We start from the raw sequence: 72089 nt of genomic DNA on the forward strand, positions 1-72089 counted from the left end.
CAGCAGGAATACAGAAACTTGTCACACGTTATGACAAATGCCTTAATTTGCTTGGAGATTATGTTGAGAAGTAGTTTAAAGTATCCTCTTTCAAATAAAATTTTTTATGTTTGTTAATATTTACTTTTGTGTCTTTAATTCACGAACGGGTACTACTTTCCGGATGACCCTCGTACATAGTCGTGTTGTAAACCTGAACACTGGATTTGGGAAATAATACTCAAGTCTCGGTCTTGAACGAAAATTCGAGGGCGACAATTTTAGTATGGGGGTTAGATGTAAAGTACCTTGAAGTAGCTAAATAGGCATTTTATAAATGAAAAACGCGCCTTAATCATAGCAAAATCATGGATATTTACTAATAAGTTTCACCTCGGCTGAAAATAGGAGCGTAATTGGGAGCGGAAAATTTTTCTGCCACCGAAAAAGCAGATCTCTATTTTTGATGCGTAATCATGCTATTTGTTAAAAAATAATGAATTATGGAATACCAGTAACTCGTTTTAGGGAAAAATGATATTTTACAAAAATTTGCGCACACACGTACAAGTCTATTGGGCAAAATGCCAAACGCATTCTTTTTCATCCGTGAATTAAAGATATTTTGACTTATCTTTCAGTTACACCGTAACATTTTGAACCCTCAAGTTTATTAGTACTTAGGCTATCAGCAGTCAAATGGAATGATCGATCTGATGCATTCAGCAAATAAAGCCATACTTCATCGGCTAGAAATCTTTTGAAAGTTTTGAAGATTTGTTGTCATCCTAAAAATTGGATGGCAAAGGTTAATATTTAACTATATTTCTTATTTAAAATAGTATATTTCGATTTATAATCGTTCAAGTAGCAGGCAAAAGCTTTTCTGTTTGCTTTTTTTCAAATTTATTTTGGTTACTATGCATAATACGTACTTTTGCAGTCCCCTCTCTCTTTATTCCATCTTTTGGCTTTACTACCTCCAATCTCATCGGCCTGGAAACCGTGAAGTCAAATGCTATGAACTTAATGCAAATGTTAAACCTACTTTTAGGAAAACTACGTCTCATCTGGCTCAGTCCTCCGCATCCCCACCTACAGAAAACGTGTTAGATCCATGGATACCTTGAAAGCGTGGTAGATGATACAGTATTTAACTGAAGCAATTCAACTACCATTCGTGACAACCATTCGGTTGAATACGGTACGAATAGTTAACTAAAGGGGCTGCCATTATGAATAACCTAATCACAACCAACCAACTTTTAACCAACACCATTCAATGCATCATATATATATATATATATATATATATATATATATATATATATATATATATATATATATATATATATATATATATATATATATATATATATATATATATATATATATATATATATGTGTGTGTGTGTGTGTGTGTGTTTGTGTATGTGTGTGTATATATACATATAGTAGTAGTATATATTTGTACATATAATGCAATAGTTGATATAGATATAAAATTGAGAAAAGTAAAAAAGAAATACATCTAATTCAAGCGAAAATGATAGAATATTTTGGCTTGAATGAATATTGAAAGGTGAAACACTTTACTAGCGTTTTACTTTTTCAAAATCCTATTTATTTATGACTGTAGAATTTTGAACCGTTTAAATAAAAACTTTCAATACTAATAATAAAAACTTGTTTAAATAATTGAGGTCATAAATGGATCGTTGCAGTTAAGGAATCTGATTTCACTCAAACGTGACTTCAGCGCCCTGATCAAATACTTTCTGTGGCCGAGCTGATATCCAGGGCATAAACAGTCCAGCTTTCCCCATTTGTGAGATATATGAGGAGGATATCCGGTGAACAAGAACCAACCAACAATCCTTAAATGCAGAGCGCAATCGGCCAAGAATCGCTTTTCTGGGATCGCATTTATTTCAAGAACACGCATTCTCCGCTTGAGCAAAAAAGAAAACGAATCCTACGATGTAGCGGAAAAGATGTAGCACTGAACTTCAAAGAGAAAATAAAATACACATTGCGTAAGCCTTATATAGCAAATTCATCCACTCATTTTACAGATCGATTAGATGAATGAAAACAACATAAAAGTATATAAACTGTATATAAATGTTTTTTAAGCCTCCGCGACTCTTAAATTAAATTCCCCTAAGAAAAGGGTAGTAGTAGTTTTTAGGGGAGGTGAGCGACAGCTTAGGTCATTTTCCGCCATAGGGGATGGACAGGAAAAGATGAAGGGTGGAGAGAAACCAGGCGTCGGCATTAGCCTACTCTTTACGAAAGGCGCCAAGGGGTCCGCAGCTTAACGTCCCATCCGACGGACGGCGTACTCACCCAAAGTGCCCTCCACAAAGCACCTCAAGTAGGGATCGAGATGCCTCTGAAATATACTATATATTCAACACCGCCGGGATTTGAACCCGGCTTTGAACCTCTGGGTGAGAATCCAGTACGTTAGCCCCCGCACTTTCTCGATCCCCCTAAGAAAATGATTTATGATTTTCCATTATGCTAACACTAAGTCATTATATGGAAACATTCAAAAGGTGACTCCCACACTTACAGAATATAGAACCTGATCTTCACTTTCGCAACTTAAAAGAACGCAGCCGAGGAAAAATAGGTATAATAGTGATTTCGATACAAATGAAATTTCCCTCAATTAATTTGAAAATTTATGATTCCTGGCAGTTAACGAATGCTGACGTTTTAAGAGGCCTTCATAATTATCAAAAAGAGAGTTAATAAAATAGTTATGTTTACTTATCATCTCTTCTGGAATCGAACTCTACAAAATAAGTAACTCTTTTGTACATGGAATCATCAAAAGCGCTTTCAACCTTCATACTGAACTTACTAAGGAGAACTTTAAAGAAAGCCATTCATACTAAGCGTATTCAATTCGATTTAATGAGTATTTATTGCATCTTTATCAGCTCAAATTTTATGCATATTTAAAAAGAAGGTATCACCTTTCCATCGAAATTGTACCATCACTTAAAATTGTTGATTAACGCTGTTCTATGACCAGTATCTATTAATACCTGATAGACCGGCATCGGCGTGAGTACTGGGAAGAAATACAATCCAACGCTAGTTCTGAACCATAATTATTTCAAAAACATTAATAGTTTTTACGTAGTTTTGTCACATCCCCTGATTCAGAGCTCAAGAAGGGTAAAACGGGCTTAACCTTTTGCACTCGGATGTCGAGTGTGTCTCGACACGGTTAGCAACGGCAGCAGCTCGTATGTCGAGCCACACTCGACACGGAGTTTCGCCGCAAGGGGAATTGGGATTTTTGTCTATTTTTCCAATAACTTTTCTTGTAATCATCTGCATGAAAGGAAAAGGAAAGTTAAAGCTTAAGAATAGCAAGGCTTGTTTTATAAATGAATAGTATCGACCCATGATGTCGTCGTCGACATAAATGCCGTCTCCCAAAGGATGCCACCACCTACGCAGATGTTTTTTGTAATCTATTTACTGTGTTGTAAGTTCTTTTTCATTTGTATTGTTTGCTTTTTATTATTTGGAAGTCAGCTAAATGTAAAGCAATGTCTTTTAGAGGTTATCGGTGCCTGAAAAAAGATCGCCAGAATGTAAAGTTACCTCAGTCAGCTGATCCTTAGTTCATTGCTTTCTAGTTTTGACTCTTTCGTTTCCTTTTCTTCCTAGTGTCCGCTGTCTCATCAAACATTCTGCCTGCTCTTTTCCTATCTATTGCATAGTCAGGAATCTTGAGTAGGAGGGTCCAAGATATGATATATTATATTCATAGTATAACACGAACCTTAGGTCTTTTCCTGGAGTCGTGCTTTTTTGAGGTTGCATCATCCTCCTGTGGTAAAAAAACCTTCCTTATCTTAGTCTCCGAGGTTTACTAACGTTTCTAGAAGCCTAACGCAGGTGTTTTCCCTAATGGCAGAGGGTTCTCTTACAACAGATGCTTTCCCTTTGGACGAATGCTTTGCCAGCTAGTAATTGCTCATTCTGAACGATTTTCCCCTTCTCACGATGGATAAGTATTCCAAAGAATTAGAAAGCAGCTGTTTCATGAGGAAAACTCTAAAATGGTGGCGTAAATTGTTTTTCTGGGGGCTTCAGATCAGTGTTGTAGATTCATTTATATTGTATAAAGAATGCCAGCAAAGAAAAAATGAAAAATCGATCTGGCATGTGAACTTTGTTAGGAAACTAGTACACAATCTCTTTGGAGAATTCCGAGATGGTACACAAATGTCCAGGGTTAGATTACCATCCACAAACATAGAGCAACGTTTAGATGGAAAACTCCATATATTCACACCTGACCCAAAAAACATAAAGGTTGTGCGGTTTGCTCTAACCAGAAAATCAAAGGAGGAAGAAGAGAGACGAGATAATCTGTGAGACGTGTGAATGTAAACCAGGTCTTCATGTTGGTGAATGCTTCCAAAAATATCATACCATGAAAAATTATAGAGTTTAAATTAAGGTTTATTAATAAAGTTATCAATAATTATGTCAAAAAATCAAAATAAATAAGTTTGTATGAAAAGAAACTCCAGTTTTTTATTCTAGTGCCACGCTTAACTAATTTGGGGTATTTAAAAAATTGAATCCCGAGTAGACTAAGGCAATCGAGAAAAAAGCACCCGGGTGCAAAGGGTTAATCTATAAAATGAGGCAAATCAATGGACACCCAAATCTGGAAAAATAGTACAAGCAAATGAGTGCTGCATTTCATGTTGGACTTAAGGTTTAGCGAGTAAACGGAGAAACCGCAATTGGTCTGCGCTTGGTGTAATCACTTGATTCAGTGAAAGCAGCTTGTGGCCCCGTAACGGCAGGTTAAATTGTGTAATATTGCTATGTTGTCATTGTTCCTGTTGGTAAATAATTATTTACTAGCACTAGAAATATCCACGATCCGACGCTTTACAGTTCTCCATCAATTATCAACTGCGTTAACTTGTTCGTGTTCGCTTATTTTTTTTCTCTGGACCCTGTCATTATTTACTTCATGCATCACAACCGGGAACCAACGTTCACTTTATACACACGTACAATTTTTATTAGTCCAAATTTTATCAACATTTTGTAATCATGTTTCATCTTTTTTTTTCTGAGTTTTTATTTGATTTCTATCTTCCCCTTCTCAATAATACAGTGCTTGTTAATCGACAAGTCCAGCTGAACTTCAAGCTCCTATAGCACCACATCGGCGATGATATTATTCTACTCTTCAGCAGGTATTATTCATGTCTTACTATTACAGAAAAAATATCATAGAAATACCAGATGATGATGTAAACACCCATGCAATACGTATACAGCCAAATCGCCTAAAATCAGACAAAGGTGAAGGTGAAAGCAAATGCGAGAGATGCGAAAATTCTATTTCATTGAGATTTCCCCATAAAATCCGAACTGTAATACTCGCATGTGTACAATTGTCCCTTTCATAGTCGGTCAACATATTCAGAATGCAGGGAAAAAAATCAATATACATATGCAAGAGCATTGATGTCGCCCAGTCTGGGAAATCATATCAAAATGAACATTCCCATTCAGCTGTGAATCCCTCCTAATTCCTCTTCTATCCATCTCGAGAGAGAGAGAGAGAGAGAGAGAGAGAGAGAGAGAGAGAGACAGAGAGAGAGAGAGAGAGGGAAGGCCTTCATGCTGACATGAAGGCAAAGGATGAAATTTAAAATCAAAATCAAGTCTTTTTCACCTAAATTCCCTCTTTTTGCAAGCCGCTCCGAAAATTTCGTTTGTCACTTAAGTATTTGTTTTCTATCTGTCAAATATTTTACTTTCCCCAATGAGAATTCACATCGTTCTTTCTGATATGCTCTCTCCATCCAACTCGAGATTTTCCCAATGTCACTCCACATCCTTTTTACTTACATTGATCTAATTGTTTTAATACTTCTTTCTCCGTATCTTCTACTCACATCAATGATTGATCTTCCTCATCTGCCCATATCATTTGTAGATTTCTTTCAAGAAAAGTGCTGAGCATTGCCTACCCCCATTAATTACCTTTCCAGTCATATATAGTATAGCGGAGTAGGCTCACGCTGTTTCCCACGGTCAATCGTTTGACAGCTACTTCTTTGGTTCGGTGATGGAAATCCTTCCTAAATCCTCAAGCAGCATAAAGATGAGAACACGCGGGATGGGTCACATATGTCTGGTTTAATCTTCCACATCACGCGGATTTAATAACGTCCAGAAAACTATCCATTAGACTTTATCCCCGCTTACCTCCTTCTTCATTAACCTTCCGTTCCTTACCCTCATCTCCTTTCAAACATTCCCCTCGATCTTATGTCGGGAAGAGGATTTTGAAGATGACAGCCTGTCGACCAAAAACGTCAAATATATTTGTAAGCGTCCTTCCTTTGAGGTTCTATTTTTAGTGAAGCGTTTGATCAAAGTTTAAACACGCACAATTATATGCTTGTCACAGCTGAAGAGCGCTCTTTTTCAAATAAATGAATATATATATATATATATATATATATATATATATATATATATATATATATATATATATATATATATATATATATATATATATATATATATATATATATATATATATATATATATATATATATATATATATATATATATATATATGCGGCAGCGAGCATATTTTCCCCTCGAAATGATTTTGGTCTTATTATTGAAGCGCACTGGTAGAGCGCCTCCATAATAATAGTTTGTTTTCTAGCAAGTAACCACTCCTTACTATTGAAAGTAAAATATTATACTTCTTAACTAAATGAAAGAAAATTACCATAAAGCCTAGAAAAGCTGTCCGTAACGGAAACGGTTGGTGTGAATTAACTACATTAAATTACCTAGACGAGATGAAAGACTTCTATGTGTAATGAAATTACAAGTATATTTTTACTAAATTTACAGTGTCAGAAATGGATTTTTCGAAAATACTTCTGATTTGCGAATGGAGAGTTATTTGTGCTTGAACCTCGTATTTCATAAAATAGGGGGGGAGAGGAAATGGGGAAAACACCGCATTGGGAGGTCACTCAGAAGGTGATGGGCGTGGTCTATATGGTAATGATCATGTTTGTTGCGGGTTACTCCCATCTTACAGCCTTTGTACTGCGTCGGGAATACGTCTAAAGCAAATATATCCTTGTGGCAGCTTGTAGCGGTCTGGGTGATACCAAGAAGCACGTTTCCGGTTCGCTGGGTGACATTATCGGGGAACATTCGTCAGACTCGGGCAGCTACTGAGGTGATGTCATTAAAAGTCAGCCTCAAAGGTAGTCGGTCTCCCTCTCTCTCTCTGAAAAATCGCAAATTGGATCCTTTGTGCGCATTTGCTTTTCTTGCGACGGTCCAGTCTTCCGTCTCGACTGCTACACACCACAGTCGAGAAAACAGAACCCTGCTATTTTCTTGCTGTTTGAAAGAGACCCGTAAAGTCCACCTGGCGGACGAAGACACCAGCGCGCTCACCTCTCCAACCAAGAAGCACTTTTATTTCCCTTCCATTCAATCTCCAATCCTTGCATTCGTCGTCAGGTGATCGCTTGTTAGCGCCACCGTCTTTCGTTTGACTAACGTAACATAATTTCCTCGCGCTAGACGGATCGCCCGGAAGAGCGAAGTGCGCACGTAATGTTACTTATGATTTAATGAATTGTCTCACACCATCACAACACAGGTTACTTTCACGCAGGGAAAATTATTTCAATAGCAAAGTAAAAAAAACTCATAAGTTTAATTTTTAACTAATTAAGAAAAGCGGGAAAATGAACGATAAACATTGACCCAGACCAGACCAGATCCCCTATTGTCTGGGCGTTTGCCCTCCGATTAAACGCTGCTTCGGTGTGACAACGTCCACCCCTTCAGCGGCATTGTGTGTGCAATTTGCACAGGAAAAACAATGGCGAACGAAAGTGTAAATATCGAACGTGTACCTTTCCAGTGTTAGTGAAGGAGAAATTGAAAGAAAGACCACTAGTGGGTTGGCAATTGGCCTTAACTTAAAGGAAGAACTAAAATTACCTTAATTTTAAGGACCGAAACATTTTGCCCAAAAACTCGTCAACAGGACGGAATAACATTTCTTAATCTAAAAACTTATAATTAACTTTTGACTCTAGTCTAGCTAATTATATTTATATATTTATTTCTCTTTTACTTTGGTTTTTTTATCATTTTTTTATTTTTTTTTCAATTGTTTCTTATAAATATATATATACATTTTCTTTTTATCCTTTTTTTTCTTTCCTTTTTTCAAAAATTTTTTACCATACAAGAAAAACAAAATAGCAGTTTCACAATGCATTGAAAATAAAACAGAAACCCTTGTTCAAATACACTTAAAAAATTTTAAACATATACAAGAAATAAAAGTCAGAGGAAAGAAGAGGTGATGAGGTAAGAAATAATTGGCTGATAACCCATTTGTTCTAAAGGGAACGGTGATGGCCTCCTCCATATTTAGGCTCAATATTTACGTGTGATGACCTGAAATGGAGAGGGGAAAGGGTATGGAGTGTTTAGTGTAGGAGTGGTAACAAATGTGCAAATAGAGGTATTGATGTTGGTTTGTTGGTTTCTGAAGATGGAAGTGGTAAAGATATAAGTGGATGTCTATATCAAAGAATTTGGCATGAGAGTCTTCGATGGAAAGAATGGAAGATAAAGAGGAAGAAGAACATCAAATATATACTATGAAGTATACACTAATTTATGATGGACTAATTTACATTTGTGCAACCAAGTAAACTATTGTCATTTTAAATGGCACGGAAAAAATATTGGAAATTTCGGTTTTTATGGATAGTAATTTATAGATGACCCATTATGAAGCTGGAATAAGATGGGGGCATGCATCTACCCATTTATTTACCGAACAGTACCTTATACTGAATTACCAGATGGAGAACTGGACACTATTCGTGATAATGTAAAGGTACTCATTGCGGAAATGTGACAACAATTCGTACCGAGAATTACATCAGCTTTAAAATTAAAATTGAGGAAAAAAAATTCTTCAATTTTTTAATGAGAATATTTTAAAACAATAGCGATGTATATGTAACCAGAATTGCAGAATGTAAATCATAAATGTAATACATTAAAATGAATTAAACTAAGAATGCGAGTAAGGTATTAATTTCTTTCGTTGGACTCGTTTCCTACTGTAATTTTTAACAGCAATCAACTCCTCAAAATACAAACGACCTCACCTCCTCTGACACATGAGTTATTCATCGGGAGTTATTGTTCCGCAATGGATTGGTGATCACCCAATGCCGGAATTGCTTCAATTTCTGCGTCGATTCGTGTAAAACTGCGTGTATACTCACTTCAGTAACTTTCCCCCTGCATTCAATATTTAATTAAGGGAATGAGACCGTGATCTATCGGCCACATTTCCACCCCTTCCTTCACTCGCGCCAATTTCATACACAACCATGCTCCATGCGACCTTCGCTCCCTTCCATGAGTGAGTTCCTTTCCCGTCGCCTCTCCCCAGGGGATGATGGGGAGGCAACCCGACCCCACCCCCTGTCCAAACCTCCCCCAACGGAGGCAGCGCTCCCGGTAAAGGCGGGGGGGTGGAGTGCTGGAAGGGGCACGGGGTACCACTTCAATCCCTTTCTTCCCGGCCTGCGCATCTTCCGATCGTTCAACCCTCGTCCCTCCCAAGACCCCCGCCCCTCGAACATCCCTCAGATAATCTCTCCACCCTCCAGACACGAAATCCTTCCCCCTTCGTCCTTTTTTTATTCCCCACTAGAGTCAGCCGTGTGGAGCAGGCTGAGGCAACCCCCCGGCATCGTGAGACAGCGAGAGAGGGGCGAAGAGGGCGGGCGACGAGCCGGGGGATCGGTGGGCACCACTGCTGCAATCCCCTTCGCTTCCCCCGACGCGCCCGCTCCGCCCCTGGAACCTCTTCCCCCGTCCCGCGAACCCTTTCCCTGCATCACCCTCCCCTCCAGTTCAGCGCAGTCAGCAGCACTCTCATTGTCCTTTCCAAGTCCTCGTCTTCCTCGAGACGACGAAAAAACCCACAGGAATCAATCACCATCGCCGACGCTTTTGCGAACCAATCCTCGATCCGACAGGAACAGAGAGTCGAGGTCGGCCCGAGCGAGCGAGAGTGCGGTCACTGCAACACTTTTAACGCTCAAACCGCGCCGGAAACGGAAAATCTTCTCAAAAAATACAAAAAAAACCGCACCGCGCGCGATAGTTGATTGACTCTCCTGTCGCGGTCAAGAGGAGAGAGAGAAACGGAGAGTGGGGGAGTGGGGAGTGGCAGAGGTACACCACCGGTCCTGTTTTGGTACTCAAAAAATAAATAAATTCCATTTGTCCAGAGTTTGAGCCTTTGGGAAGCAGGGGTCACTTGGCTCGTAGGCCAAGAGCGGAGCGAATCCCACCCCCTCTCGAGGTCAGTCCCGGGAGTTGCGTGCTGTGTGCTGCATGCGATGAGTGTGACCACCGCCTGACAGCTGGATGTGAGGAACTTGGAGGGGTGGTCAACAGCAGAACAAGTCCTGGGAAAACCCTGCCAACGACAACATCGACACCGTTGTAACAACAACAACAAAGCGTCGACTTCAGCAGCCCTGGGATTTCGTTCGAGGGAGGAGATCTTCCTGTGCACCAGGACGCCATCGTTGGAGTCCGAGGAGGTGACATACTCAACTAATTAACCGGTATTTCTTGAGTGAGCAATTATAACTGGGCAATTAATATTGGCGAAATAAGGTATTTTAAAGCGCTTGAGTGAGTGAGAACCTGATAAAACCTCTTATTTATCCCGAAACTATAACCACCGAAAAGATCGACGAGTTATCGTTTTTCTTTCACCAATATGTGACTTAATCTTTGTCCAATTTTTGAATGCCCAACCGAAACCTTTCTCTGCGATTATCATATATTAATTAAATGATTTTACACGCTAAAATTATCAGCCCTATTTGGAGAGATTTTTAGAGATGCCTAGCAAATAAAAAGTGACAAGTTCAATTGTATAGTTCCCGTCGGGAAACATTCCGAAAAAAGACGGATATTCTCATCGCTACAACACAGGCGCATCCGGATAAGAACTCAGACGCTGAGTGCACAAGATACGAGTTATCGTGTGCGACGAGTGGGGGTTTTTGAGGGGTGGTCGGGAGGAGTTCTTTCCGCGATAGTGGGTGGAAAGGGGAGGTGTTTGAATACGACAAGCATGGCCTTACGGGTCGGGAGTGAAGACAGAGGGAGACACGACGAATTTTCTTGCCTGGCCCGGTTCCACAGATTTACAGATCCATAAAAACGTATGTACATATCTTTCTTCTACTCCAGGACCATAAAAATGATCTGTCGAGCGCTGAATAAGTAGATTTTAAAGCGTTGATGATAGAGATGTGTGGACTATGTGATTTGTCATTCATTTTCCTGCTCTGTGTTCATTTCTGGACCAATGTTTTGCCAGATACCGGTTAGTTTCCGATCGATCTAGGTGCCTTATTGGGGTGAAGTTAAAGAGGAGATTTTACCACTCTGGCTTCCGTGAAAACACCCAATCGATCATGACACAAAAGCTCCGGAAAGCAAGCATTTTTAGGTTCAGCCCGAGGGAAAGGAAATTGGAATTACATTAACTGAGATGCTATGCAATTTTTCAAGTAAATATATTTCAAAATTGCATAGAAGAAATATATTTATAAAAATAACAACTTTTTTCATCAACGTTCAAATAAATTCTCTTGTTTTGCACACCATTATTCCTTAGAATATATGTTACACAATTTTGAGTATATTGGTCCGTTCTACCTTACTCCGTTACTTCCTTTAATCTCCGAATTGTTAAAAAAGTAATAGACAAATATATCTTAAGAAAGTCCATTGAAAAGTATAGTTTAATAAAAGAATGTCCAAAAAAATTATAATGGTATGGTGAAATTTCCTGATGAAAAACAGAAAAGTTCAAACATTAAATTACGCAGTTACTACGATTGACCATCATACTTATTGGATAATTGTTACCCGTTTCTTTAGCCAAGAACACTTGAAATAGTAAACTTGACTTAAAAACGTGTGGAAATAATTCTTAACATAAAAATATAGCTACATTTAATGTGCAGTTGCTTGAGAGCTAAAATTTCGTATTTATTCATGATTCGGGCCTACAAACCATGACTAAATACAGCATTTATACCTACATGACGTTTGTATTTGACTAGTTTTGACAAGTTGCTCTTTCGTTCGAGAGGTGATGACTTTGAAAAGATGAGTTATCGTAATGAGACGTATTTCATTAAATATCTCTTGCATAAAAACACTATGAGGTTTATATTTCGTTTAAAAAGTGATAAATTATACAATGAGGGGAGAAAAGGAGTATCACGATTAGAAGAGGGACTACTGCAGCGTTGCATAGAGCGTTGTACTTAGCTAGGGGAATCAAGTAAATGTATCTTTGTACCTTGAATAGGCTATGTCCATCTTAAATCTATCTTAACCAGTAGAATGAAACAAATAGCTTTAACAGCATATCAAGCAAGCGAAAGGAGAAGAAAGCAGAAAAATAAAAGCGGGCATGAATAACTAAGAATTGAATGTGCAGGAATATGAGCCAAATTTATATTGTCAATATTTCTCAGTAATTATATTAGGTTCAGGGTCCATATATAAAAAATAAAAGAGCGGTATTTAAAGAATGCATCAACAATTGTGGCAGATAAATTAATCTTAATCAGTTACAACTTAATCTTGATATCTGAAGCTAACAGTTTCCGGCTTAACTTTGTGGAATTCTTTCATGGTGAGGGTGAAAGAAAGAGAAAAAACAACTTTGCACTTCCACACACTTTTAGTATAACACGACCATGGTTTCGATGCTGCGCATCATCTTCAGGTAAAATACAACAAAAATATTCAACTTATATAGCCAGGAGCCAGGTAGGGGAAGTCAGGGAGAGGGGTGGTAGCAATCATTGGTGGGTGAAGGGAAAGTGAGGGAGAACTAATGGATGCAGACGGTACAAAAGGGGGTGTTTGTTTGCAACGGTTGACCCTCATTAACGGAGGGTCGGTGAATGTCACTGCCTTGGTGGGGGAGGGGATAGTGTGGGGAGGTATTCAAGAAATTAAGGAGAGGGAACGCAAGAGGTAAAGGATATCGTTGACCACCTCAAGATTACTGGACTGAAGGGATTCCCAAATTTCCAACTCCTCCAGAGCGTTCAGCCGGCGACCTTTCGTTTCTGTGTGTAAAATGTCTGCTGTGAAATTGCTGGATAGATTGTAGTCTAAGAGGTGTTTGGCGAATTGTGATCTGTTGTCTTTCCTCCTGAAGCATGAACGGTGTTCCGAAAGTCCTCCCAGTCTGTCTGAAGTAGATGGCGTTGCAGTCTGTACAATTGAGTCTATAAACTCCGCTTCGTTGCATAACGTCAATTTTGTCTTTAGTTGAACCTATTAAGTTTTTCAAAGCACGTGAATTGTAAAAAGCGGCTTTGATATTGTTTGTTGAGAGTATTTGTTGTGTCCTGAGTGAGAGATGGCCAAGGAAAGGAATTCTTCGCCATTGGTGCTTGTCCGGTTTCGATGTGTGATATATGGAATTCCGGGATATTTGTGTTTGGTTTCTGTTGTACATGTTGTCAATCAATGTTTCAGGGTAACCGCTGTTAACTGCAATCTGTTTTATAATGCGGAGTTCTCTGTGTTTGTTGTGAGTTGACATTGGAATATTGCATGCTCTGTGTAACATGGAATGGAAGGCTGCATGTTTTTGTGAATGGTGATGCCTGGATGTGGAGTGGATAATTTGGTCGGAGTAGCATTACGGAGTAACATTACTGATAAAATCCACCATTTTCAATATAATTAGACAGTAAATCTCCGCTCGGAATTCCCCTTATTGTTCGGTAAGTAGAAATAAATACTCAAAGAATATCTCCCTAAAGGTAATTTAAGTGTAATAGAATATTTTACGTATCTTTCTTTTTCTATTCTTTGTTATTAGTTAGACCTGCATAATTACGTATCATGTTATTATATGATAAAATATTTATTTAAATCCAAAAAGATACATACAGGTATGTCGCGTCAAATTGAAAATAATCACCGATAATTAAAATATACCTATAACCTTGAATTGAGTTTATACGCTAAGCACATCAAACTTTACCCCAATTAGACGTGGTTGATACTATCTGAGTCGCGGAGTAACAGTCATTACGTATCATGTCTTGAATAGCATAACAGCACGTTCTTGAACGTCACAACTCTTCTGTCTGTAGGTGAAGCACCCATGGATTCTAGGATATTGGCCTTCCTTCTGGCAATCGTAACGAGCTACGCTGCACCGGCGGACCTGGATGCCGATAAGACAATCAACGAGCTGAGAGGAGGAAATCTTTTGCCTAATGGGGATGTGGACGCCGCTGAAACACTCAGGTGAGACCTGAAAAATAATTGTGCTGAACGAAAACTAATTGAACTGAAACCATTACAAGTATCTCGCTATTTTTCGTTACGGCGCTCAAACAATTCGCAATGTTAGTTCTGACCTTAACTAACTAAATTATATATTAATTCAATAAAATATATTCCCTTAATGGGTACCAGAAATTATTTTATGACTATGGCGTGTAGGATCTCTAAGATGACTTCATCTACTAGTTAACTCATTTGTATGATTGTTTATAGCAACATTACCGGTTTGTCAAGTTCAACGTTCAGATTTATTTTTCGGAACTAGTCTGCCAATGTTAATACAATTTGAACTACCGTCGACAGTGAAATTTTTCTATTCATATATTAATTTATGCATATACTTTTTTCAGTCAAAGGAATCCTTAAATATCACATTGTAGCGAAATTTTCCTGCAAGATCAAATATAAATAGGCAAATGGCAATTTGGCAAATGTACCAAATTTCAACTTTGTGCATTCAGACGTGATGTAGCGGAAGATAAACATGATCGATGCGTGAAGATGACGAACTAACTTTGACGCCTTGGTCGAAATATATTGTATTACGACTGGAATAGTGACTTATTTTTGTTAATAGTTGTACCAATTTTCATGATTCAATGATGATTCAATTTTAAAATATGTTTCGAGTATTTAATAATCAATCATATTTCGATAGATCCCCTAATAGTCACGGCAATAAATAAAAGTAAATGGTTATAAATTCCGTTTGCTCCACTGCTTATATTTTTTCATTTAATTAAGCTAGGTTTTCACATAGGTAAACGATCGGAGCCAGGTGCTTGTAACGGTATTTCCATCATATCCGCTTGAATATTTCTTTATTTTTAGCACTTCAAAAACAATTTATCTAATATTTTACATAAGCTATATTTTATGATATCTTTCTCTGATGAGAAGAGCCACGCATTTAGGAGTACATAATACATCAAGAGTTGAGGCTAATGACATTTCAGACTTTAAAAAACTAAAATTTTTAAGAACAAGCAGCGTAATAAGCAATACGATTCTTAACTTCCGATGGAGAAAGGAGCCCTTCGGTGGTGAATGGACCTCATTATTCAAACGGACCAGACGTTAACTTGCATTCATTGGATTTTGAGTTAGGAAGCTGAAAACGCACACATCAATGAGCTGGACAAAACACGCCCAGAGGCTTCATTGTACCTATAATGAATCAAATAAGCTGGATACCAGTTTAATTCATTTGCAGAAGAGTCCCTGACTGGAAATTGACGGAGTGGGGGACGAAAGACTTGGAAGTGGCAATCACTGGCATGTATAAATAAGCGACAATTTTGACTTCAACTTGCTCGGTCAAGAAAATCCTTTCCTGAATTTAGCGATTAAATAAGGCTATTTCAAAAATGTTTTGACACCTTCAAAGCAAATACCCGCACCCATAACTTTCACTTTAGGTAGCTATCGTCAATAAAAACTAGAACGTTAAAGCAAATACCACAAGGAAGAGGTAGTAAACATTGAAATAGGCAATTAATAAGGAGAAGTATTGATGAAAAATATCATGTTCTTTCAATTATAAACGTAAACAACATGTTAAATGATTCAATGTTATGATAAAATACATAAGCAAAATAATAATCCAAAACAAAAGCAGTGATGTCTTAACTCTGCGATTGGGATAACATAAAATTCCCTCAGGAACGCCCTTTGTCGTCAAACACTGGAGTTTATTGAACCGCCCTCGTATATCAGCATGGGTAAATCCTACGAACTGAATAAACGCAATAAGGCTGTAAGGTCCTGTAGTAATTTTTAAGGTGTGAAGTATTTATATAATTCAAGTCATCATTATTGGTCGTTAAATCCTAAGATTGGTTGACTGCAGTCCCCCATCCTACCCTATCCGATGGTAATTGGCTTATTTCCTGATATTTTTTACAATATACTTTTTTTTTGTCCCTTGGTATTTTCTATATATCTTGGAACTTTTCCCTCTATATTTCCTTCTATTACATTCTTCATGATTCCATTGTGCCTCAGGTTGTGGCCAATCCATCTGGTTCCTCTTTTCTCTATGGTATTCCATAAGGTCTGTTATTTGTTTATTCTTCTGTACACTTCTTTATTTCTTATTTTGTTCGTCCATTTGATCTTAATCATCCTTCCCCAGCACCAGTGTCGAAGGTCCCTACTCTTTTCTGCTATACTTTTCCGATAACCCATGCTTCTGATCCTTAGAGTGCCACGCTCCATACGAATGTCTTCACGTATTGTTTCCTCGCCTGTAGTTCTATCTTAATTGAACACAGCAGTTGTCTTTTCATCGTGAATGCTCGCTTAGCTTAGGCTATTTTTCGCTCATTGTCTGTATTCCGTCCCATGTGATGGCACTCGTACTTCCGAGACAGGTGAAGGAAACCACTTGCTCAAATTTTTGTCCTTCCAGTGCGACTACTCTATTCTTATTCTCTCTTCCACATATTAGGATTTTAGTCTTCGTCTCGTTTATGTTCATGTTATATCTTCGTAGAACTTGATCAAGTTTCTTTCGCGACCTTTAAAGATCCCACTTTTTTTCTGCTGTCATTGCAATATCGTCGGCGAAGCGTAGTATGTTTATCTCCTGTTCTATTCGATGCCTTGTGCTTTTCTCATTGGCTCCTCCAGGTACATGCTGAACGATTCACTTGAGAGGTTGCATCCTTGTCTAAATCCTTTGTTAATTTTAGCCTCTATAATGCTTCTACTTCTCATTCGCATTGTGGCTACTTGCTCCTTGTATAGCTGATATATCATTCTTCTGTCCTTGTAATCTATTCCGAGTTTTTCCAACAGTCGAAACATCTTGTTCCATTCCATATTGTCGAAGGCTTTCTCCAAGTCCACGAATTCCGCATACAGTTGCTTGTTCACATGTACAAGTATTGTTTTCTATATCATGATTCTCAAACAGAGTAAGTCTTCCCTGGTTACTCTGTTTTCCCTAAAGCCAAATTGGTTTTCCGATAGGTTATCTTCAATTATTCTTTCTATTTTTCGACTGATTATTCGCGTAAGTATTTTTGATGCATGCGACACAGGACTCAAGGTTCGGTGTTCCTCACATTTCTCTGTCCTCGTCTTTATTGGTATGGCGATCCTCACACTCCTTTGAATATCTTCATGAAGTATTCCGTCTTTGTAGCTATCTTTGATAATTCCATACGAATTGTCTTTGACTTTTTTTTCGAGTATCTTGATGATATCTCCGTCGATTTTTTCTTCTCCAGAAGCTTTGTTTTTCTTAAGTTCTTTTACTTCTCTGTTGAATTCGCTCCTTTGTATTATTGGGCCTTGGTTTTCGTCATCCATTTCATTATCTTCTTTCATCACGTTTTTTTCCAGCGGCCTCGGACCTTGGTAGAGTTCTTCGATGTATTGCTTCCATCTATTGTTAATATCTTCACCTGCTATCAATATATGCCCGTTTACATCCCTATTCTAGTTGCTTTTCATTTTTCTTTCTCCGAAACGTTTCTTCACCAGTTTGAATTCTGTGTCGGTATTCCCCTTCTTCATATTTTCGTTGATTTCATCTTTCTACTTTTAGTTCCCTTATCTCCGTCGTGGTCTATGGTTTCTTTGTGTCGTCTCTCTTTCTCATCAGTTGCTCTTCTTCAACTTCTACGATTGCTCTCTTCAGTTCGTCCCATCTCTCTTCGGTGCTAGTATGCAGTAAATGGGCATGGCAAATCTTTTTCTGTTGTTTTTGCAGCCAGGAATTTTGAGTCCCACCTTGCCTTTTGTTTGGCCTTCTTAATTTCCTTGTAGCAAAGTTGGCTCTCCATGATTACTAGATTGTGACCGTTATTTATGACTGCACCGGAGCCACTCTTGCACTGCTTCACCTGGTTCTTGTATCTCCTTCTTACTAGCATGTAGTCTATTTGGCATCTTGTGGTATCCCAACTATCTTCCATGTGTACCTCCTTCGTCCATTTTGTTCGAAGAGGCTGTTAGCTAATGCCATATTCTTCTCATTGTATAAAACGACTAGTCTTTCTCTTTTGGTATTCCGTTCTTCCAGTCCAAAGTTTCCAACGCTTCGTCCTTATTTTCCTTCCCCTACGAATGCTCCTCCAACGTTTCAGTCTGCAATGTTAATGAGATTTTTTTCCCATTCACCTGTCCGAGGACTTCTTCGATTTGCTCGTGCACTTCTTTTATTTCTTCTTCTGTATGGTTAGACTTCGACATACATACTTGCTCGATACCGGTGTTCGTGGGCTCTCCTTCCAGCTTCACCATCAGAATTCTCTTGCTGTTCGGCAATATTGCCTTTACTCTTCTGCCCCATTCTTTCAGCAATATGATGCCGACGCCTGCTATCCTCCGGTCGTCTCCCGAGTATACCATAACTCGATATCCGTTGCTCCAGTAGTCGTTCGCTCCCGTGCACTTAATCTCGCTTAATCCCAGGATGTCTATAGCCCAGCTTCTTCATTTCTATCTTGGCGTTTCCAGCTTTACGCTCACCCCAAAGGATCATACAGTCCATGTCCTTATCCGGCATCTGTCTTGGCTAACCGATGTACCCTTCCCAGTAGCCACCACCTGGAGATCCGATTGGGGGACTACTTTGCCTCCGGCATATTTTATCGGGAAGAATGGCATCATGTCATAAATAAGTGGAGTGCAGGGCTGCATTTCCTAGGGAGACTAATGCTGTAGTTTTCCGTTGCCTACCTCATCACAATACTTCGCCCGATTCCGTGAACTTCACTCTCGCCCGAAGCTGTGGTTGTTGACGCCGGACCCATCTCCTTGATCTGTGCCATGAATGCCTTCTACTGAGAGCATTAATTCGAGTAATATATAATAACAATGCATATACCATTGTCATCAAAATTATCAATTCTTCAATATAAAGTTTAATATCTTACGGAGGGCTCCTCGAATATGCATAAAGACCTTATTTCTTGAAGCCTTCATCATTTTACGTCATGTAAAATGTGGGTATAGTCTTAAATAAATTAAAGTAAGAATGGTAAAGGTTTTTGCATTTGGCATGTTTTGTATTGAACGATGAAAGACGAATTTGTTACGCTTAATATTGTGAACTCGTGTAGAGAACTGAAAAGTCCTATTTAATAAATATACTCCTCTGTATTTTCAAAAGGTATGTTTTTGTTTCCCTCGAGAATTCATGCCCAATATTCTATACTCATTGATTAGGAAGGGAAAACTGTGATTTTTCTTAAACTTTTATCAAAACTCGAGCGATATGAACTTGAAAAAGTAGGGAGATTAATATTAAATCGGATGAATTAATGACACAGCTTTTAAAGTTTCATTTGAAAGAAATTCTGTGAACGTTTTCCGCTTCAAGCAGTTATGCGAAAATTCTATGAATGACGCGAACTATATTTTCAAAAACATTTTCTAATGAAATATTTTGACGTTCTATGACTTTGAGTCTGAAAAACATTCTGTATTCATGTATCATTAGCGCCATGAAATCTCCCAGTATTTGAAATGCAATAAGTTCCAAAGTGATGAGTCACATTCAGTAAATGAAGCAGCGCATGATATGCACAATTTCCTATTTTTTTCCACATTTTCCCAAAATGTGTCAGGACTAAAATTAAACTGTAGGCTAATGATTCGTTCAGCATAATTTGATAAGCCTGTTTTTGATATTTCAAGGCTCAACGAAATTCCAACTTAATTTGGAAAAGCCAATCGCCTCCAGTTCGCAATAATAGCTATACCCTTTCCCTTCATGTTTTCAGGGAGAGGCGATCCGGAGGTGTTCCGGGGGCGACTGCGGATCCTTGGGCCCTTGGCATGGACGGCCAGGGATACCCGGAAGATAGGAGAAATTGGGGGATAAAGGAGAGGAGCCGGACGGGGATGGGAATGGCTGAGGGGGCCGGGGGCACTACAGGGGGAAGGGTGGAGGGAAAGGCCGCCAAAGGAGGAGGGTCGGAAGGGGGCCGGGGTGGATCGAGGGCCCGGGGCGGAGCGGCAAAGGCATCCACGAAAGGTCAGCTGATCCGGAGGGAGACAGTGGATGGTTCACTCATGGATGAGGAGGATCCCTTTCCTCAAGTATAGCCATTGATTACGCTGGCCTTTTATCAGAGTAAATTTCTAGATGCATCGCATTTCAAAAAGAATTAACATTAGTAGTATCATATAAATATTTCTGTGCATGCAAAACCCTTCAGCTAAATTGTAAATATCCAAAAATCCAAATTAATTCCAAATATAAAAGTATCTTCGAAAATTCAATTAAAACACATTTTGGAGAGCATGGAATCCAAACTCAGAATGGTATTTATGAAAATGAAATTTGAAAGTAGCTCCGTAAAGCTAAGAAAAGCCTCTAGATCAAAAGTAACTTCCCATGAATATTTAACAATTAAATTGTGAATATTTACATTGGAACATATCAGGTTACAAAACTCTATAATTGGGAAGTTCTCTACAAATTTTTATAGGCTAATGTGAATACATTTAGCGCATGTGTATTAAATTAGACGCAGTGACGACGAAACAATAACTTTTAGAATAAAATTGAAAAATGAAATAATCTCCTTGAAATTATAAAATTATAATTAACATGTGTATGATTCATTAAAACCACTGATCAGCCTTGCTGTTGGATAAAAACTAATGATTTTACTTTAGAATTAAATTGTATCCTTTGTTATTTTATTCACATTTAAAATATTTAAATGCATAAAAGTATCTTTCAACTCAATTCCTTGTCATTAGCACCAACGTATGCTAGCAATTATGCATTTTGGTAAATACTGCTGTGAGCGAAGTACCCAAGGCGATATTCATGTTATATATCAAAGGGAAACGTGATATAGCAATCTAGTATGCATATAAGGTCTCTGAACAAAAGCCTCTCAAATACAACTATCACTGCTCTTCGCGCCCGTAGATTTGGCCTACCCGGATGAGAATGGAGGGCGTGTACGTCAGGGGAACCGCCAACAACCTTCGCCCTCACCCTACCAAAGATGGCTCCAGGGCCAACTTCTGGGACAGCAAATGAAACCCCTGGGTTCCGAGCACCAAATACACCTTCCGGCACAATATCCTCGACCGCAGCCACCTCCCGATTACCAGGTATAGACAACCACATTTACTATGTCGGCTGGCTGGTATTTTCTCCCTTCATGTTAATAGAAATAGTAATTCACCATCATAATTATTTACTTGAAGTTTTATTTCAATTGCTTATATTACCACTATATTATCTCTCACTATACTCACAGTAGAATGACGTTCTCACAATTAGGGTAGGAAGACTGGTACTTTTTCATGTTTTTTATTTTTCCTACAGATTTAAACAAGTCCAGGTTTCCGATAATCATGCAACTTCGTTTTTTCCTGTGAATACTTAATAGAGTTGAATAGCTTTAGCATTATTTTAAGTTTATAAACCCCTCACAGCGGAAATGTTTTCCATTTAGAATAGTTAACCATACCGAAATCTATAAAAACGTTTATTTACATACTCTCTCTCGCCTCCTGATAACAAAATGTAAATAATTCGGCGGAATTCATAAAACTATACTTTTGGAAATCAAATATCATCGTCAAATCTCTCCCTTTTAGGAAGAAGAAAACTTAGTGCTGATACCCCTAATAATAATTTAAAAATTTGAACCTGCTGCAACAGCAAACCTCCTCGACCAGCGGGAAAGTTTGAAAAATTACCGTACAAATGTCAAGAAAACATCAGATCAATGCATATAGGCATGGTTTTAATTGATGTTTCTATGATTCTAAAGATGGACCATTGGATTTACCAACCCTTTTAAAAAATTGTTCAGAAGTTACTTGTAAAAAAACAGATAATCTTTCATTTAACATAATAATTTTCTAATGGCAAGAGTCTCAGCCGCGTGAAATCGCATCTTCATGAATTACAATAAATTAGTATATTTCTGTGACTACTCTTATACTGCGGTACGCCCAATTTCATCGCAGATATGTAGGTCATGTCTTTGTAGGTCATCTCCATATCGCAATAAAGCTCCACACCTAAATTCTCCCAAGTGTTTCTCATTTATCTTAATTATGCAGTCAGTAATGTGATCATTTTCCTGTTAGTTATGCTCTTGTCAATTATACGACTCGTACTTACTTACCATATGACTTGTAACTACATCCTATCTGTGACTTTAATACAACAGACAATTTGTGGCAACTTTTTCTTTATCTTCTTATTGGTCACTAAGTCATCTGAGTAGCTAACAAATGAGATCAATCGACGGCTAGCCTTCCAAATTTCCACTCTCTTCAACTACCATCTATGTGCCAACATTTTTGCAAACAGTTACCATTACCTTTGGTTCAAATTTTTTTTCGTCCACATTCTTTTTTCCTGTCGCCTGAATATTTTAAGCAAAAAAGTGGGAAAATATGTTTAATTATGGAATGATAAAAACTGTCGAGTTCTCAGAATATGATTAAGGTAACTGGTTTTTTTAGATTGTAACGAGAAATTCATGTAAGCATTTAAACAATTTATAATGTAAATTCAAATCGGCACCACTGAGAATTACAATTTTATTAAAAAGAACTTGTTGTAAGACTGAGTATTGGTGTTGGATAAAACTTTCAAACTGTTTACATCTCCGAGATATATTTAGTCAAAATAAAGGTACTAGCATGATAACTCATATTTGCCCGTTAGCTAAAAAATCAATGCAATAATATTTTTATTAGTAGGTATTAAATTATTTTTATTTTAGCGTAAGATGGGATTTAAATCTTAAAAATAAGGATCTATAACGGCGCATTGTTCTGGATAGTTCTCCACGCAGGACTTAATTGTGAGTTTATCAGATAAGCTTTCAAGGAATTCGTAGCTAAAATGATGTTAAATCTAGCTAACAGATTTTTTTACAAATATTTAGAGAAGAAAAAGTTTACAACATGTAGCTGGAGTGTAAATGAGGAAAATGAATAACCATAAGGTAAGGTACGTAAATGCGTTCGATTCTGGGTCATTCCAACCATTGCTAATTTCTGTCTCGCAATGTGAAGATATAAAGAATTCTAAAATTATAACTATTTACTTTAACCTTATATTTAATTAATTTCTAATTATTTGGAGTCAATTTCACTTTCAGTTCCTCAACTAACCACTGTGTATTTTGAGATAAAATCATCACTGCAGGAAATTCCAAATATTATAAAAAAGAAACTGTCAAGTGAATTTTATAAATACGATCTGAAGAATCCAGAATCATTATTTTTCAATTCTTAGAGCAGCTAAATGTAGTCCAACATTTTCCTGGAAGTAAATCTCTGTTTTTCGTTATTCTTAATTTTCCCTATATACTTTTCGGGGTATAACATTACATTAGTCCAGTCTTTATTTTTTTCATTCCATTATGTTTCTAACTTATAATCAATTTAACCTTAAGGTGTTTCCCAAAGTCTACGGAGGACAGAATAAAATATGTTCTATTTTGAAGGCCTACTCGCCTCGATCAAAATCAAGAATTATACGCTCAGTGCTAACTATCAATCTACTCGAAGGCAAACAAATGAACAAACGCCTTTCCCTGCCATATCGGACCCATAATTATTCTCAATAACGCGGTGAAGAAACCTACTCTTTGAAAATGTATATAGCTTCAGACCGGAATAAATTGAGACAAGATTTTTCAGAGGTGTACCAATGCCATGTAACATGTTGTGAGCATTGCTAGTCGATATTATCGTCCGTCAACATATTTGTGAAAATAAGTACCCACCCCAATAAACGTCTACCACATCCTCATTGCACTGATTCAAACCTTGTGGTGCAGATAAAAATATATCTTGAAATATATTACCTCTTTCTAATTTTGAAATATCTATCTGCACAATATAAATACATCGAAAATCATAAAACCTTCCTGGTTGACAATCGGAATGCCTTCCATAGTACTAAACAATACTTCGATGATCGACCATTGGACATGGAAGAATTTCGTGTTTTTCTTCCAGCAACTGAAGGGCCGCCAATTTCGGCCGCGGCTACAGAAGCTTGATGCCTACTTTGGACGTCTGGGAGTGTTATCGGAGGACTGCCGCCAGCGGCTCCTGTGTGAAGTGGCCAGGGAGCCGGCGCGCTTCTTTCCCCTCAGCAATGTCCTGGAAGAGGAGGCCGGGTAAGACACGCAGGTTTTCCCTCGCACATTGTGTTTTCCTATGGTAAATTAGAATCTTTCTCAAAACTTAAATGACAATTTCATTTCAGATATTTCGCTCACTTTGCCCCAGCGCGAAAATTTAACCCAAAGGCCGATCGAAATCTAAGATTTCAATGGGTATTAGGAGACCCAAACAACAAATGATTGGTACCTTAGGGGATCGAAACATATCTGTAATCCTTTATTATATTTACAGTTTTTGGCGTCTTCGTTTCCTTTTATCCTGAAATGTCAATATTATTACTCTTCTACATATTCATTCTCTCTCATTATGCACATGTTATGCCTTTTCTACGATCTCCATTGAAAATTATTTTTCAATTCAGCGTACTTTGACATAGCGCATGTCACTGAATGAATATTTTGGTGGCTTAATTTTAAATTATTGTTGCAAATGAATATTTTTTAATCCAGCTGGAATTGCGTAAATTCTGACTTGACCCCCCTTTAGCCAGCGCACTTTAAACCGCCATTCCAATATCACCTATGTTTACATCTCCAAATTAAGGTCTAATACAGGGCACGGCAATACACATTTACGCACAAAGTTTGGCATAATATCACAATAAAATCTTAGCGATGGGTCTTATAATGTTTCTATAAGTTCAATGTGAATTTCCATATTATATCCGTCTACTACTAAGCATGTTTTTTATTAGTTATAATATACTTTTTTTCTCAGTCAGTCACTCTATAATTACGATCATAACTAAAAACTAACTAGCAATCTCGAGGAAAATGAATAAACGTTATCATGTCCGTACGTGTCTTTAATCCTGCAAAATCTTCAAAATTTTGCTCATGCCATGCATTTTGGAATTTATTTCTCCTTTTCAACGTCCATTTCCAAAACGAAAATCAGTTAGCACGTGAATTAGCGAGTTAGCAAAATATTTAACCAACACAAAAGAAAAAAAACATGTACTTTAGAATAAAAGCTCTCCCACACTCCATTGCCATTAAAGGAATGATTTAGAACGCTACGGTGCCCATTTTATGAATTTAATAAAAATATGCCCTTGCACTCTTTTAAATTTAATGGTTGAATGCTCAATTTTCGGTGATGAATAGAGCGTAGTCATTACTGAGATGTAAATATAATGAAATCTATCTTTTTATTCAAATAACTTACAAAAAAATTAGACTTAAGTGCAATGACATTTTTATAAGGTTCCAAAAGACTAATATCTTCTCATCCACCACTCTTCTGTTCTCAAAGACAACTGCCATATTTTTTCCATGCTTGAAGTCTGAAAGACCGTAAAAGGCAGTGCCTTCAATATCACACCATGAAATGGAACAACAAGATCGCGAATAGGGAGACGTATCCTCGTTCCAATAACGGTCTTATTACAACATTCGAATGAAAATCAAGAAACATGAACTTCTTCATATAGGTACAAGGTACATACAAAAATATTTACAGAGTTTTTATGAAGGACGACGAAGTTCTTTGAATGACAGTTTGCTTCATATTTCTGAATAAAATTTACGAAATATATTCAAATGCTGCGACATCCGTCTTGGAAGAATTATTAAAGACACACAGAACGTAGTGAGTGACATGTGTACACCAGGTCGGAACGAAAATCCGTCGAGGACGCTCCAATATCTGAACGGCGTTTTATCTATCTGAAAAGTAGTCACGCTAGGGAAAGGCGAGCTATAATGTTGGAAAATTGTGGCATGCAAACCTTTTAGTATATAAATACTTAAACCTCCGGTAAAACTGGTATAATTTCTTTCATAGTGAAAACATTGATTATACCATATCGTGTTTCCACAAACTTTGGTGGGTTAACATGCTTTGTTGGTTATTTTACCAGTTTCCAAACTTGGAATTTGAATCTCGGCTTAGGCACGGTTTTTCAGAGGTAAGCCCATCTTTATATAAAGAGTACTTCGTATGGTGTCCGTCGCATGAGACCCCTTGGTGCCTGAAGTTAGGAGTAAGCTAATGTAGACGCCGGGTTTCCCTCCACTCTTCCTCCCTTGCCTGGACTTCGCACCCCCACCAGATTACTCACTTGTCTTTAATAACGCAAATGACGTCAGCTGTATATCACCACACCTAATAAATACAGTTTCAGTTTCATTCAGACCCCTTGGTGTCAGCTGTATATCACCACACCTAATAAATACAGTTTCATTCAGACCCCTTGGTGCCTGAAGTTAGGAGTAAGCTAATGCAGACGCCGGGTTTCCCTTCACTCTTCCTCCCTTGCCTGGACTTCGCACCCCCACCAGATTACTCACTTGTCTTTAATAACGCAAATGACGTCAGCTGTATATCACCACACCTAATAAATACAGTTTCAGTTTCATTCAGACCCCTTGGTGTCAGCTGTATATCACCACACCTAATAAATACAGTTTCATTCAGACCCCTTGGTGCCTGAAGTTAGGAGTAAGCTAATGCAGACGCCGGGTTTCCCTCCACTCTTCCTCCCTTGCCTGAACTTCGCACCCCCACCAGATTACTCACTTGTCTTTAATAACGCAAATGACGTCAGCTGTATATCACCACACCTTATAAATACTACTACACGAACGTTTTGCCACGTCTAATGGTAACTTGAATCCTGGCCAACCTCTAATCCATTTTGTACCCATACGGATCTGATCATAAAACATAATAAATCGACACCAACTTCAGCCAGTGGAGGAGATAAGGTAAACTCGTCAACTCACGAAACGATTTTCAATATGTTTTCAGAAATGGAAAATTGTTTGGCAATAATGCACTAAGAGTATGACAGAGGAACTGCAATTATATAATCTGTATTAGAATGTCAAAAAATATTAACTGGGAAAGAGTACTTATTGAAAGGCCACCTATTGAAAAGTAATGCATCAGCTTTCCTCCTCAAATTTCTTATGGAAAATTCTGTAAAAGTAGTCACTTTTTCGTGGCTCGTTTAGAAATCCCTATTGGATCTGACGAATGTTTATATCCTATGGGGTAAAATTAACATCCTTATAATTTATACCAGAGTAACTGTAAATAGAAAACTTTGAAATGTCAACAAAATATTCAAATTTCTTTAACAAAACCCCACCAAATACTAGTTTTGGCTTTGTTTACCGAAAAACAAGAATAAATTATCCATTTTTACAATTAATGATAACTATTTTTTTTCACAAGCATAAATAGTTTTTGGTTCCTTATTTGTACCATCATCGTTATAATTATTATGCCTATTAAAGGCAGGGTTTGGAGTGTCCCGCGCCACTTTGACGCATAATATTCAAATATGTGATATTTTCCATTCATTTTGCTTTAATTTTTCCTAATTCAACTTTTAACATAGATTTTATTGTGTTTGAAAACTTCTAACCTTGGTTTTTTTTAAATAATCCTCAGCTCATACTTCTATATAGTATTTCACTCAACAATTACTGCAATATGTTGGCCGATCAAACCATTTCCATAACGTATTTATTCAATTCATGATAATAAAAAGATAAACTCTTTAACGAATGGTTATCATAATCTGGCATTAATAATTCATTATGACTTGTAAGACGTGAAATATTTAAACATATTTCAACTTTCAAAACTTAAGTTACTTAATTTTTTATTACTGCTTTAGGTTCACCGGTAATTATCAATACCTGACATCACAACTGATCAACACAACTGAAGGCGCAAGGCTGCTCTCATACATGGAGGCCAACTTTCGAGGGCAAGACAGGTAAGGTGGCCCGAGACACGGGAAATATTTCACTTGACGTATTCACGCATGACATATGTTAAACTCCGTGTGACCTTACCGGAGCATGGTCAAGTCACTTCGAGATTTCAGTAGACCCACTAATAACCAAACTGTGATTGACACGTAGTGTCAATTGATGATTAAACTGACAGACAAAGCAATAAAATAATACATTGAAGTACACTTGAGAATAAGCTAATAAGTTCATAAGCCCCGCTTTTGTATTCCGTGCAAGTGCCTAGTACGTTTAGGTGCTTCCATGATCCTTGTATTTTATTTAACGTTCTGTTCAGAACTCTTTATTGCCTTATTTTTGATAATAGTACTTGTTTAACGGTTATTCACCGTCACGATAGTAGCATATCTGTTTAAATTTTCCCTCTTTTCCAAAATATTGTGGTCCTACCGTACACACGTGTTCGCAGTTCCTCTATCTTGGTCTGCCTGTTAAATCCTGTCTCTTGCACCCCCCGTCCAGTCACCGTTAAATTAAACTTTAAAAACTGTAAAAAGATAGTTTTGACAGAAAAATGAGAGTACATTCCACTTACAGACAAAATGGATTTCCTTGGCTGTCCTTCCACTTTTCCATCACGGGGTTAGTCCCGAAAACCACCAGAAGCTTTCCCTCGTTCCCTTCAAATATCCTTACATCTCCCTTATTTAGTGAGTTGGCATGATTTATCAGTTAATTTGACTGCCAAATTCTTCTCGTTTCATTCCATATTTCTGTAAGTTTTGAAAGAAGTAGCTAAAATTAGTCAAAAGAAATCAAATAAAAAGACTGCGGTGGATAACATTTGTAATGGAACACTTTGATTTGTACATAGAAGTAATAATGTACAAATTGGCAAACCTTGAAGTATTTAGTCGGCATAAAGTTGCAATAAATGTAATATTCAGTATATTCTACTAAATATATATTTCCTGCTATAAATTATCGTATCATTGGAATAAAATGAAAACGCACTTTGTGAAATAAAGTCTATATGTTTGAAGAAACATTATATGTGCACTAGAATAGAATTACATCCATTATGTACATGTATTCATCTTGCACATTCCGGTTTCTTGAACGCCAAAACATTTGCTCAAGCTTATTCAAGTGTTTTCTCGGTGCATTGTAAATGTATGTATTGGGTACTTGTAGAATTTTTAAAAGATGTGCATCTCAATGGGCATTTCTGTATAGGGCTCGAACGTGTGACGTGTTCCAGCTCCGTTGTCACTCAAGCACGGAGGAGATGGTCAACTTCCAGTCTCTGGTTGTGTGGAGGGAAATGATCCGTTGGCTCACCATTCACGTACTCACGAGGCTTCCCTGAATCGCTCCTGGCAAAGACGAACGGGACTCATTGGAAACCAGTCCATGCTAGCAGCAACAACCGGATAGCAAATAGTAATTCATAGATACACTTGCATTTGATCCGAATTTCAAAATATAGTTGACTTTAAGTTATTAATTAGGGTTAGTAAGTTTTAAGTTAAGTATAAGGTAAGTTTAAGATATTAAGCAAATATCTGACAGCAGGCAAGACAACCCAAATTTTGTGGAAGTGAGATAGATCTAATGCTCATAGGAGCCATACTTACATGGAACCACGCAAGCCAAAATTAGGGTGTATGGCGGGATATGATTTTTAAAACTGGTAAACTTTATCCAAATTAAAATTTGCTCAAATATGAACCACCAATCAATGCACAATATGTTTCAAATTTGGGATGAAATGCTAGCCACAACTACATGAACTTTGGTATAAGGTACGAACATTAATTAAAAGATACAACTGTGAATATATTAAAACGCGAAAATCTGAATGACTAAGTTTAAATTTCGGTATGCAATTATTTAAATTATTAGTGAAGAAGTAGGTGCCTTAAAGATAATAGTTTTATGCTAACATCAAAGCCACACTTAAGGGTTTTCCAGGTTTGCTGGCTTGTAGTCGAAGAAAACTTCTAGTGTAGTCATGTATTTTGAAAAATAAATAGTTTTCGCTAAAATTTCCTGTTTCTTTTAATCACCTGAACTTCCATGTCCTATTTTGCGAATAGTAAATTAATGGCCTTGTGACTTTTCTCGTATACAGAGAGGACAGCTTTTTCGTATACGGAGATAACGTGTTACAACTGGTCGTCTTATTTATAAAAATACTGTTAATTCTTACTTATCTCATACGATGTTTACACACAAGAATATGTTATGAATCTCATTATTTCCTGATGAGAATCATTTGGATATGCAGGGTTCGTCCGGAAAATAAGTGTACTGAGCTCAGGAAAAAAAATTTATTACACTTTTACATATCTTAAGCTAATATTTCTCAAAATAGGACCCTTGTGAGTCGATGCACTTGTTCCAGCGGCGTTCCCATTCCTGGAACGCTCCCGCATCATCGGGAACCTCTCGAAGACTCGTCGTCGACCTCTTCTCTGCCCTCCACGAACATCTTGTGCCACCGAAAGATCATGTTTCTGGGCATGGCTGACTCCCCGTAAGCCTGGTTAATCATACCGACAGTTTCGGTAGACGATTTCCAAAGCTTTACCGGAAATTTGATGGAATAACGCTGCTCCAAAAACTTCGGCATCGCGTTCCGTGACGTGGGTCGAGCGTGGAGGTTCGCGTTAACAGAGCTCCTCACTACACCACATCTCAGAGCCGACTGCCTTTTTCAGCGTCGCTTGCCAACATACCCCCCTCCAATCGCAGCCCGTCAGAGCGGTGCTGGGCGCGCCTGGAGCGGCGCGCCCAGCCCAGGAGTCAGTACACTTATTTTCCGGACGAACCCTGTAGGTTCATAGCTATACCGTTGGCATTAGGACACTTTTGATGCTAGTTCTCAATTAATCTCTCATTCGAATTTCAAGTTCCTAAATTGAGTTTTTAAGTTTAATTTGAAGCCAAGACAATTAGAAACAATGTATCTAACTAGGGCAATGCTGTAATTGTGTAGTATACATCAGAGTAAGGAATTAAAATCATTTATTTTAACTTCCGTCACTAATTTCCAAGTGATGCAAAATTTGTCAACACTCAGCAGTGATTGTACAAACGTGAATGAGGTGTCGCATCACCATGCGCTGCCTTCTCGTCAACCAGCGGCATCATCAGTCCAGCAGCGTTTAATAACCTAAATAATATCGGGAGCTATTGCATAATGATTTCTTGATTCATTATTTCTTCCCTGTATTAGAGCAATTTTTCTATTCTCTGGAAAGTAAAAGGAAATTTGGTGAAGGCAGGCAACATAATGTTGACATTTCTTTATGCTATAACATAATTAGTAAATCAAATGCAAGATTGTACTCTTCCATCAAAAATAGCATATTATACATTCTATTACGTATATTTTATCAATCTCTTTAGAAGGAACTCTTTGAAAATGTGTTCGTCTTCTAAAGCAAAGAGTAAAATGTGAAAAATGATTGAAATAAATATTTATTAGGCGTCGATTCTGTGTACCTACTACTACAGAAAGGGATTGACGTTTGTATTATTTTTCCTGGAAATTTTATATCAATCACTAGGGTGGGTGCAGAGAGACAGATTGAATGAAAATCATGGATATTTCAGTCGTTTCACTATTAATACCGCCGTTTAAGCTCCACAACTCGTTTCAACACTCTCTCCTCCCAATCTTAAAATTTTAAGTGGGCTGATGGTGGTAATCTGTCACGTATGAGCAATTAGGCCAGCACACGAGGAGAGCCGCACTCACCGCATGTGATGAAAAGGATGCTACAAACTTTTACAAACAAAAGCTTTGCGCTTAAATAATGAAAAGAAAAACACCGGAGCTGGATTGTTTTCGAAAGAAACGCGCTCTCACGGATGGGCATAGTTCATTAATCACGCAGTGGTAAATGGAACGGAAACCTCGCTTCGGACGACAACGGATATTAATTGAGGGAAAGCTGACAGCGAGCGGGAGAGCGAGTGACTGACTAATTTAGAAGCCAACACTCCATCCCGCTCCCCCTCTGCCTTACCCCCTTCTCCGGGGTAACTCAGCAGGGGCTGTATGCAATTGTTTCCCTTCTCTCACCCACACTTTCCATCATTTACCTATCCCCTCTTCCACCCTTCGAGCACCTTTCTTGAGCCAGTCCAACGCAAATTAAATGCCTCATTTACAACTGACGACACGAAATTGGGAGGGATGACTAAATTACGGCTTTAATTGTTAGATGTATTGAAAATAATGGTCATCTTACGTCCTTCTTGTTTCAGCTGCATCATTTCCAAATAGTTTTGACGCCAAAACCATAAATCACATGAATATAAGTCATTTTCTGTGCCAATTAGTTAATGTTTTTGTTTTTTTCCTTCATCTTCTAAATTTAATATAATGAAAAAATATCATTCTCGGTTTTATCATAAATCTAAGAAATTTATTGGATAACCGATGTGGTAGAATTTTATTTACTAATTTTTTCTTACATGAAATAATGGAATAAAACAGTCAAAAAGCTTTGGTAGATGGTGAGCATAGTTTTTCTTCACTCATTTAATGTAATAGTTACGCAGACCTCAATGGAGAATCGCTTCGACACAAAGGAACTACAAGATGACGAAATATACAAATATTTCCAAGAGCCTCCATCAGGATGCATAAAGAACGGAAGTGAAATTAGAAATTAAATAAAAGACGACCGTATTGAAATTTTAAGTCATAAAAGCTGCCAAGGAGCTGTTGACGAATAAAAGACGATGATAAATAAACCGTGAAAAAAAGTAGTAAGGAGAGGGGTTTCAGGTTTTGCAAGACCAAATGAAAAATGAAGACTGCCACATTCTCATCATGTCGACTAAACCTGGTACTAAAATATTAGTATTAAATATATTTATCACGTCTCTATTACGACATTATATTATGTACTTCATGTATAAAAAATTTCTATTTGAGCCCTTTCCAATAAATGGTTTTCTTCAAAGACGGCATAACATAATACCTACACGTTACAGTTTCAAATATTCCACTCTAGTAAGATTCTAGCAAATTTCAATTATGCTACACTATATGACTCGGTTGATGGGTCGTCAATGAACAATGGTAGCTTTTTTGAAAATCAATCAATGTAATCTGCTGACATTTGGCTGCAATTGGTGGCCATTTAATTATAAATCATACCACAGCTAAGATGAGGAATAAATGTATGCAGATGAACTTATCACAGAAATTTTAAGTTTAAGTTTCTTGGACGACGGACTCTAGCATTTAGAGAGCGAGAGGATCGGAGACCGCGCAATATATAATGTATCACGAAGTGCCATTCATAGATATCTCCATATTGTAAAAATAAATTTTCCTCTTCTCATTCCGTGAACTGATTTAGAAAATGTATCACGCAAATCGCAACGGAAGAGTATCAATCAAATAGAGAAACATGTCCGTCCTCATCGATCTATCAGCCTTGGACCGGATCCTTGTCAATGGGAGCTTCAAAATCAACATATCGAGAGTTGAACAATGCATCCAGGAATTAATAGAACAACACAGTTTTCCTAATCTCAAAAACTGTAGGAGTATGGTGCCCTTCAAAGCTGCCAAGATGACAGGAAAGCTTGTAATTAAAAAGTTGTCTCCCATTTTTCTCCATTACAGGATTAGAAAATTACTACACTAACCCTCATAGCCTTTAAGCCTATCTGAAAAGAACTGGCAACTGAAAATCTAGCCGTTAAATTTAAATTTTACCAGCTAGAATTATTTAATGTGGTTTTTACACCAAGATTGTTTAACTATATTGTTCTTCACATAGACGGCTGTCTTCGGGAAATTCACCACTTTTGGTCCGGCCATTTCATTGTGATGTGCGAAAGAAAAGTCTCACACAAAGGTTGGATTATACAGCCAAGAGATCCTAAGAGATAAAAAGAGAAGAAAAGAGAAAAGAAGTAATCGATTTCCACGAGAAGGAAAGGCAGATATATATAATAATATTTTTTTATTCGGTGAATTAACGAAAGCCAAAATTTTTCTTAGCAAAATAGCGCTGCAGTCATTTCGGTCGGCGTAAATCCCAGTCAACCCCGTTTGCAGTAGAGAAGGGTAGAGCAGCACTGATGAAGTTTCCTGAACACCACTATTACCTTAAGTTTATTCTTGGTTCAATATCTCAGGGTAGCTGTCACATATGACTTCTGGCTGACCATATGCTACTGGCGAAGCAAACTTTGGGCAGTTCGTGCAGAATGCCAAAAACACTGCTCCTCAATAGCTGATAAAACAAAATCCCTATGGCCATATGGAATCATCATGATTAAGAGAGGAAACAGAAGAATTTTGTTTCTTCGACGTTCTTAGGTATGTAAATGTATGGTATTGATGAAGGATTTCCACAAACCATTTGGACACTTTCTAATGCATTATATCTTTACTCTGAGACGAGGATTACGTTTCGATGAACATCAAGGAAGAAATCAGATTAAAATTAACGGAAAAATATAGAATTATCCACTTGAAAAGGATAAGCTACATTCAAAAAAGGAACTCATAATTTCTTAAAAACACGATGTTTTCAGACTTAACATTGTGGAAATCCATCATCTTTGAAGTAAAAATAACAATGTATCTTTCCACGACATTTTTTTCGGCAAAACTAATTTCGATCTATCGGCGTCATCCTCTGGCCGGGGACCTGAGGATAACACCGATGCGTCAAAACTAGTTGTACTGAATAAAATTAAGTAGAAAGATATATTTTTATTTTTACTTCAGTTTTAAAAAAACCTTAAAATTATTAATGATCTTCAATGGAATGGTTTCCCTTTCAATCGTATAAGTAATCGCTGTAACTTCACACAATCTGCGGCAATTCTCAATTACTCCAGTTATAAACCCATAATTTTTCACAGCCATTTCATTGATCAATAGTTAAGAGTAACAGAAAATCTCCCAGAAACACAAGGCAAAAACTCGAAGGTAGGCGCAATTTTCGATTCAAGGGCATTTGCAACTCCCCGTTTGAACCAAAACTTAATGCAAACATTTCTTCTCCACAACCCATTTCACATTTATCCTGGTAACTCTATCTGAACATAACCCTGAGAGCGTCTTAATTTTCAAATTCCAAGAAACTGCGGTAGATGCCGCAGCAGTAACTCTTGACGGCGTCATGTTCATTATAAGCATATGACCCCGTCAGCATTACATAAATATAATTTACGAACTTTATAGCGTATGCATTAATAATGCAAAGAAAGTATGTCGAATAACTCGATGCACTACTTGTGGAATAAATATATTGCTTATTTTTAATTTCAAATGACTATAAATAATTAGTGTGCCGCTTGGGATAAAAACGCCAATGTTTCATTTGAGGATAGCTGGCGCATGCCCGCTAATAGTTGTGGGCTTTAGTGTTATCTTTATGGGATGGGTGTAACAGTCGTCTGGTATTTAAATAAAAGTTTTCTTATTTACAGCCTCCGAGGGAGTCGAGGAGTTTTTGCTTTATTTACGAATTTCCCAAAGTGAAAAATATCATTTTTGACGTAATATACTAACGTATTTTTGTTTGATTGAAGAGCTCTTGGGACTCTTACCTGGAATAAGTAAGCAACAACAAAGTTTTTGGTGCTAACTCTGCCATCGTCTTCAGGCTAAATTAGACAGGTTTTTAAAATCTCAACTCGAATTAGCGTCACCAAATGGAAAATTCCCATAAATAGCATTTGCGTTCATGGCCGTAGGCGTAGGTGTATCAGAATATTCAATGCTCGCACTTTGTCTTTGACAAAAGGTCCTCATGATAACGTAAATAAGTTAAAACCTAAAATATAGTATGAAACTTACGAGGTGAATTTGGATTGTTCAAAACGGAACTTTACATGGCTGAGTAGGAAACTTTGGGTCACAATATTCTTGGGGTATTGCTAGCTAATAGTTTTAAAAATATTTGTTCCAGTAACCGAATATATAAGCTTGATGGACGAATAAGAGAAGTCTAATGTTTCCAATCCACAGATTAGAGATTAAATAATTACATTACTAAGGAGTCTACATCTATTTATAGTAATTGTATTCACAAGTTTTACATTGGATGAACATTCTTTGGGTATTCACGAGGGAGGCACATTAAAATTCCATGATAGAAGAGGTTTGACACTTTTTATGATACTTAACTGAAAAATTATTCTCTACGTGCAGACAGAAAGGAAGCATAAGAAGTGAGACTTCTATAAGCCGTAGTACAGATGCACCTAAATATTGAATTCATCACTCATACCCTTACGTGTGGGAGCGCTCAAAGGTCTTTGACCCCTTAGGGAGGGCAAAATCCGCAAATGAAAGATAAAGGAGGGCGGAAACAAAAAATAAATTTGATAAGACAGTCAAGCCTAGAACGTTTCCTACTTTCCCATTTCTGAGCAGACGACACAGAAAACAGCCTGTTAATAGGACAGCTAACGGCGAAGGCAGAGAGCCAAACTGCTTCAACGGATGTCAAATAACACATAATGGTGGACAAAATAACTATACTTATGTCAAAATGAACACTTAAAAGAAAATAATGAGCGAAACAAAAACTACAAAATCATTGAGACCCCGCAGTAAATAAGAAAACCTTGCCGCGGGTGAGCCAAGAGTGTTTTGATGCAAGCAGACAGTTGCGCCCGCAGCAAACGTCAACTTCAGTTACCCTGTTGTTTAGCTAAATTTTTTTTTAAATAATGTTTTTTTACGTTCAAGGGATTTAGAAATTTATATGTGCAGAAATGTAGAATGATGAGCATAAATAGATTAGCAAAACAAGTGAAAAAATCATAAAGACACTTGAAGAGGAAGAAAACTGATTCAATATATCAACAAATTACTCCACAAACCGCCTAGGAGTTTATGGTGGGGGATTTTATGGAACCCACGATAAATTCAGAAGTATCAGTTTATGCATCCATGTGAATATATAAAACATCCATATATATATATATATATATATATATATATATATATATATATACTCATATATACAGAAACATATATAAGGAAAAGGGATAGGAACACGTATAAAGGACGAACACAATAGAGGTGGGGAAGGCGGAATCGAACGGATCACAAGAGTAAAAATATCTCCTCAACCGGGACCGGGCCGGGAGCATCCGCCCGGCAAGTGGAAAGATCCGGTGTTCGTGTCCCGGTTGAGGAGATATTTTTACTCTTGTGATCCGTTCGATTCCGCCTTCCCCACCTCTATTGTGTTCGTCCTTTATACGTGTTCCTATCCCTTTTCCTTATATATGTTTCTGTATATATGAGTATTTATTCGCCGTTTGGCGGGATTTCGTGTTTGAATGTATATATATATATATATATATATATATATATATATATATATATATATATATATATATATATATATATATATATATATATATATATATATATATATATATATAGATATGCTTTCGTAGATGTAACACGGAAGTGCCTAATAGTACAATACACAGTACTACTCGTATATTGTGTGTTACTATATATATATACATATATATACATATATATATATATATATATATATATATATATATATATATATATATATATATATATATATATATATATATATATATATATATATATATATATATATAGATATGCTTTCGTAGATGTAACACGGAAGTGCCTAATAGTACAATACACAGTACTATATTGTGTGTTACTATATATATATACATATATATACATATATATACATATATATATATATATATATATATATATATATATAAATATATATATATATATATTTTTTTTTTTTTTAAAGGTAATCTACCGGTTAAGGTAGGTTTTTCGATGGACACAACTACCAAACAAATATTTTGTGGCTACTAACAAAACACAACCCTAAATTCTACTCTACACCAGGTCCCTCTTCATCTCTGAGTACTTTCTTCCGCCCTTCATCCCGTCCAACATCCCTATCCTGTTCCTTCCCTTTCCTCTTTTGCCCAACATTCTACCCTCTATCACAGTCTTCAACATCCCACTGCCGGTCAACACCCCCTTCATCCACTTTTCCTGCCTCCATAGGATTGCTCCCAACAAATCCCTCTCTTCGCCCACCATACCAAGTACTTCCTCATTTGTTTTCTTCTCTGTCCATTTCACCTTCTCCATTCTTCTCCACACCCACAATTCAAAAGCCTCCAGTCTACGTCTATCCTCCTGCTTCAATGACCACGTTTCCGCGCCGTACATAGCTACGCTCCATATCAAAGTTTTTACGAGTCTTTTCTTAACATCCTTACTCAAAGTCCCCGTCATCAACTCCCTCCTCCTCGTGAAAGCCTCTTTGCCTAGCGCAATTCTTCTCCTTACGTCCCTACTACTTTGACCGTGTTGGTCCAAAACACTACCGAGATACGTAAACTGTTCTACCTGCTCTAGTTTTTGCCCTCCTATTTTAATGTTAAGCTTACCCTTTTTCTTTCTAGAAAATCGCATAACCTTTGTTTTATTAATGTTGATTCTCATCCCATACCTGTCGCACTGAATTTCCAATTCACTCAGCAATGCTTGCAGCCCCTTGGCTGACTGACAAACTAAAACTTGGTCATCAGGAAACCTAACTGATTTTACGAATTCCCCGCCCACTTTCATTCCTACCTCTAGTTCTTCCCATGCCTCTTTGATCATTTCCTCTGCATACAGGTTGAACAGCAACGGTGATAATGGGCAACCCTGCCTTACACCCCTTCCTAACACTGCCCATCCTGACTCCCCGTTTCCCACCCGCACCTGAGCAGTCTTAGACATGTACAGGTTGCGGATTAGCCTCCTTTCCCTCCAATCTATTCCTATTTTCTGCAATATACTCATTAGTTTTTCCCAATTCACTCTATCAAACGCTTTTTCGAAATCTACGAAACAGGCAAATACCTCCTGGTTGTGTTCTATATTCCTCTCGATTAATAATCTCATTACTGCAATGGCATCACGCGTACCTCTCCCCTTCCTAAACCCAAACTGATCATCCCCTAAGTAATCATTTGCCCTACTCTCTATCCTTTTGTTTATGATCCTGAGAACAACTTTAGCTGCGTGGGATATCAAACTAATTGTCCTATAGTCCTCACATGACGTGGCCTTTACCTTTTTCGGAATAGGAACTAAAACTGATCTCACAAAGTCTTCCGGCCAGATTCCCTCCTCATAAATGCTACGGATCAGCCCATATAGCCTCTTCCTCCCACATTTTCCTAAGCATTTTAAAAGTTCCACGGGAATGTTATCCACCCCCACGGCCTTATTTAGTTTCATCTCCCTTAATGCTTTTTCTATCTCATTGTCTAGTATGCCTGGACCTAAGCTGTCTTCCTCTACGTCATTTTCTTTTTCAATGTCTAACTGTGTTGGTCTGAGTTCTTTACTATAGAGTTCTTCTATATACTCCTTCCATCTCTCTTGGATCTTTCCTGCGTCAATTATTACCTTACCCGCCTTATCTCTAACTGTTAGCATAGCTCTTCCTTTCTTACTTCCCGATAACGATTTAACTTTGCTGTACAGCGCACCGATTTCACCCTTCCTCTGGAGACTTTCCATATCCTCGCACTGCGTCTTCCACCATGCGTCTTTTGCCTTATTTGTTGCCCGCCTCAATTTATTGTTCAATTCTTTGTACTTCATTTTGCCTAATTCTGTATTTATATTCTTCCATTTTCGCCGCTCATCCATCTTTGTAATCATCTCATCCGTGATCCATGGTTTCCTAGTCCTTTTAGCGTTAACGGTTCCAATAGTGTCTTTTGCGGCTTTAGACAACCCTTTTTTGATCATTTCCCATTTTTCTTCTATAGTACTAAGCCCTTTACCATCCTCCATGATTTTCTCTACCGCCTGTTTGTATTCCTTCCTTTTCAACCCATTTAATGCTTCTACATTCCATTTTCTAACTCGCCGCCCCTGCCTTATCTTTTTGAAACGTACGCTACATTTCATAACAACTAAATTGTGGTCTGAGTCCGCATCCGCTCCCGGGAAGGTGTGCGAATTTATCACACTGTTCCTAAACCTGTGTCTAACTAGGATATAATCTAGCTGATATCTTCCTGAGTCACCTGGCATTTTCCATGTATACCTGCGTCTTTTGTGGTGTCTAAACCAAGTGTTGGTGTTGACTAACCCCTGTCTCCTGCAGAACTCAACTGCTTTCTCCCCGCGGTCATTCCTCGTGCCCAAACCGTAGTCGCCCACCTCATCACCATCTCTTCCTTCGCCTACCGTCGCATTCCAATCCCCCATCACTATCAAATGTTTCCCTGCAGGAACACACGCGATCATGTCCTCTAACTGATCGTATATCTTATCGACCTCTTCTTCCTTATGGTTGCTCGGTGGCATGTATACCTGAATAATAACTAAGTTCGTCGGTTCTGCTTTTATCTCCACTAGTAGTATTCTATCCGTTACTTGCTCTATGTTGACTACGCTTCTTCCTACCTCTTCATTTAATACTATGGCAACCCCTCGTTGGCTCTCGTCCCCACCGCTGTATATTATTCTATACTTATCACTCCAGTAATCCCCGCTATCTTTCCATCTCACCTCGCATAGACCTAAAATATCTATATTTCCCCTTTCCATCTCTCGCTTAACATTCTCCAATTTCCCTGTCCTCATCATTGTCCTAACATTCCACGTTCCTATTCTAACTAATTTTGTCTACTTCTCCTGCGTCTTCTGTCCTGCTGCTGCTGGTTTTCCCCTGCAAGGGTTTCGTGGGATGACGACCGCGGAAGCCTTGCCTCCCCCGCTGCCGGGCACGACACACGGCCGATTGGGCCGAGCCCCGTGGTTGCCAGGACTCAAAATATCTCTATTGTCCATCATATTTTTCTAGGGAATGATAATTGAGGTGGTTTCCCGTTGCCTTCCTCAATAGTGTTTTTAACGTGACACCATCACTTACTGGCCGCCCCACTGGGGTCAGACGCCATTGCAGCCGCCTCACTGAGGAACAGACGCTGCGTGGACTACCTTTCGTCTGGCTCCTAACCTTCGACCTATCTGGCATGGGTGACCCTACCAGGAGCAATAATTATTACTCCCGCCAGCACAGCTCTAGGGGTCATCGGAACGCACAAGCCCTTCCACCACGTCAAGGTTGTAGTCCGGGGAGGGATATATATATATATATATATATATATATATATATATATATATATATATATATAAAGTTAGCACTAGCGAATAAAAAAAACAAAACACAGAAAAACACAAAAGAAGAAAAGAAAATCATCTATTTTCGAATTTTCGGTGGTCATGCTACCTTTCTCATGTGAGAGAAGGCCAACAAACAACAATACTTACATTGTTACAGTCACCACCCATATCACATGAAAAGCTCCATTTCTTATTCCCTTCCATAAGAGGACGCAGAACTTGCAGTCACCCCGACTCCCGTGATAAATTCCTCTCAAATCTAAACCATTCTTCTTCCAATGAGGTTATTCTAAATCCATTCAATAAAAAAGAATCCAAAGACATGTTTACACTCCTAAAACCTTTCTGCACCGCAGAAACCCACCCTATTTCAATTTGTAACACATACTTCCCTGGCTTAGAGTTTCTGAGATCAATCCTAATAGCACTCTACCGTATCCTCAAACACCGTAATTCCACCACGAACCTTTTTCCTAAACGTCACTCCGTGACTTTCAAACACCACGTCAACTTATCTCTTCTTCACATATCAACCAATCCACTTCTTAAATCCCCGCCCCATCCAAAAGCCACTCCCATGCCCTACACTAAACCTAGATACAAAACATGCCATTTTCTCAAAACCCGAACCCCATTCTTCTCCCACCCGCTTTTTAAGTCTCGCCCATCAATTGTCTACTCCTCAATTACTTCCAGTAACCAACTTTACCCTGACTTTTATATTGAAGAGTGTACCGCACCCCTAAATATTTGAATCTATAACTACCTTGTTCGTCAGACCTAATATGATACACATTATTATTCACATCCGTACTACTTTCATATTAGTTATATATACACGCATATATATATATACACACACACGAGGGTCATCCGGAAAGTAGTACCCGTTCGTGCCGCATGAAGTGCTGACGACGCGAGTAGCCGCTGGACGAGGTCAGATAGCTTCAGTGGCTTGTCTGCCTTCTCTGAGCCAAGTTGCGTGACGCTAGCATTGCCTGTGTTGTTTCTGTGATTGTTTAAAATGTTTAAAAAAATTGAGAACGCCGCCAGTTGTGAAGTGAGGGCAGTGATTAAATTCCTCAATGCAAGAAACGTTCGCCCATGTGATATTCATCGCCAATTAAAGGAGGTGTATGGAGACAATGTAATGGACGAGTCGTCTGTTCGGCGGTGGTGTCGCAACTTCAACATGGGGAGGGGGAACACACACGACGATGAGCGTTCGGGTAGACCGTCTGTCATTACAGACCAACTGGTGAGCTCAGTTGACGAATTCGTGAGGAACGATCGGCGCGTCACAATTGATGACATCTGCGAGCATTTTCCCAATGTTTCTCGAACAATTGTTCATGAAATTGTTAAACACCATCTGCATTATGCAAAAATTTGTGCAAGATGGGTCCCTCGCGTATCTCAATGAGCTGGCGGCGAAGGACTATGCAGCAGGAATACAGAAACTTGTCACACGTTATGACAAATGCCTTAATTTGCTTGGAGATTATGTTGAGAAGTAGTTTAAAGTATCCTCTTTCAAATAAAATTTTTTATGTTTGTTAATATTTACTTTTGTGTCTTTATTTCACGAACGGGTACTACTTTCCGGATGACCCTCGTGCGTGTGTGTGTGTGTATATATATATATATATATATATATATATATATATATATATATATATATATATATATATATATATATATATATATATATATATATATATATATATATATATATATATATATATATATATATATATATATATACATATATATACATATATATACATATATATACATATATATACATATATATACATATATATACATATATATACATATATATATATACATATATATACATATATATACATATATATATATGTGTGTATATATATATATATATAAATGTAACCATAAATACAGTAATCAACCCAGGTTAGTCGGTAGGTGCTGATAGAGTTTACCCACTACTAAGCCCGACGGCGTGTGAAATAGACACGTCAGTGTGGGGGGCCAGTTCCTTTCCCTGCGCCGGTTATGGTTTCCCAGGAAGATCTGACTACCGCGACCCATAAATTTATACTATATATAGATACATATATATATATATATATATATATATATATATATATATATATATGCAAACATACTTGCAACTGAACGAATCCTGAGTTATTATGATTAATTGAAGACGGCAACTCAAACAAAAGTAGATGGAGGTCTACGATAGATCACAATGAAATTTAAATTAAGAAAGATTGGCAGGCAATAAGATTCAACAGACATATTTTGAAAACCAATCTACGGATGGAAACCCTCTTAGGTCGATGAGGTAGTTAGAATTCAAAGTGATGAACAAAATACCAGTAGCAAGATCTTCACTGCTATTCATTAATATTATATAAATCACGGTGATTTTAACAATGAATGCTCAACCAGACGACTTTGCATTTTTGAGTGAAAACAGAATGAGAGAAAGAGAACTACGTAGGCGGTATTCCAACCCTTCGTCTTAGATGGTCCCCGAGAGCCTTGCAATATGCATGTACGCGCAGGAAGAGATGGAAGGCACCCGAGACATGTAGGGAGGGGGCGAGGCGGACATGGAGAGAGTAAGAGAGAGCGATGCGTATATTTATATTCAAGATGAGGCAGCTCGAGGATGGACGGGTGTGGGGAGAAGAGGTGGAGATGATGGGAGGGGAGATCCTCGGAGTAAGAAACTGGGACAAGCCGAGAGAGAGGATCTCTTTATTAAAGGGTATCGCGGAGAAGGGGCGCGGATTCCTCGGAATCGGGAACAGGGGACGCTATTCCGGCCACGACGGGAAGGTGGCGCCTTTTAAAACAGGGAGGTAGATTGAGCGGGTGTGAGAGAGATGCCGGAGGGCGAGTGCAATGCACCTCTCGGAGGGCGTCCTAAGCAGCCCGGGCCGGCCACGACCGCAGACCACGTCGGCCTCTGCGAGAAGCTCTCCCCTCATTTCGTCCCCTCGCCAGACCCGCTCGCCCAACTCATCCCCCTCAAGCTTGGATATTGCTCTGCGCCGATGAACGCTAATATCTTTCGTGGTTCCACTTGGCCGCCTCCCTCGGCTCCGTTTAACACGCCTCGGGTTTTAGGGGCCGTAAACGTCGGAGGGATTCGGATCACTGCGCGGGAAAATGAAAAATATTCGCTTCGCAAGAGAGCGAATTTATTAACCCTTAGAAACACGGCGGCGTCGGCCAGCAGTTCATCATAGGAGGACCTATTGTGGAATGAAATATGCTCAGCAGAATAAATGAGTAAGTGGGCAAGGCATTTTTTTAATAAAAGACCAAATTTTCAAGGAACTGGTTTGAATTGGAAATATGCAAAAAATTAGAATCGTTATGTTTCTTTAAAACAATTGAATGAGAAAGTAAGATTGCAATAAATGGTTAGGGTGCAAATATTAAGCAAATAATCCTGGTAAATTTATCGAAATGACATTGACAATGCTTGAGTGATTCATTAATATCGCAAATTTAGTTTGGTTAGCAGCGTAAGTTTTGTTAAAGGGTCTTATATACTAAAATGATTGATTTTATTTATATTTTTTTAAGAGAGTACACCACTCCATGATTTGGTGCACTTAAAAGCCATTATTGACTAGATAGATATGTGGTATAATACTTTATGTGTATTCATAACTTACTTTTACTAAAAATTTGCATTGTATGTGCTTTCATGCTGGGGTGCCATCCATTAGTTTAACGTGAAAGAGTCAGGCCTTAAAATTAGAAATTTAAAGTATTGGCCCAATATTACCACACGTCAATCAACTAAGCAATAACAAATTAGAAAAAGTGATGATAATTCAAAGAAGAAGGGTCACGGGTCTCAATACATTCTCTTGCTTAATCAATTGCGTTTGCCCATATGGTGGCTTATGCTCTTGCGTTGACTTGAAGCAAACGAACTTCTACCCAGCACAGGCCTTTGCACTGTGCCGCATCTCATAAATTCTTCACGACCTACAATAAGCACACATTTCTGTCTTGATTGCTTCGCAAATATCTGTTGCTCCCGTGAAGCAATTTGCTATTTTTTATATTTTATTCCACGATAGTCAATAAAGGTCACCAAATAACATGGAGTTGTAGCCTTGGCTATAATTGAACATCTGCTCTTTGGAGTGTATCTACGATATTAAAATCGTTTAAACTACATTATTTTCCGTGACCTCAGGTCTCTTTAGACACCTTTGTTTAATCTTTTGTTTCATTGCCAGTCTTAAACTATTGAACGAGTTAGTTTTATACCTTCCACTCCTCCTTCTTAAAGGAAGGATTAATTGAGGTAATCGCATATGCTCCTTGACTTCCATCTCATTGGGGATATAACGACTGAAAAAATGTAGCTAAAAATGACATGCCCAAGGAAGGTTTTCCGCTGATGTTATTCGGTGACTACAAAAGATTACGTGATCTAAAATACCAATATACATCGCAAATGACTTATTTAGCATACATTATTCCTTTTAAGTTTACGTTTTTTTAAAAAATAGTTCCACCATGTTACATGGGATTCTAAATAATATAATCTGGTAATAAAGATTGAAAAAATATATAAATTATATTTATATTGAAGGTTTTAATACTAGAAAGTATATAATTTAAATAAAATTCTTTACAAAAAGTGATAAACAAAATAGAGGGTTTACACGATCCGTGAAAGTTTGCTGGCAAAAGATTGTATTTTTCATTAAATAAAAAACAATAAAATGTTGAAATTCTCTGCTCTTTACCACAGAGCGTAGGCTTTCTAAGAACAAACACAAAGAAGAATAGCTAAGTTACTCAAACAAAATTATTTCTCCCATATTTTTCCTCCATAAGATCTTACCCTTTTAGGGATACAAATCATATACTTGTATGTAATTATATTTTATCGCCATTGAATTCATATTTACCAATACAGTAAACGAATTAGCACAAATTGCCTTTTCAGCCCCCACCTACGTAAGTATTTAGTTCAATCAATGCCAAACACCGCCCGATTCTTCATGCACTTGGGACACCTCCAGTAGTATTAAGAACAAAGTATGCAGCATTTTTATTACCTTTGTAAAGTTTTGTTGCTTCTGTAAAGAAAATCTCATTTATGATATTATCAATTAGCACTTAATTGTTTAAATTCCTATAGTAATAAGTGTAATTAAGGTTCTGAATTCCGTACCATACATGTCTCAGCCTATTTTACCCACGATTGATTCAAAATTTGGAATACACAGCGCACGAATGAGTACCCTAGGAAACCCTAACAGGAGAGCATGTTCTTTATATTTTCCGCACTTACTGCATAGCTGTCCGTTAGTTTTATCTTGAAAAAAGCTCTGGTAGAGCGTAGGACGATATTTAAGTCGTGGGAATTGCTATTATATGGTATTCTATGATAATGGAGCCACTTGTATCGCAGCTGGTACTGAACCCATCAACCCCTCCTCCTGAAGTGTACCAAGAGGGAACGATATCATGTTTTTATTCTCTCCCCCTATTTTATTTTTGTGGGATGCAGGAAAAAGGAAGGGCCGGGTGGACGAATGAAAACACTCATAATGGCCTCTTGGAATCAAAATCACTCGCCTCCTGCCCACGAGAGGGTAGGTTTAAACATAAATTCCGGTCCACGGGACGTCTCCAGGTCATGTGAATGTCATGGTGCACCATATTTGGAGATGTGTGAAACCTACCTCTACGTAGTACTCTTAAACTACCAAATGCACAAAAACCATGTATTAATATATATATATATATATATATATATATATATATATATATATATATATATGTATATATATATTTATATTTATATAAATATAATAATATATATTCTCTTTCTTTCTGACCTATGAATAGAGTGAATGGTGAATTCATGGTTTTTGTGCATGTGGTAGTTTAAGAGTACTACGTAGAGGTAGGTTTCACACATCTCCAAATATGGTGCACCATGACATTCACATGACCTGGAGACGTCCCGTTATATATATAGCTGTATAGCCTATAGCTGTTATATATATATATATATATATATATATATATATATATATATATATATATATACATATATATATATATATAAACATATATATATATATATATAACAGCTAATGTGACAAACCGCTAAGCATGGCTTAGGAATTAATATATTCACCGAGGATAGATGCTCCATACATTCGAGATGAGCCGTTAGAGACGGTTTTAACTTACTTGTATTCAGGTATAAAATTATCAGATATAGGAAAATAATCGGCTCAATATGGGCACCTGGTATCCGCGTGAACTATTCAATTAAGCTCTCTAATCGCACACAGTCAAAAGGCTATCCCCATTTTTGACATTAAGGCTACATACACAATTTTATATTTATGTTATTATCTACCATAGAATAAATGGTTCCAAAAAATTAGTTAAAATCTTTCAAAAATCATGGCTTAAAATGTCAAGAACAATTTTTGATATTTAATGGGCGAGAGATTCTAAAGTTAATTCTTCTAACAATAAATTCATACCAATAAATTATCGCTGTGTATTTGACCAAATCTAGTTAATCTTAACATTTGGTAAATAGCCCCAATACAAAACGAAAAATGAATGAAGATTGAATAATCCTTGTGGAATAGAGCCAACATAGCCCTTCCTCCATTCAGTGCTGTAACAAATAATGTGTAATAGCGTAAATGCAGTACCGGATAGACTGGTAGATATTTCATGAAACGAGTGAGAAACGGAAAATGTGCTTAGCAAAGAATAATGATATGCCAATTTCAGCAAATCACTTTATTTGTAAAAATGTAAATTTCACCTGGTGATTTTTCATATTGAAGGAAAAGACCACAAACTTGACATATTGGAAAACTAGGAGTCCACCAATGCCAAAATGTGACATTCTACGAATAAATCTTTCTTAGCCATTCACCGGTTGTTGGTTTGTTTTGAAGGACGCCAAAATACTCGACAAAATAATTGACAAAATATTTTTTTTCTTTTTATAATCCACACTATTTTACCCAGGTGGTCAACATCTAAGGATATCTTCAATTAAGGCAATAAATATACTTCTTCCTCCTTCCCTCCTCCCTGCAGAATTCCAAGATCCTTCCATTCCATTTTAAGTATGTGTGTAGAACGTATACGCATTGGCAAAATTGGTATGTATAACTATTGGTCAATGGTTTAAAATAGTATGGGTTGAATAACAAAGTGAATTTTTTGGATAAAAAACTGCTGCGAAGTGGTCAATCTTTCAAAAGTCAGAAAAATATTTAAACATGGCCACATAAATGATAAAAATGCATATTTTAACATTTTTCTCACATTTTCCAGATGAAAAGTTGCTTCCTCAACTTTCCATTTTCTTGTAAGATTCTTGAGTACCGAATACTGCATTCTGCAAGCATGTTTTTCCCTTAAGATACCTGGAAGATAAAATGGATCTTGTAAGATAAGATAAAAAAGGGAAAATACACTTCAGAGCTAACATTTTCATAGTTTAATGAATTTTTAAGATTCTGTTTCAATGCAAAGAGGAAGCCGTAAGGTGGTAAAACTAAATATGTATATAAAAAACTTATATATAGCATTGGATAAGGTTGAATTTAATCTCAAATTAGAATTGAAAAATCTCAAAGCAAAAATTCTCAGGCTTCGCCACACATAGAAAGAGAGGAAAATTTACACTAATTAAAAATATTGGAGTGGGGAGTTCGTCCTAGAGCATTAATCTGACGTATCCTCCGTGGCGAATTTCAGAAAAGGTATTCTTTCAACGGCATTCATGCATTGCAGCAGGGCGTGGCTGCAGCACTACCGCGAGTTTTTCCTCTCCACACTCCGAACGGTGTCAAAGTACTCCACGTGCGACGCTTTGGCGCAAGAGGCACAATCATCGCTTTGCAACGCGTTACTCTGGCTGATGCTCTTGAATTCCATAAATGTGTTTCTAGAATTGAAAAGCGTGTATTTCTTGATTTACGATTACGGAATTACTACTAGTTCTTGTTTCAATCTTTTGCGCATTTTCATTCAAAGGAAACTAATTCGCGGCCTTTGATGATGAAGTAAACATAGAAAGGACGAGAGCCATTTTCAAGATTTAACTCGTTCTACAGAAATATAAACGCTATGCTGTGTATGCATGGATTTCATGCATTGGAATTGTATGGATTTAATCCGAAACATTAATACGAGATTTGAAGAAATTCCGTTTACACCTCAAAAATACGCTGATTTCATCAATACAAATCAAACCTTCCCCCTAGCAGTTGTAAATGCACCCGAGATTAATTTCCATGGGCAGCTTGGTTTACCCCGCAAAAACCAATACTGTAGTGGCAATACGAAAAAGTTTGCATATTAATAGTGATTCCATGTTCATCCCAATAGCAGCGATATCGCAAGTACCATTTGACACATATATTCTTATATTACACATATATTCTTACTTAACTGTTAAGATATGCGATATCGTTTCACCAAAAGATTCACATGTTTGTTCACTTTCCTAGGAAAATATGTAAAACAAATTTTTGTCAGGGAGAAGGGAAGTTAATAATAGAATAGCTGATAGGAAGAATTTAATTAACTAATCAACTGCTTGAAGTAAAGTTTTACGCATAAAACAGAGGTTCAATATGCACTCGACGATAGTGTTATCTTGAGGCATACGTAAAAACTGTCGGAAAATGAAATTCTCCGACCAATACATGAACTGCAAAATTTCCATCTATTTGCTTACAAGTGATAGCCAGTGTCTCAACTTAAAATGAGGCCTTAATTGATTGTCTGTCAACTGATATTTTTATCCTGAAACAATAAAATATAAAATGAATACAAGTAATTAGTAAAATAATGACGGAGTTTTGGATTGCCGACGACGTAGAATCCGCCGCACTTGGTGTCCAACCGTTTTTGGCGAGAAAGATATTTTGATAAAATTATAGGTGGGCCAAACAAATGGCTTCTACAAGATTTAAAGATATACTCAAGATTTCGTGACTCATTTCTCTGAGATTTCTCTCATCTTGAGAACATCATCCATATTGATCATAATTAACGTTGCTTGAACAAGGACGAATAAACCTAATCCGCAAGTTGTTTATCCTTAATAATATAATTTTTAATATCACAAAAAAGGCAAATTAGAATTTCCTTTAGTTTATTTAACGTCTGTATCAATATTCTTCTTTCCGTTTTGAGTTATTACTACGGATATCTTTGCTATGATGGTTATGACAATATATTTCTCATAACCTATAATTGATGAAAATATAAAATGTTATGCATATGCTTAAAATAGGCTCCCTCCAGAAATATTACAGGTGAAACTTTGGTAAAAAAAACTTCGAAATCATATTTTAGTTATTTTTGTGTAAGGAATATAAGTAGATCTTAGACTTGTATATTATGACACTGAAATTAATTCTAATCTAAAACTTTGTTTGCATGTATACATTTGGTTAGTTATTAATATCGTATAAAAAGGAAGTTTTTACTAAGATAAGAAGCGTCACATTTTATGTCATATGAATATGCATTAATGGCTATAAATGTTATTTCTCCATTTCATGTAATTATATATATATATATATATATATATATATATATATATATATATATATATATATATATATATATATATATATATATATAACACAGTAACAAACAATATAGAAACACAAAAAAAGATATCACTCACACGTTATGTCTTGATAATTTCGACGGAATTCTACTCCGTCTTTATCGAGACGGAGTGTGAGTGATATCTTTTTTTGTGTTTCTATATTGTTTCTTACTGTGTAATGTAGTATTCGGCACTTCCGTGTTACGACTACGAAATCATATATATATATATATATATATATATATATATATATATATATATATACATATATACATATATAGCTTGGTATTCTCTAATTCTTTTCTATATTATTCATCATTTTATTTTTATTCAATTTTATCCAACCCATGAATTAGTCCTACCTTATAACACTTCAACTCCTATTCGCATTGCGTTCATCTAGATCTTAGAGTTTTCGATTCTTTCATGGAATTTAATTTCATTGAGTTTGGTCATGAATTAAAAGTTAAAAGTTTATTGTAAAAACTCTCCAAAATAAAACTATTAACTCGTTTTAATACACACAACCTTAGTGTTCTTTCCGGACAAAATGTGCTTGTCACTTGAGTTTACAACTGATAATTATTTTTCCATGTACATGCACGTAGTTATAACCGAGAAATTGGATACTGCGCTACTTCTCGCCATCTATGGGGATATAATACATAAATATTATCTAGTTTTAATCATTTTGGTGAAAAATAAAAAGAATATTCTTCTTAGCCCAAATGTAATTTTTTTTTTCATTTTTGAATATATTATCCATTTATTGTGTACAAATATTTGCTTGAAATGTAAGTTGAAGAGAATATGTAAAAGAAGATTTCAAATAATATAAAAGTTGAACAATACAGGACATGAAAATTCAGATACAACCTGAAATTAACGAAAGTTCACAAAAAATCAGTCATCCACAGCAAAGAATTCATTTACAAATACATCATATAAACCAGCTGTCAACACTGAAAAATCCCCAAATTTCCACTACAGAGTCCATTGAGAAAAATGATATGTAAACATATCACTCCTAGTTCCTACAGATACAGGCACAAATTCAGAACAAAATTGTGTGATTTTTATATCCTAAACTGAAATGAAATTTATACTGACTTTACCCAAAACGCTTCAGCGTCACTTTGAGGAGGGTTCGAATGTTAATAGTAAAGCACAGGTGAGCAATCAGTTGGTTTCTCACCAATATGTACAAATGAAGACCCCTTGGATTTTACATAGAGCGGTCCAAAACTGTAACTAAAGATTTCAACTCAATGCTATTTTTACTCGGTACGGAAACCGTCTGGCTCTGCACGATCCTCCTACTAGATTGCTTTTCCACTGTAATTATAACAGTTCAGTAAAATTTCCCCGTGGAAATTTTGAAAATATTTTCTAAACTGGATTTCGTTAAAATCTCTCTTATCTTTATGGTTCTCCTGAATATTAATTCAAGAGTAAACTTATGTGACCATTTATTGTTCCCATAATTGATATGGAACTTTGTAAAGTATTACGTACCGTTTATGCAGAGGTGAGACAACAGGTTGGGTGTGTAGATAAATATAAGGAGAAAATAAGAGAAAACACGGAGAGCGAGGATAGAGTTAAATCACTTGAGATAAATGAGTTTCTAATATAAACACCATCATTTATGAACAGTTATGATTTAGTAAACAAGAGCATGGTTGTCAAAATACTGCATAACACACACGCACACAGAGGTATATTTATAATAACGATATAGAAGTACAACCAAGCTCTAAATCACAGTAATAAACCCAAAGGTTGGTTCATTATTTAGCCCAATGGTGTGTAAAATTCACTCATGAAGATTATGGAGACAGGTCCTAACGCTGTGTCGCATACAGCAGGTAGTTCACCAAGTAGATCTAGCTCCGGAAAGATCACAATTGGACCCGAGCCATTTGCTCCGTAGCTTAGCGCTCAACCCACTGGACAATTATACCATTTAAAACTAATAGTAAATTAAAGCCCTCACCAGTTTTTCATAACTCACACATGAAGTGATGGTGCTCTTCCGTCTTCACCTTCAGGAATGTCCGCCAGCAAACTCACACCACACGGTGGTGTGAGTTCTCTCTGCACCTTAAGAGTTTCTTTAATGCATTTTTTAATTTCTGAAACATTCGCATCGCCCTCACGCGACAACCTGCCGCTGCCTAATTGCTTCACGTTGGCCCATTAACGCGACTTCGAGCATATAACTTCCCACGTGACCTACTTCGCCCTTCGCACGTCACAAGGCGACGCACTTGGGGTTATTTCTTATGTGGTTCCGCCCAGACGATAAAACTTCGGCATAACCGAATTTTTCTGTTTTTTTTCTTTGGAACGGAAGTGCTTGTAAGGAACACCTCAGTTTGGTTTCATCCTCAATATGGGTTAAGTGAAGTTGACATAGATGAAACTCTGAGAATTATGATCGATACAAAAGCATCGTAATGGCATTATTGTTGTTGTGAAAGACAACTCAACTCTGAAATCAGTAATATTTTTATCCTGGTTGAATAGGAACCTACCAACGAAAACTATATCCTGCAAAACTTATTATATTAACTGTTATGATAAAAGAAAAAATTTCAAAATGATATAAGTATTCTAGGCAGGAATATTTATCAATACAATTTTGAATATGCATTTACAGATGCGCATTTCAATGAAAATATTAAACTCTAACGAATTAATTTGTCAAACCGTTAGATAGCTATTTTTAATATGCTGCACAGTCTTCACCTCGTCTCTGCAAACTAGTCGTACTCGAGTAACCATTTGACTTACTGTTACCTTGGGTTTTATTGCAGACTAAAAACGCCTACATTGACAAATGAACACAACGGCAGTGTTCAAATAGAATAAAATGACTCAACAAATATAGCACCCATTCTTGGCTCTCCCATACAACCAAAGGGGACAAATTTCGACACAATACATTCACAATCACAATTTAGACTGTCACTACAATCGTCCGGGACGTCGTCACTGTTAGTATGATAACAAGGAATCTGGAAAACGGCACAAAAACGGCAAGGAAGCAAAGTTAAGAAGGAAAAAACTCATGGAATGCATGCCCTTTCGGTAAATATTAGCATCGTGTGAGCTCGAGTCGTTTCGGTGTCAGCTGGGTCGGTTATTCGCCTCTCGAGGCGAGTAGGAAGTGCCCCATCCCAATTCGTGATGACGCAGATTGGGCGGGAGGAAAACGCGTGTACCGGCGAGGAGAATGCGAAGGTGCGAGAGGAGAGGCGAGGGAAGATGGGATAAGATGAAGTAGACGCTTGCGTAACGACAAGGTGCAGGCGGGAGAGTGGAAGAAATGGGCTGCATTTTTCGTAGCATAAAACGCCAAAGAATACAAAGAACTTTCCTCAAGACATCCATATTTTACTCAATGATAAATGACAAAATATTAATTTAAATCTGATAAGCTTATTGATGGAATCATATTCCTCGGCTCTAACATCGAAAAAATATTTCATATAAAACACTCGAGGTTTCGGGCCTTCATTTTTCTCAATTTACCATTTCGCGACCAAGTAATGACAGCCATTTCATTGAATAAGGTAACTAAGAAAATTTTCAATTTGAATAGAATGAGTTGATATTTGCATATATATTACGTAGGTGACTAATACCTGAGATATTAGCTAGGCCAAAATAGGTGAGCTATCCTTGATATGCTACAACTTTATGTCATTTTACTTTCCTAATGGGATTACACAATATTATTTCATCTTACCATTCAAACCATTTATAAAAACACTGATTATGTAGAAGAATGAAGAAACGTAGCAGCAATACAAGGAATGACCCTGGCGTCCGGTAAATGAACATTCTCAAACAGTCCCAAGGCCTCGCTGGTGATTAACTCCTGCTAATGCTGAAATAACGACAATATATTTAGGTGCAAACAAATTGAAAGTTACGACAAGCCTATGGAACTCCGAAAGCAAGTTCTAGTTTTATTATTTATTTTTAACGTCACGTTTTACGTCTCAAATGCGTGCGGTGAACCTCTAAAATGGATAAAAGGGGAACTTCCTCAATTCAGGCAAGCAGATAAATATACCCTGTAGATGATTTATTCTAGTGATGGAGCAACAAGCCGCAAAAAGTATCTGATTCTATAGCAAACAGTGCAAATTTGTTGCGTGAAACACTCACATAAAACAGTGTTTAACTTCTTCTGCGTTCAAGTTTGCTCACATACAAACTCACTGCAATAAAGGGTCCTAAAAATATCACACTGTATTTTTGATAAAAGGTTAAATTTCCATGGTGCAAAACGAACATCTGTTAACATTTAATCATTTCCATTTGAATTATTCTATTTTTATCTCTTGAAGTATGTTGCAAAATATGAATGTTTTTGGCACACACATTCGGAAAAGTTTAATGAGAACAACATTTTAGGCATTCCGTTCATTTCAAAAGAGCAAAATATCAACCTGATATACTCTTTACCTCTCCATAGCGCATATAAATTGCCTTCGAAGGGGACTCTGTAAAGATATATTAGGCTAAAAACAATATTCCCTTATCATACATAGATATACGCATGTAAAATGTGTTACATTATATTTTATGCATATATTCCGCGAGCTATGGATGTAGCATGGTAACGGAATGGAGAAAAAGGAGGAATATAGTATTTGAGCAAGGTTAACAGATCGATGTGTAATCATTTGCCAACGCTGTTCTTGTGGTGTTTTCTACGGGCGAAAAAAGTTAAACATACATGTTGTTAGAACTGGAGGCCGTACTCAATACTGAATATAATACAAGTATGAACATAAATTGGGGAAATACAAAAGATCCTTCCAATGAGTAGGAACAGAGGCTGACATTAGCCTTCATATTCAAAAGGTCGAAATGAAAGATATTATTAATTGGACTGTGCAATCCAAATTAGTAATTAATCAAAATACAATGTTCTTTACATACAACACATTGATTTCAGTCTAGGAAGCAGGCTTCTCAAGACCTTCATATGGCGACTACTGCTCTAATGAAATGTTACATGCATAATTGAATTGGGTGAAAGAAAGCTAATGGAGGCTTTCAGGAGCAGTGCTTCAAGAGAATCTTAAGGATGCCGTGGGCGGAGAGGATAATTAACAAAGGGATACTGAAGAGACCTGAATAAGTGCTGTTTTTCTAGAACATAATGTGAAAGAGACGAAACTCCTGCATTGGTCACAACTTAAGACCCGAGGGCAGCAATACTGAAAGGTGAAATTACAAGTAGGGTACCGACGCGAGAGTTAGACCTTCAAAGGAGTACGAGCACACAAAGAATGTTAGAGGATTGACTAACATTCCTACTTGGAGTTAGATAGCCTCAAGATCGGTGGAAGTTGGAAAGGAAAACGATTGCAAACAAATCCGTACAATATTTGTCATTCATCCATCGGCACACACGCTGACTTGTGGAGGTAGTGCCAGTATTAATAGTAAAATTTATAGATGATGGAGATAGTACGTATTCATTAATTAGTCTCTTTTAGGTCAGTAGTGTTTTTTATTATTTTATTTTTCAAAATATTGACGGGTGAATAAAAATGAGGATATTCTATGAAATTATGGCGCTGTTTACCCTATAGAAATATATATATATATATATATATATATATATATATATATATATATATATATATATATATATATATATACATATAACAATCACCAATTGGTGGAGCAAATAACGAACACATAAATGCACGTCGCACTTGATGGCCCGGTAGAAACGCGCTAACCTGCTAACCAAAGTGTTACGTGTGCGAGCTCCGCTTTGGCTATGGGTATTAGATGTCAGAACTGGCTGTTTGGCTCCTGGAATACTTGATGTCAATCCAAAAACTGGGGATCCTAAAGACGAACGGACCAACAGAGACTCCCAAAGAGAAAATATAGCTATCACTTAAAGTGTCTATGCCTCTTATATTATCGAACAAGTACATGACTAATTTATTGCCAATGAAGTCTGAGCTTAATTAAGTATCCCCAGTCAGAATTAACTAGGGTCTCTTTATTCATAAATCTAGAGTTCAACAAGCTTTCTTCATGTTTAAAGGGCTTCTTACGTACAATAAATTAGGATATTGGAACCCGTAGCTCGTTCGAATTTAGGGAATATGCATTGAACTCTACCTATTGAATATTCTCCATAAGGCCTCAAATATGTTTATCTTGTTCTAAAAATGAACTTTCTTTACCCTGCTTTACGTTTTCATTACCTTTTGCAAAAAGCCGTCCAGAGAAGACCAACTTCTTTCAGGTGATTTTCTTGTCTTATATATTATGTACTTCCCGTTAAAATATTTGAGGTAGATGTGATTAGTATGTCCTTTATCTGTTCGATGGCCATTAATTAGTGGCTAAGAATTTCATAGAAGACTTTCTTTAAATATGTACTACCTGTATTGCCTGGAATTGTACCTTACCTTAAATAAGAATGATGTAAATGAAATGGTGCGGCCACGTAAAGAATATCTTCAGCCTTTAGAATCAGTAAAAAGGAATAATTAATCTAATTACCTAGCTTATGGGCTTCAGATTTGTGAAAAATACAAAATATTACAAGAATTTTTAAAATTTTTTGGCTGCTTAATCCACTTCGCTACTTCCTTAACCATATGCCTAGGAGTAAGCCGGAACCACTCTCTTTATTCGTAACGACTGCGAACCAGAACAGTATTGTGATGATAATTTTTTTTATTTTTCATTTATCTTCTCAGAAAATAAATAAAGGCAAATCAAATACGGGGCTTGAAGTAATTGCGCCAGCCAAAATTATATAAAAACGTATTTATAGGAGATTTTAATCAAAGGAAAGCCAAAAGTTAATGAGAAAGGGATCTTCAAATATTTTTTGATTACCGGCTATTTGACACCTGATACGCAAAATTGGACAATTTGCTATTATTTAGACAAATTCTCAGAATTTGATAATTTATAGTTAATAATGGAAGAAATTGCACTATTATATCCATTAAAAGCTTACATTAATTTAATTATAAATCGGAGAGAGTTTTGATGCAAAGAGGATGTGAACATTGATTTATTGTCATTCCATCGCGTTTTAAAATTCCGAGACATATTAATATATATATAAATTTATATATTTAAATTTATATATATATATATATTTATATATTTAAATTTTTATACATAAATATATATATATATATATATATATATATATATATATATATATATATATATATATATATATATATATATATATATATATATATATATATATATATATATATATATATATATATATATATATATATATATATATATATATATATATATATATATATATATATATATATTGTTTTCACGATTACACACTGTTGATATTTATTTCACAAAACCTCATCTCGAAGGGCGAGGCTCATAATAAAAGAACTACTGAAAATCAGAAATTTCTCAATAAAAGAATAATCACTGAGGTATCATGCCTCATATCCTGACTTAATTAAAGTTGTTGGCAGGATAAAGGTATTCATTTTCATTCAAATGAATTTTTATAAAACGCAAACAATTGGATAGCACTCCACAGGCACACTCCTCTTTGCTGCGGACGGTAATAAAATCCTTTGTTAGTCACTAATGACATAGCTTCCCTTCACCGTTGCGGCGAGATCCTTGTTATAACGATTTCAAAATATCGTTGATCAGATGGTTTGGAATTCACCGCAATCAATCAATCATTTTTTTGCATATACTGGCTCTTTGACTGGTCTTTCAAAATGAATATTGGTTGACTGCATGCCTACTTCACTCTCTGTTCGATGCTAATTCCCCTTACGCTTGAAGTTCTTACTTTTTATACCTCTTTGAAATCTATAGCTGGTTTTTTTGCAGGGCTTCCTTGCATTATTCCCTATTTTGAAACTTGATTCTACTTGTAGTTTCCTAATATTGGTATTAATATATCGGTTATTTGTCCAGGTTTCCAGCTCCTTTTGTATTCCTCTTTTGCGATTAGTAGTCCACGTGGCCGTTTTCCCATCTTCCTTATTTCTCACATTGTCCAGCTTTCTATCCCGATCGTACTCTTTTATTATTATGTTTCCAGGGTTTCTATCCTTTTCTGTTCCAGTCTTACATTGCCGTTTGCTTCATTTGTTGGAGTGCTAAACTCAATACTGTTATTCTCACATAATTCTTCATTATATCCATACACAACTTCAGGAAAGAACCTCCTACGTTCCATCCTTAGGAAGTGAAAAGGAAAACATGAAAAATGATCTTATATTCAAGCGGGAAAATTCTGCTCATAGTGAAATGGATTGAAACACCCGGTTCTGCATTCTACTGCTATCGACACCAGACAAGGAAAGAATAACTGACCCAGATTTTCCGTTGCCGAGGGCCGTATGGTTTCACTACGGCGTAAAATGAAAAATCACGGAATCGGAATTATGCCATATTGTGTTCCTTGCGTGATCGCAGTTTCCTATAAAAGTCTATCCGGAATCCATCAAGCCGTACAATATTTTGTGAAAAAATAGACTACCTAGAACAAGGAGACCTTATTCCCCTTCAAAGTATTCCCCTTAGGACCACATGCCCTTATCTCAGCGTCTCTTTCACTTTTTAAAACAAACGCCCAAGTCCTTTCTTCGGAATGGTCATCAGCTGTCTCGACGCATTCTCTTTTACCTCGTCATCGTCAAGAATTTCGTGCTGCATTTTCAGGAGACACACCAAGCCGCAAACGATGACCCAGGCTTTTCTAAAAAATATCATTAATGGATACAGGTCATAGATCTACGGCTATGAGGCCAAAAGAAAGCCCAGTTTTCCCAACAGTCGGTTGATGAAGTAAATGAGAATGCGAAGAGGCAGCTGATGACCATTTCGAAAAATGACTTAGGCGATTATTTCGAAAAGTGGAAGAGACACTGGGATAATTTTGTAAGGTCCCAAGGGGAGTACTTCGAAGGGGATTAAGTCCTTTAATAGGTATGCTACTTTCTCGAAATATGGCATACTTTTTGGACAAACCTCGCATTTGTATGTAACTTCAATACACCATGGAAATGGAATTAATAGGATGAGATTTGGCCGTTTCCCTATTCTTCCTATTTAAGGTAGCTACCGGTGGAAGGCTTTTCAATTATTTTAGTAGAACTAGTGCCCCCTTTCTAATTCTGTTTTAGAGAACACAGGTTAGTTTGCCGAACTAGTCCCCGTTTTTTCTCCAGTGATTTTCGTTAGGATTTCCTCAATTATTTTCGGCTACAAAATTTCATTTGTATTTTGTAATTAAATGGAATGATTTCTATGCAAAACAATAACTTTTTGAAAATCTAAACTTTAATAGAATTACAAATAACTATACCCACCATACAATAAAAAATAATCGTTCCCCTATAAATCTGATAAACACCTTTTTCTCGTCATGCCTAATTATTTTAAAATTAATGTAAGAATAAAACCACTCCCTTTAGCATCAAAAGTGAAGGCATTGCAAATAATTAAAACACAATGAACTGCGTGACTATAGAAAAACAACCATAATAAGATCGGGAGAGGGTTAGTTACAAACAAGGAAGTCAAATTTTAAAGCTTGATAGAGTTGGAGACATTACGGAAGAGTCAAAAGATAAGAGGAATTTGAAGGTGGTATTGAGGCTTGAAAGCCTCATAAAAATGTTTTAGAGCAAATGTTTGAGAGGCACCCAAGCTTTAGGGTTTTCGGGAACCAGATCTTCCTAGGAATCCATAACCGGCACAGGGAAAGGAACTGGCCCCTCTAACCTGATGCGTGAATTCCACACGCCGTCGGGCTTAGTACTGGGTGCACTCTACCATCACCTACCAAACCGACCTTCGGGTTGATTACTGTGTTTATAGTTATATATATATATATATATATATATATATATATATATATATATATATATATATATAGCGGAAGGTCGGTTTAGTGGGCGATGGTAGAGTTCACCATGCAGTATTTAGCACCATTTAAGAAGAACGTGCAACAGAGCAATGTGTAAATATGAAAAGAAACGTTCTGAAAAATGATTAGCGCAGTTGACTCTTCTTAAAGACATTAATATAAAGAACGCCAACCCCGAAAATAATAGCACCGATGGAAATCAGTAACAATGCCTATTTAGTTCCTATTTTTACTCTCAGAGTGAACACATTTTTTTCAATATCAATGGTATTTGAGGCATTATGAGACAATGTCGTTACCAAAAACTAGTTTCAAATTCATGCAGCTTTAAAGTTGGCTATTTTATCTATCAGTTGCGTAGAGCTTTCTCCCTTAGCTTCAGCCGTTCAAGTACCACTGTCATTTTATTTGAAGCAATCTGTACCTTTTAGGCAAAACCTACAATTTTGTGCAATACATTCGTGAATCAAAAAAAATACCTTTGTAAATTGCTTGCATTAAAATTGTAGTTATTTTTGTGGTTCATCCCATTGGGCACCCTAAATTTAGTTAAAACTAACATGAAGGAAACAACGCGAAGAATGGATGTTCTGCGAAGATTTCTAAATGACCGAATTAACTATCATCGGAAAGCCAGTTATCTTTTGAATGATTTCGATTAATCCTTATAGCAAAAACGTAGTCTGAATCCATTGCAGTGTTCAGATACTTTGTCGGATTTCCCATTGACTTTGAAAATGATTAAGAGGAGAACACTGCGGAACGTGTGACTTTAACGGAGAAGTTGGAATGAGAGAGAAGTGTGTTCGAATGAGGATGGTAGGAGAATGTCCATGTGGTTGCTGAAGTCGAGAGAACTGGTTCATGACGGTTAAGAAGGTGTCCGGGATGACCTCGCCCTTCAAGTCCTGCACCGTTGTGAAAATCTCTTAGATTCGATGAAAAAATACCAAACGACGACGAAAAAGAGGTAGGCTCTTTTTATGGCCTTCAAATGACGTCCGAGCCAGGAAGTATGCAAATCCAGGGTGGAAGGTTATGCGGTCGTGCATATTAAATTAAATATTATTCAGTGGAAACGTGATCTTCCCTCAAATAACTAAACTATCTCTCCCTCAATTTCTCTCCTCCTGGTTCCTTCTCCCTATTTTTTCCCTCTTTCTTCTTCTGTCTCTCTCCTCTTAATGAACATTCAAATCGCGCTGAAATATTAAGAACCTTAAATCGCGACATTTTTAGATCGTTAAGAATATACAAATCAATCAGTATTTTTTAATTTTCCTTTAAATCAGGCCTTTTACTATCACAAAATTGTTCCGGAATTGAAAAGTTGAAATTACTCAATTATGTTATGATTGAAATGAAAAAATCTTCGATTGCCCAGTAAATTATCACAAACCTTCACTACAGCGAAACTATGGTCATGTTCAATAGAGTAAAATGTATAAACGCAGTGCCATTCGTCTCTGTCCTATCACGCTTTGACCGAGCTTGACATCGTTTATTATTCGTATAAGAATACTCAATGAAGGCATAGAGAAACGATTGATTAAGGATATTCTGAAGTCAGATGAAGGAAATAGTAAGTCACAACCTGATTTTAATTGAAAGACACCGGAATAACAAGGCCATATCTAACATAATCGCAGTTGACTAATCACTTTCGGAATTCAACCTATCTTCATGTTTTAACTTTTTTTTCATTAAATGAAAATTTTTAATCAATATATTCCCTTTACTGAGTGAGACACGAGATGTCATATTCCATTTTTATGATAGAAAATGATAATGATAGATTATTGCCAGTAGTCTTGCCTCTGGTGAGAAGATAAACGTTTACCAACTTTATTTTAATTCTAAGTGTGCCATTCATTATAAGTAAATCTTCAAAACCGTATAAAATACTTCTGGGGCGATTATTCTAGCTCGTCGACTATAGAACTCTCTTAAGCTTAAAATTAATTTATGCAGTATTCGAAAGTATCTTACTCTCTAAACCTTCTATTCTTTTTATTTCTCAGCAAAGCACTGACGAGCGAGACCCATATTTGAATTTCACCTCATTCAGCGGCACAGTTTCCGTTCCAGAGGCACGCTTGATTCGATAGCCGTGCTCAGGGTGATAATGAGAGAGAGAGTTAAAGTCAATAGCAAAGGGGAAAGAACCAGAGAAAGGGGACAGTTACAAAACAGGCGCGTCATCCCGCTATGAGTCAACACCCGCATTGATACAGGCTTCCCGGGATTTTGTAGGGTGTCTCTTGCTTTCTGGACTTGGTCGGTCCACGTAACGGGATTTTTAGAAAAATAAAAATGCTGCGATTAGATGAAGTGAATGGACCGATGTTACTTCTTTATTTTCGCTTTCATATTGTGAAGTATTATCGACTCAGGGTGGTTCGCCTTTTATCACTACAGTGACTGCATTGACTTCCATGGTTATCTCTTAAAAGTATTTGAGAAGAGCTTGGAAGAAACGGCCGATCAATAGATTGAAAGGAAAATGAGCAATTCATTCGATGGGGTATGGCTAAAATTTGGAAGTATAATATTCGTATCCACAGAAGTATGTTAACAAATGTTATGCAAGACATTTGGAATGACTTCGTTTCTATTTTTGAGTTCTTTTTCCAAAATTATGAATCCAGTCTTTCCTTTGCCACCGAGAATATATAATCTCTCATTTTTTAAACTTAAAAGTTATGTTGAAAACTCTAAGGGCTAGCTGAGGAGCGACGAGCTTACTTTAAATGTTACTGCTGGACCTAAGGAGAAGAGGTATTTTCGAATTCATAGTAACTTTATTTATCTTTATAAATTTAAAAATCTGGGGGCTGATTCTCATTATTTGCCCAATTTATTTTGGAACGAAAGATATGAGTTTAAAGATAACTTTTACTTGTAAATGAATCTGTAATATGTTTTTCGACTGAAAAATGTACTTTGATTTCTACAATTAGTGCCAGTCAGAAATAGTTAGCTGGCAATGATTCCACCCTAGAATAATAACCAAACATCCTCTTGTTCAATTCTTACTTCGGGAATGCGCATTGTGTGTTTTCCTTGTGGTTCAACCACCTACGATAACAACCCAGACAAAATGTTACAAGCGAATATATATAAGTCCAAAGTTTGGAAATATTTTGACCATACCTAACCTTTTATTCCAAATCGCTAATAAATATCAACCTACATACGTAATTAAAACGCATTATTAACTATAAATAGCCTGCATTATAAATTGAACCACACAATCTGGAGGATATCTCCACCTTTGATAACATTTGTATTTATTTGTGAACTTTGTACATACAAGAATGAAAAAGATCTAATAATACTCATGTCTGATCGATTTATTCTGAGGAAAAAATATCCTAATGGAAATACCAACGAAAATAAAAGCCAATGAATCACAATCCCAGTTAATGTTAAATAATTTGAGCATTTATTGGGAAATGTTTCTATCAAAACGACTGTACACCCACACGCGACGTTTTCGCTGAATACTCGATATTTTAAAGGTTTAATTCTACATTGATAACAACTAAAGCTAGAGAAACAAGATTAAAGATATTGAGATTGTGCGAAAACAGTTTCCCTGAATTGAAAAAAGAAGAAAATTTGGGGAGCTATGCTTAGAAATCTCGCTTGGCGGGAGGTTGAAAGGAAATTAAAGAGTTTCTAATGGTGTTGTGAAAGCAGGCTACAGGATATTGGATGGCAAACAAGGGGATTTTCTCGGCGTGGAATTCTGAGGGTTACAGCGGAAGATAAAAAGGAATAAGCGTCGCCGCCGAATGGATCGTCCCTTTTGAAAAAGGCGAAAGGATAAGGGTAGAGGGTGCTGGAAGAAGGAACAGGAAGCGGATGGCGGTAAAGAGCAAGTTACGACGTGAGGGACAAAGAGAGACGAGGTGCCTCGAGACGATTTTATTCCTACCTCTATTTCCGTATCCGATGATTTAAGGTCGGGGAAGGGGAAATTGATTAATCTTGTTAAGACTCAATTACAAATCGTGATTGGTACCTGATCATAGATGAGCGAAACAAAATCATAATATAAATAAAAAATATACATTTTGATGTTTAACATCTGTTTCGTCACAAAATTATAGGGGTAAATCATATTTTCGGCGTTTATTCAAAAAGTAATGGGAATTTTGCGCTTTCGCCCGTTATGTTAGTATGATTTGCTTGATTCATTTCTTGTAGTTTTAGTCAAACATATCTGAAAAGTATCTGTAATTTTACAGTCATATTGCATATTTAGTCAGCTCTCAAACAGGTTACATGTGTTTTTGCGGGCAGGATTTTTATTTCTGTACGAAATGGGTCAGAGATTTTGCGTTAAATGTTGCTATGAGAATAGAATAAAAGGCAGAAAAGCTATAAAAATGTTGGCTTTTACTATAAGTGAGTCTGCTAAAAGTAGAACAAGGTTTTATGAATGGCACAAGTGCTTCCCAGACGGCCGTGACGACCTTGATAATGACAAACGCTCTGGACGCCTCAGCACATCAATAACCGATGAAAACGTGGAAAAAGTAAAAGAAATAATTATAAAAGATCACCGGATTATAATCAAAGAAGTCACTGATTATGTTTACATATCAATTAAATCATGCCATATAATGCTTAACTTCTAGAGATATAATTCGCTAGCAATTATAGTGAAACATATTAAAGATATTTTTAAGAATAATAATCTTAAAATTATTTTTAAAGCTTATTACCTAAAATTTATTGACAATTTAAATTTGTCAATGAAACCTTGAAAATTGTCATTTGTCATTTATCGACGTTTGCTAATGAATACAATAATACAAATGTTAGATAAACATATTGTCAATAGATAAATAATCAATTAAACAAATTTCATTGCTTTTAATATTTACGATAACTAGTTCATATATTCTTTCCAGTCTAGTCCCAATACAGTTATAGAGCTACAAAAACTAATTGTAATTTTGAGAACAGACTTTCAAAAAACGTTAGCTCAAAGTGACATTTCCCTGAGAGCTCTGAAAAATAAGGTTTTTGAAAGAACCTAAGAGAAAATCCGAGAGAACAATATATTTCTTAAGACTCATTTAATAGGCCTACGCTTAGGACAGCCATTCAGTCCCATCCTCAAATGGTCCATTCAAGTCTCTCCAAAGGAGCGTGGTGAGAATTCTCACTTCACTGATCGTTTCTAAAACAATAGTCTTCATGCTCTGACGGATAGGACTGCGGTGTGAAGGACTATGCGGTGAACATCATTTTGGAGTTTGAGGTTGAAACAAATGAGATCTAGCATTTCAAAAAGAAAAGTATATTCGATATCGTTCTTCTTCCTGAGATACAGTGTTGGCCCTCGTTCCACTTGCCAAAGGTGAAAGGGGTGAGGTATTCTAGTGGACCCACAAGATCATTAGAGCAAGTTTCTCGGATTATAGTAGCACTTCCACGTCCGCAATTGCCCAAAGTGGCAATTTTCTTAACGAGGTCGGCTGAGGATCCCCGGTCCCTTTTATTGACACGCCATCGCATCAATAGTCGAGCACGAGATTGTGACACGCATTCTAAATAGTCGCAATGCTCAGAAACTGGATACTCGTCCCTCAATACGATGCGCTATTTACTTATTTTTCGTCGAACGTAAGGCATTCCGGTCCGTGCATCCGAAAACTCGTTCCCACCATCCTGCATAGCATCCATGACCCTGATTCCGTCCATGAGACCGAGATACATTGGCTGGATGAAAGCGCAATGTAAGCCGGAAAGATATAAAGGTAGCGCCTTGAGTATTAAGGAGCGAGACTGGGGCGAAAAAGAGACGTCCGGTAGGCGATCTATTTAAATAACGTGTGTAAATTCGCAGATTGCAGGTCGCATGAGTTCATGCTCCATATTCAATTGGCCTCTAAATCAAAATTTGAAAATAATATAATTCGCATATGAGTTTCTTCATGATTAAATGCACAGCATATAAATACTATAAAAATTTACCATTGAGACCATTAGCAAAAAGCCTGTGATGTAAATGCATCACGAGTACAAATTTCATTAAGAGTTATTGGAATGCTCCTCTTCATTTTAATTTGAAACGATGAGGACCACCTGCCCCACCCATTAACAAGAGATGAGACCAGAGAGTTAGACTCCCGATTCGAAGTTTCATCCCCCGCAAATTATGAAAGAAGTCAGGCTGTGCAGAATTCTGACAGATTGATGAGCAAGGCGCACAGACTAGGGTGTCGCACGGTAAGTTCCATGGCGAATGGGGTGGATTGTAAAGAATTTGCGGAATACTTACTCCCTTCCCTTAGTTTCGGATTTCTGAGGGGGAAGGGAAAGTAGAGCGAAGATCTCGCTCGCGTGCGTCTCGCACGACACGAGAGGAGACGTGTCGCATTTGTCCTCGTGTGTGTGAGTGAGTGCACGCCTCGTAGTCTATCGGGCTGGGAGACGACGATCGGGGGGAGGGGAGGGTTTGGGGGGGTTGGGGGGTTGGGAGGGTGGATGTGAAGCGAGTGGAGGGGATCGGCAGGGTGGACCTAGAAGGGATGCGTGCATGACTGTGAAGGAGAGGCATGACACACAATGATGCCGACGCAAGTTCCCGAAACGGAGCCTAGGTGGCTCCGGGGACCTCCTCTTGTTTTGAGCCCGTGTGCGTGCGTCGCCGAGCGAGCGAATGAACTGCTCCGTCGGTCACCAACAAAAGTGGCTCAAGGGAGTCGCATTTCTGGGTCGACCTCTCCGCGTCGGGAGACGCTACGAATTGGGAGAGACAAGTGTTCTACAGAATTGTACAGAAAAGAGTGCAAGACGAATTCGTCCAACTGCATAAGCCTTGGTGCATCCCCACTATTTCTAATTATAACCCCTATCGTTCCGGTATGGCAGGTTGCCAGCTCCGTAGAAATAACAAGCTCTCATACCAGACTGTATTCCAATAATTCAAAAGTGTATCAATTTTTCCCCAAAATGGTTACTAAGGGATATTCAAAAGTTAAATAATGTTGAATCAAGCGAAGCCTCCAAGGGTCTCCCAACAGGTCAGATATGCCGGCACATCGGAGCCCAATAAAAAATTTGCATCGTTAAATCCTCGATTAAATAGATTAATAGAAAAAAATATTTCATCGAGCATGCGTTAAATATGTCATCACATAGACTGTAAAGTAGCAAAAAATTAAGTTATTGAGTTATTATGGATGAAAGATTACTTTTTAAATCTATGAATCAGTATAGTGAATTAGATCACGAGCATATCGATTCCATTAATAATATGGTGATAGGTGAAGGACATGGAATAGTTTTAATTAAATAATTAAAAGCTATGAAGTTAAAATTAAAAGCAAGAATACGCTTAAATTGGATAAACTCAGAAGGTTACAATTTGTATGGGATACCAAGAGACTTATATCTTCCCCAAAACTTGGATTATACTTTCAGCAGATTTCAGGTTTCTATCTTACGGAGCAGAATTATAACATGCCCTCTAAGCTAACTTTTAACAATTCTAAATGATCCCATCGAGGAGGTTTTGGTTCTGCGAGGTAGACATAGTCCCCCGGTACCATCAGACGAAACAATATTCACGTAGAAGGCTGCCATGCATGATAAGCCAATATAACTAATCCTATGCTTCTGAATACGAGTAAGGATGTTATCAGTTATACTAGGAGATGATCCTAGTTATATTTATCTGAAAATATAGGAACTGCGTCCTTTAATTCACTAATTATGCGGAGCCTCAATTAAATAAAATCACTGCTGAATATGTTAATGGAGGGAACTCCAGAGAAAATAATTTCACCGTGGCAATTAGGAAGTTAATTGCCATTGCAACTAGATTATTGTGGGTAGGTAGGACATTTTGGTGGAGAAAGTGCGACGAATCAGCATAAATAGATTGGTCGAGTGAGGTGCCCAGAGGAAGGGGAGTGAAAATTGCGGAGAATCTTGGAATATTGGCGCCGAAGATGCTGGACCAGTTACAGGCTGTTCTCTCTTTTGCCGACGAAATTAAATTTCTTCTGATCATTCTATTTCGCATCTTGCGTCAGAGGAACATGCGTCACTAAGTCACGTATTTATCGTCGAAAAACTCGGACGAGACCTGAATATTTTGGCATCTCCGAAAGGAGAAGCCGATGAGAATTGTGAACCAGTTTTAGCCCTCCGAAAAAAATTTGTGCGTAGAATGTAAGGAGGTTATCAAACGCTATGACTTTTACATATTAATGATGATTGTCTAATGATCATAACTCTGAGGGGCTTTTACGACTACGAAAATAATGATAGGCCAGAAAAATAAATAAATTGGTAGAAGAGACCAAATTAAATAATCTAAGATTATAAAAAATATGTAATTTGAAGAACCCCTCGCTTTTAGGGCATTAAAAATATACTTTTAAATAATACTCTGTACTTAAACTATTTAAATATAATGATATTATACATTATCATATTTGAATGTCATATTACATATTTACTATTAATATACTGACAAAAATGCACTCATATAATACCCTAATATTTGATTAACTAAATATAATGGTATCATAGGTATTATTGTATATTATGTAATATTTTCATGAGTAAAACTGTCAAATATGTCCTCCTATCTATATACTTCAGCATTCGTTCGAATACAGATATAGTATTGCAGGAGACCAATAAACTATTGAAGTTCAACGAATTCGTAGAACGCACAATGGTATAATAATTTTTCAACTTTATAGCTCAGTATTTGTTTCCATTTTACAGTGGGGTTGCCACTGCTTTTGATGGACTTGAAAACTATTAGTTCACTTAACTACTTATGTTCTCCCGAAATTTCCGCACAATTCTATCAGTAAAAGGAATATTTCCCCGAAAGAAATCATTCACAACCAGACAAGGCAAAAGTTAAATGAATTAGAACAAATAATAGATATTATACGCCCATTGTTAGTCACATTCAAACCAAATGAGTTCCAATCCTAAATTGAATTTTCAATATCTACGCGATTAAATGACAAACATTTAAATTTGTGAAATTATTGTTCAAAGCTTTCTCCAAAATTAAAAATTGGGCAAATTATCATTAGCAAAGAGAATGCCATGTCAATGATATTCTTGATAACACTGGATTGAGTTCGAAGAAATTTTTTTTGTCTTTCAATACAGGTGCCGTCTTGAGAGACGACGATAGTCGGAGGCTACTGCGGTGACGCCTAAACGTGAGACGAGAATCTCCAAAATGCTTTCATGTATGAGGAAACATTTTGGAGCTTCCCGTCCCACAGTCAGTCAATGCAGCTAGTTGACGATTGGAGTATCAACCATACCATGTGTTCATATTTCATATCACGTAATATAATGCCGATCAGATAGTAAGGATTGAGTTTATCTTGAAAAAGTAATTCACGATGAATTGAATTTTGTCCCTAATGAAGTTTATACTATGGTACAACACCACAAACTAAGTCATGAAAGTTTGTTGAGACACATTTTCCTTTTGCCCATATAAATTTTATATTAGTTCATTTATTAGTCCACATTGATAAATCGTGTAAATTTAACACCTCAAAACATCACTGCATAAACATATCAGATATACAACTAATTATGCACATTTCACACCAAATAGAACTAATAAACATGAACACATCCAGACCAGAATATGTAAACTAATAATTTAATTTAATCCGTACGAAATATATATAGATTTCATCTGATCATCTGAAAGCAAGCCATTTTTATTGTTGAAGAAGGTGAATGAAAATCGTGGCAATATAAAAGTGGAATTCATTAGATCGGCGAGAAATCGCTATCTAATTGTTTATCCGGTTAAGACTCATGTCGTTTCCAAGTTTCGTTTAATGCCGCGTATTGGAAAGCCTTTCCTGAAACAATTACCAAAAAAAGTTTGTCACCATTATCATTAAAGCGTTCTCATAGATTTATTTTTTTATCAACTTTTGAATGAGCATCTTATCAACACGGCAAGAAAGCTAAATCTCTTACGTGAAAAGTAAATTATTTAACTTAGGGATAGTAAATAGATGGTTAATAATTCACACCGATCATTTTGCATGATAAAAAATGTAATGAATATGACAATTAAAAAATGAGGCAGTTTTAGCACAATTCTCACTTTTAAAAGGTCTCAGAATATTGAAGCTACAAATACAAACAGTCATTCGTAAAAGGGATTGTTAATGCCGAAATTGCCAGCGATGAATTTTTCAGAGTGATGCAGGGACGACTCAGGGGAATTTACTAAATGGAATTTCGGAAGGTTTTCACGTCTTAAAAAGAGGAATGGTAAGAAAGGCCCTCTGCAGGCAACGATTTTTCAAGTGGCCCTCAATTATGCAAATTGCTCCCTTGTTCCAAAAAATGGCGTATTCTTCGAAAAGAGAATATGGATGTTCCCTTCGGGAGAGAGCACCATCCGTCGCTCGTGGCGGCTCTTGAGTTGCCCCGCCCACACTCGAAATCACTTCTTCTCTATACGCAGAATCATACCATATCTCTCCCCACCCCCAGCAACCCTCTATTCACCCTCATCTCATCTCCTTCCATAAGCGGGAAACGCACTTCTTGAGGTGAACATTTCACCAACTGAACTGCTAAGACCGCAAAATAGGGATTAAAGGAGTAAATCCAGGGCTGTGCGATATTCCTCTTTGAATATTAATAGACAATTTAAAAAATATCCAACATGATGACGCTATATTGTTGAGGATAACAGAGTCGTCGATATCTATGGTGGGATTGGTAGTTTGATCGATTTCACGAAATCTACGGTAATTACGTCGTTCCCTTCGCAGCCTATTGAGAATATTTTTCGGCCGAAGTCTTCACGGTATGCCGTCATAGCTTACATTTCGCCTTTTCAATATTGGCCATTTGGGCATGCATCTTATCTTACATCGGAGATATTTATCGGCCCTCTATCAATCGTTTTATTCATCATATTGGCTACAG

The 72089-nt window shown here is 37.0% G+C and overlaps 1 protein-coding gene and 1 long non-coding RNA gene across 3 annotated transcripts; both read left to right on the top strand.

The window, feature by feature from the left end:
• The first annotated feature begins 10007 nt into the window (after positions 1 to 10007).
• On the top strand, positions 10008 to 20340 carry LOC139687936 (uncharacterized). Of its 2 annotated transcripts, none has more exons than XR_011700700.1 (3): positions 10008 to 10676; positions 14283 to 14439; positions 20214 to 20340. It is a non-coding gene; the product is annotated as an uncharacterized lncRNA (long non-coding RNA). The 2 variants fall into 2 exon arrangements; XR_011700701.1 differs by lacking the exon at positions 10008 to 10676 and adding an exon at positions 11226 to 11309.
• LOC139687667 (uncharacterized) lies at positions 20341 to 30328 on the top strand. The gene is made up of 5 exons (XM_071584909.1): positions 20341 to 20467; positions 21377 to 21564; positions 24445 to 24608; positions 28244 to 28345; positions 29559 to 30328. The coding sequence occupies exons 1-5, from the start codon at positions 20341 to 20343 to the stop codon at positions 29689 to 29691; spliced, it is 714 nt and encodes a 237-aa protein (XP_071441010.1). The 3' UTR covers positions 29692 to 30328.
• The last annotated feature ends 41761 nt before the right edge of the window (positions 30329 to 72089 follow it).

The sequence above is a fragment of the Hetaerina americana genome, unplaced genomic scaffold (genome assembly GCF_022747635.1).
Source record: "Hetaerina americana unplaced genomic scaffold, ioHetAmer1.1.p SCAF_2, whole genome shotgun sequence".
Lineage (NCBI taxonomy): Eukaryota > Metazoa > Arthropoda > Insecta > Odonata > Calopterygidae > Hetaerina > Hetaerina americana.

Bases quoted from the DNA above. Each gene is read 5' to 3' on its own strand.
- LOC139687667 (XM_071584909.1), top strand. From the start codon at position 20,341: ATGGCTGAGGGGGCCGGGGGCACTACAGGGGGAAGGGTGGAGGGAAAG. The intron at 20,468-21,376 runs GTCAGCTGATCC...TCGCGCCCGTAG, and splicing joins GGCAAAGGCATCCACGAAAG to ATTTGGCCTACCCGGATGAG. The intron at 21,565-24,444 runs GTATAGACAACC...TTTTTCTTCCAG, and splicing joins AGCCACCTCCCGATTACCAG to CAACTGAAGGGCCGCCAATT.